Source organism: Vigna umbellata, chromosome 2, assembly GCF_029865625.1.
Source record: "Vigna umbellata cultivar VRB3 chromosome 2, Vumbellata_1.0, whole genome shotgun sequence".
NCBI lineage: Eukaryota > Viridiplantae > Streptophyta > Magnoliopsida > Fabales > Fabaceae > Vigna > Vigna umbellata.
This window is the reverse complement of record NC_142166.1, coordinates 37,549,960-37,622,048: the sequence shown is the minus strand read 5'-3', so window position 1 is coordinate 37,622,048 and position 72,089 is coordinate 37,549,960. Positions and strand designations below refer to the sequence as shown.

The following is a 72,089-nucleotide window of genomic DNA, read 5'->3' as shown; positions in this document are numbered from 1 at the left end:
TAGGAAAATGCTTCTTAGAAGAAAAAAAATGAGTTCCTAAAACAATTTTACCTTCAAGGCTTTCATGTAATAATATTAATCACTCGTTTATATTCACATGCTCAATGATTTACAAATATATATTATAAAAAATTTACAGTGTTTTATCTTTTATTTAGTTTTATTTTTATGTAAAAGATTAAAGGCAAAATAAGTAAAAAAATAAATCTAAATATACTACGTATATCATACATTTTATAAAAAAATTAACAGTGCTTCATCTTTTTATTAATTTTTTTATGTAAAACCTAAAGAAGAAAAAGAGTAAATCATAAATCTATGTATGTTACGTATATATCATACATTTTATCTAACACATTGAGCACGTTGTTTGAAAAATAGGTCTGGAAAGAAATTATTAAGATCTTTTTAATGATCTTTTTAAGTGTTAGCATTAGATCATATCAATGTAGATCGGAGTAAAACATATCACAACTAATTTATGAGCACTTTAATGAGTATTGAAGTTGTAAAATTAAGTTCTACTCAATATTTTTGTCCTAAATAAAGTTCTTTTAACAAAAAGAGTTAGATTTTCTTCAGAAAAAATCACCTAAATTCAGCCAACAATTTTATCCCTAATGTCTGAAACCAATTTTAAACAAGTTTGATAAATGACTAAGATTTTGTCTTTAAACATAAATTTTGTAGATTAAGAAAAGTATTTGTAAGATACTCTCCTAAAAGCAGACATTTTTGCAGAGGATCATAAAAGAGGTTAAAAAATTACATTAAACTTGGTTAATTAAAGCAGTCGTGGCTCAGTTATTTTTGGAAGATAAATCAGTTAATCGTTTTAAGCAGTTTCTGGGTAGTTGCAGAAGAATAAAGCATATAATAATAGCAAGAATTAATGGACAATAATACTTCACAATAGCAACTCATATGATATAGGTTCCAAAAGTAAGATTGTAAGTATTAAAAGACATGAGGTAAAGAGGTCAGGAACAACATGAGTTGTGAAGTCAAATCAGTTTCCTAATTCACAATATGAACCTATGTTACCTAGTAGAGTCCTCCAACATCCTATTTTATGTAATGTTTCAAATCTCTATATACTCCTATTCCTTTCATGTTCATCCACGAATTCCTGGCATAACCATGAAGGTCAAGCTTGGAGTGTCATACCCATAAACCTTCTCCTCTTGTAATTAGCTTTGAAACAAGCTTGCCTCAGCTTCTTGGCTTTTGCACATAATTCCAGTCCTGGTAATTTTTCCAACAACCTTTTATGCTTCTCCAACATGGGAACCTCGTCTGCCAAACCCAATTCCTGCACCACATACCAACCACTTTCAACCATTGACCACAGAAAAGTAATAAAATCAGTGGTTAATGAGTTTTCACGTTGGTTTTCTTGTCACCTTCACTGCCCTTTTATGGGGCACAAACTATTGCAAAACAGTACAAACTACAAAGTTCTTAATTATGATTCCGCGTGGGGTCCAACTGCTACAATTGTAAACTCAGGATTTCTCAGCGAATATATAAAAGCAAAATAATTTACTGGTTGAGTAATTAAGACACGGGAAATAAGGTAATAAAAAGAGAATGTTGTTTCAGTCGATGCTCATTAAATGTTAAGAGATATACTCATACATAGGACATGACAAGCATGTCTGGGTACATTACCTTAACATTCTCGATGAGTAATTGCAAGCTCTTGAGTTTTCTATGGGGCCACCTCATGATGTTAAGCTCCCTGCACCTTCTCTTCAACATGGTTAACCCCACATTCATTTGCTTCGCAGCTTCATTAATGGGAACATCAAAATGCTTCTTTATCTCCTCAAATTCCAAAGCACATGGCTTCTTCTTCTTACTGCCACTACTAGTACTAGGCACTGCCATCTGCTCGATATTCTGCACCTCCTCTTTCTTCACACAAATCGCAGACCCATTTTCAATCGCCAATAAAGCATCCCCAAAACCCTTCTCGCGACCGCTATTACCCTCTTCGGGAACAACAATAATGTTCAAGGGCTTCTGGTCCACCTCCTCCAAATCTTCACCCAGCGGTGGGAGGCTAAAATCGAGGTCCAGGTTTTCCAAATCTGGGAACTCATTCAAACAAAGTTGCTTACTTGAATACGGCAACTGCTGTGTCCAATCGTGACCGGAAAAACCCTCTAATGGTGAAAGCGAAACCTCCATCGTTCTGAAGTCACACACACCATTAAAATACCACTCATCCAGACACACGAACAAAAAAAAACAATATAGTACTGTTTATCGTATAAGACAAAATAAAAGAAAGAAAGTTGCAATCAACCTCGAAAGTCACGAGAAACTGTTCCATAGGAATAATACTAAGCAAAAGACAGTGAAGAAAGAGTAGCTTACTTGTCTGTGGGGTATAGTTGAGCAGAGAAAAAGCATGAGCTGAAGGTATGAGGAATGGTTTCAAAATTGGGGAAATCATGTTCGGAGGCAAATTCCATATCGGAGAGAAAGAGGAGAATGCGAATGGGTTTGGAGAGACTAAGGAGAATGCGGAAAAAAGACAGTATTTATAAATGTGAGGTAATGTGTGGTTTGGGAAAAGAGGGGGTTACAATTTTCAGACCAACTTCCGTTCAATTTTAAAGACATTGAACGTACTTTAGATACATCATAATCATATTCATATTCATTTGAATTTGCATTAACCTTAATTACTAATTAAACAAGTCATCACAACCACATTTATTCATCCAATCTCACTCATATCTTACATCTGCATGCTTATCTCATTTTAATCACAAATTAATAATCTCGTTAGTGATAATCTTCTTAAGAAATTGATAATTAATTAGCAAGAAAAAAAACAAAGAAAGGCATATTTGTTATCATGTAATGGAAGTAAGAATGTTAGTGGTGGGGAGATTTGTGATTGTTGTTTTGTCTGTACGTGTATGAGGAGTTGTAAAAGCGTGTTTTTCCATACGTGTTTTGTCATCGTTTAGTGTTTTAGGAAATGATGCTATGTTCATAGCTGTTTCTAAAGTAACGCATGGAAACTATTATAAAATAAAATAAAACAAAACCAAGCGCATACGCATAAAAAAAAAAGTTGTGTGGTGCAGTGACCATATTCTTCCACTGACTTTGGGTATAGAAGGGTGAGAAAAAAAAATACAAATTAAAAAGAATTTGATGTCAATTACAAGTTTCACATTGCTTTAAAGATCTTAATATTTTAAGTTTAAAAATGATATTTTCATCTTTTAAACGAATTTATTTCTAACACATTGGTGTATGAAATTTTCTTAATGTATTTTTACACACCAAATATAGTGTTTCTTCTTATATCACCTCATATTTCTTTCTTCATCATCGTATTTTAAAAATATCCTTCTTCAATGAATTTTGAATTTTATCGAAGCTTTCGAACAAAATTTCAATGGTTTTGAAATCTGTTAAAAAAAATCTTTTAACAAATGTGTTGAATTTTTTATTCAATAAATTTCAAAATTCATTTAAGGTTATTTTCAAAAATTTCAACAAATTTCGAAATTTGGAATAACTTTTGGTCCACTTCATCACCTTGTCAGTTTTTTTCCTTTTAATTTTAATTTTTTATTCTATAATTTTAAAATAAATATATATTTTTTTAAATATATTTAATTATAATAATATTTTAAGTCTTTAAATAATTAATTAATATTTTGAGATCAATAAATTAAAAATTATTATTTATATATTAAATTATTTAATTATTATTAATAGTTACAACTTAACTGTTTATGATTTGAATTATAATAATAGAACATATTTATACTTCAAAACATGTAATAAAAAAATTAATTCTCAGTTATTTTTTCAATTTTTGTCTTAATTAAAACAGATCAGGCTAAACTCAAAATCTCAACATGTTCACTTAATTTAGTGACAGGTTGATAAACAAGCTTTCTTAACTTAGTATAATAAATAAAATGGATATTCAAGTTATTTAAGTTTTCTTATATATTTTAAATGAATTGTCATTTGAACATTAAGACTAATATAAATTATTAAAATGTCATTTTCCGCTGAGCTTTTAATATTATCTCTATGTTGTCTTCAAAATAAATTAGTGAATACTGATTTTAATATTTTAAAACTTATTAAAAAATTTAATATACCATTAATATAACAATATTTAGTATATATATAAATGCAGAGAACAACATAAATTAGTATACTTAGTTATATAACAAGAGAGAAATATAGTGTTCAACAATATTAGTTCATTTAAAGCAACAGTATTTAGTATCTTAATTATTCATAAAATCATATCCAGATAGATGAGTCGGTAGAGATATGTAATCATGGTTTATTTTAATGCGAAAGATGTATAAAAAATAAAATAGAAAAACAGGTAAGAATATTTTAGTAAAAAATATATTCACTGGATAACTTATTATTGTTTTTAATACTAAGAAAACCTTTAACATAACATAAAATGGAATTAAAGGAGTACTTCGGTACTTATTTAATCTACTGTTTTCTATTAGAGATTATAAATATTTTTTGGGCAATATTTTATTTAATAAGTTTTTATTGCAATGCTCTAATTGGGAAAAGAATAATTAATAATATGTAATCACCGAAAAATATGTGTGTTTTATTTTTACCACGGTACTCTTACCTAGGCTACATTACACAAAAATAAATTATTTCATCTATTTCAAAAATCAAAACACTTTACTAGCAAAATCTAAGGTTATATTATGTTGTTAAATCAGTTCGTTTGAAAAAAAAATTTCGTTTGTTGTCAATTTTTATGATTGCTTTTTTAATAGTTAATAGGGATGAAGATATACTTAATGGAATTTTAAATAATATTGATGTATTTTATCAAAAATTTTAAAAATAAATTATTTTTTTGGTCTGAAATGTGTGGATAATTTGATTGATTAGAAATTTTGTCATTAACTAAAACTTTGGTTCTTTAGAAATTAGTGTATCACAGTTTATCTATTGATTTAAATGTTCAAAAAGAAAGTGATTATATATTTTGTGTTTTTTTTGTCCGTGTGAATAATGTTGAGTTTTTCCTCTGTTTGTTTCACTATTGTTATACAATGGTGAGAATTATTGAAAAGAGTTTTTCATTATTTACATTTTTTTTTTTAGATTTGGTTGTTCAGTTTATAAAAATAATAGTTCTTTTTAAAAAGTGACTAAAGTGGTTACGTTATCTAGGTGATTTAGGGATGAGAAGCAATAGTAGACTTCAGGATCCAATTGGTTTTATTTTGTTGTTTTTCAAATTAAGGAGTTTGTGCATAATTAAAAATAAATCTAAGAAATATATGAGTAATATTGTCTTTAATTTTTTAAAACCATAATATCATAAGTTCCATCTACTAATTATAGATTGTTTGTGCTTATATTTTTGGATGAATTCAAAATGAATATGTTAGTTGTTTCTCATTTATTTTATGGGTGCAAACTTATATTTATGTTGAGTTTATATGAGACATTTATGCTTTAAAGCAAGTTTGGAGGGAGGAGAGACTTTTGTTGAAGAGTGATTATATTTTAGTTTGTTATGATTTCTTGGATCAATGAGTAGTTCCTTGAAATCTTAGAAGAAGATAATATTAATGCTTGCATTTTTGTAAAAATATACAGTGTAAAGTTTCTCATGTTTTTTTCTAAAAAGTTATTATGTTGATAAGTTAACTAATTTGATTTTTATTTATAAAAAACATTATAAATGGTTTAATATTTTACTTTCATTTATTTAATTATATTTCTTTGATTTGTAAAATGTAATTTCAGTATGAATTTGGTTTGGTGTCTATCCATATTTTGTATTCATTTTTTTCCTTTTTATTTTAACAAATTTTATTGTGATGAAAAATGATTGATGATTTTTTTTTTATGTTAGCATAACTCAACTGTTAAATTTAACATAATATCTAATATGAATTATATGAAAAATCTTTTAGTAACTCTAAGAATATAAAGATGCACCTCCTATCGTATATAAGGTGATGGTAGAGTATGACAACATAGAAAAATATTTAGAAAAAATTGAGACATTTAACCTCCTTATACATTATAATATTATTACTTTTTGTAAATTATTATGAACGAAAAAAACACTAGTGTTATCCCAAATAATCATATGGAATGAAACAATCATAATTATATGAGTAGAAAACTAAATTAAGAAAAATTACCGTAAATTTTTCTCTTGAACTATATCTATTCTGCAACCAAAAAGATTGAAGTTATTTCGATATATAGAAAATACTAGTAGAGTTTGTTGATTAGAAAATATTTGGATAGAAAAAGATTTAATCATTTTCGAAGCATCTCAAATAAATTTTTTTGTTATTCGTTATCTTAATTAGGTTCCTATTCATGTAAAATTAATTCAATTGCACTTTTGTCGGTGGAGGATTTTAGTGTCATCTATTAGACGTTGTTCACTGGAATCACGAAGTTCTTCAAGATCAATCTTGTGTGGAAGGTTAGTCAATGCGGTTTTGAGTTTATCGTTTGATGAATCGTTTTATGCTTTTTCCATTTTGCAAACGTCAATATCGGGGTTGTCCCACAATGTTCCATGTTGAATTGTGTTTCCTTGTTCATTGCAATATTGTCCCTCATGTTTAAAGTGTTGTTGGAGTGTCTCTTTCAGTGCGTTTTGCTTTAAATTTGTTTAATTTTTGTTGTTGAAGTTATATTATTATTTTATAGGTTAAATATTTTTATAGTTGTGTATGTCATGGAGGATGATTTTGAAGTTGTTTTCCATAACGTAGGAAAGTTCTTAAATGATGGGAAACTAAAGTATGAGGGGAAAACTTCAACGTTATCTTTTGACCCAAACATGTGGAGCTACTTCCTTATAGTAAGTCTAGTCAAAAGGATGGGATATGATGGGTTTAAAGAATTGTGGTACTGTGTAGGAGGGGGTTTTATCTTAGATAACAGGTTGGAGCCTCTATGTGATGACATTAGAGTCATGCACATGGTTAGCTAGACTAAATGGTCAGGTTCATCTATTTGTGGTTCACACAGTGCCAGAACATGAGGTGATACATTTGCTAGAATATGTTCTTAATAATACACCTAAAGTAGAAGTTGAAGGTGTGTTGCCTGAATATGGTCAGAGTGTACGTATAGGTGATGGTCAATGTGAACATAAGAGTGAAATACAATTTGAGGTGCCTAACATTGAAGGTCAGAGAGGTGAATGTGATGGTGCTGATAAAGGTAAGAGTGAAAGATAGGGTGAGGTAGGTGACTATGAAGAAAATGTTGTTGTGTTAGAAGAAAGAGGTAAAGGTGATATTGTTGTTGAAGGTCAAATTGAAACACAGGTTGAGGTGGCTGCTTGTGAAGGAGATATTGGTGATACACAATTTAGGGGTGATTATGGACGTACATCAATTGTAGAGGAGGAATTTGATGTTGGAAGTTGGAGTTCGAGTGGTGATGATGGCAATGTTGATGTTAATATTTAGTGTATGGAAGGACTAGTTAATATAAATGTTGATTGTGATATAGAAGAGGAGTTAGGAGACGGAGATTAGTGTGGTAATATGGAAGTTGATGTGCAAAGTGTTTCAAATCAATATGGTGGACCATCATGGACTCAGATGTCAAATAGTGAGAATGATGACATAAGTAGTGATCATAATAGAGGTTTGTCCGATGATGATTGGAAATCTGTGCAGCAAAACATGATGAAGAGCACGATGAGGAAGAGAGTTATGGGAAGTTCGATACATTTTCCATACCAAAAACTATGGTTGATTACAAATGGGATTTAGGAACGTATTTTGCTAAGAAGCAACATTTTTTGGATGTATTTTCCATGCCATCTGTTCAGATTAAAGTTAAATTAGATAACAAGATCCACAAGTCCAAAACAAGTTTTCAATTCATTAAAACAGAACAAAGGTACAACAAAGGTAGAACACATCATCCAATTCTCATCAACGTTGAAATTAAAATTATGTTTATTACACATAAAACAGAAACCACCCATATCAACACCTTCATCCACTTTTGAACAATCAAGACAGATTTCTCCAAATTAAGTATCAGTTTCCTACCAGTCCTCCTTTCTTCACTATTCAACATAATATCTTTCTTTCCTTCACACTTGAAGTAGGTACCCTTTTCCTCAAACCCAACATCAGTGGACCATCTGAAGTAGTTGCAACCAACGTCTTCAGTATCATTCTATAGACAAAACAATCAACGACAATGGCCTTTTCTCAGAAACCGAAACACAAAATACATAGGCTTAAAGTATCTTAGCTTATACTTAGAACAACTCCAAAATTGTTTGTCTCGATTCTTCGTAGTCTTCATAGTTCTCAACACATATTTTTGCCCATAATGGCGAATCGGTGAATCATCTAAACACCTAGAACCTCCACCACCACGAAAACAAACACTAGGGTTTTCCTTGCGCCACCCACATGAATGGTCCTTGGACATCCTGTTCAAAGAAGAAGAAGTACATTCACCACCCAGGCACCCGCATCGAAGAAGAACAACTTCCAACACCTCACACACCCTTTTTAATTAGGGATTTCTGTAGATTAAGGATTTAATCAAATTCCAAATTTCTTTCATTTCAAAATTATAAAATCTACATCACTAATACTCTGGATGTGCCACATGGTTAAGATTTGCAAAGTCAACATGTCATGTGACTGCAATCTTAATGTTATTTATTGAAATTGAAATAGTGCAATTGAATCAATTTTACATTAATAGAAACTAAGTAAGATAACGAATAATAGAATGATTTATTTGAGACATTTATCCAATAAATAGAAATTTTGAAAAAATTTGAAATTATTTCAATATATAAAAAATACTTGTAGAGTTTGTTGATTAGAAAATATTTGGATAAAAAAATAATATTTCTTACCTTTTTCCATTTTTGAATAAGGAGAATTGATTGAAAAAAAGAATAACTTTTCAATAATTTTTTATTTAATATAAACAATTTAAACTTTCACTATTTTATTTTCTAATTTACTTTCACATTTCCACTTCTTAAACCAAAGATAAAAAAATTTAATTAATCCATGTACACGAAGCCTAAAATATTTTAATGTTGCTTATAAAAGCACAGTTTTACCCGTAGTCAGAAATGTGGACATAAACAAACAATGATAATGGCGGTTTTAAACTATCAATGTATTTTGGAATGGAATAATTTCTTATTTAAAATAAATAAAAAATATATTATAACATATTCGTATTATGATATAAAGAAAATTATTCAACATCTTTAAATAATCATTTGAGAAGAAGAAGAAAATTAATAAAAAGAGTGTTTTCGTTCTACCATTTTCTCGTACTGATTGAATGGACACGTCTTTGGTTTATGGACTCAAAACACAGCAAACATGAAGAATGATGGGCCCTCTCCATATTAACGAGGGCACCTTCTTTCTGCACCTATCATTTCTTTGTACACCCTATGAATGTGGTGGTACATTTAGTAAACGTTGGTGGTATTTTGAGACTCAGAAAAAAAAATCACTTAATAATTTAAAATAATAATTTATTTTTAATTTTTAAACTTAAAATACTATTACAATGTATTATATGATTAAAATAAGTTGTCAGGTATTTTATTTTCTTTAGAGAATTTCACAATATTTCCTTTAGTAAAATATCCTTTCATTATTTAAATAGGAAAAAAAAATCATTCTTTTCTTATTCACATAATACTCGCACCATTTTATCAATTTGATGACCTTTGACTTTATGTACTATTGATTTTTTACTTTATTTATTATTATTATTGATTGACAAAAATTGACTTATGTGAGTTATTTTCTTTATTGGTCTTCTCTTTTTTATCTTATTTGTTGTTTGTCTATTAATAACATGTTGAATACATTGTAGATTACTTTGGATAATATTCTAGGCAGTTTCCAAAACAATCTATCTGAAAATGCATCATGGATTTGTTATTATTGAAATAATGTAATTAGTAATCGAAGTATACTAAGCTATTAATTAATTGTACTACATTATATAAAAATTGAAATATATAAATTAAAATTTGAATTGTGTTATTTTATAGTTTAATTTTAAAAAGTTAAAATTTTAAAATTATAATTTAATTATCTATATTAACTTAAAACTATTTCATTTTTATATATTTTTTTCTCATTTGAGAGTTTTTAAACTTGTAGTTTAATTTGATTGTTATTGACTCGACCAAACTTTGATTAGAACTAACTTAGTTGAATTTTGGTAAGGACAAACTCGATTGAGTTTTGACTATCATCGACTCGATTGAATTTGACCAATTTTTGGTCAAAACAAACTTAGTCAAATTTTGGTTGGGATTGACTTGAATGTGTGAAAAATAGTCGGGATCGACTCGATTGAATTTCAGTCCGGACCAACTCGAATGAGTTTTTGAGTGTGACTATCACAGCCGAATTTGGTCGAACACGTCTCAACTAAGTTTCGACCGTGGCTGTTCTAGCCAATTTTTTAGTTGGGATTAACTCGGCCGAAAGATCGACTCAATCAAGTTTCGATTGTGGACATCTTCACCGAATTCAGCCAAATTTTGACATGAACTGGTCTCAACATTTTGGTAAACCTGATCTATTTCAACCTTTCTCCCGATCAAGCCTATCTCAAGCTTTGGTCCTGCACTGACTTGTCTCAACCTTTGATTCAGCCTACAGCCTAACCCGTTTCGAAACTCGAATCAATTCAATCTGTCTCGACTTTCGATCTCACTTGACTCATCTTGACATTTAACTTATTTTGACCTGTCTTAAAATTATGTTGTGTCAAAATAAAAAACAAATTCTAATTCAATGCAGTTTAATATAATAAAAAATAGTTCAATTTAGTTTAAACTAATTTTTAATTCAATTTTACACATCTTATTTTGCCTACCCCTAATTAAACACAAATTTAATTCAATTATAGTGCATAAAAAAATATTAGTAATATTCCTGAACTATCATCTCATTTATGTCATTAAATATACATGTTATGCTCCAACCAGTTTATTAGATATGTTGCAATTTGATTTTATGACATATTTTTCATCTTGAATATATAAACTTATTTTTTATTGTACTATTTCAAAATAAATAAAATGTTTTAAAGCTTCACTGAATATCATTAAACATAAATTTTCATTAATTATTAATGTGTTGACATATGAATAATTAGTGTATTCGTCAATGATTATAATTTTAATACCCAACCTTATAAATTCATCCTCCACTTTTCTTAATCAATTTTTCTTATAATAAGAAGAGACAATCATGTTTGTGAATACTATTAATAATTAGTTGTAATTTATTCTAGAAACACCTACAATATCCATATCTTTTTACAATTTACCAAAATATATGTATTACTTTCTTGTTTTTCTTAATAGACAATTTTTGCATATGAAATACTTTTACAAACACTAATGTAGTTTTAGCTTTTGAAATCGATTTATATGTTTTAGTTTTATAAAAACACAGTGATCCTTTTTAAAATTTTGTGAACTTTTAGACTTTGGTAGCTAGGAAACTGACATCTATATAATCTATATATTTTGGTTTTAAAAAAATTAAAACCTATAAATTTGTGAAAATCTCAAAATTATCATTTTTAGCTTAAATATTTTATTTAAACGTGAAGTTTCGGTTACTGGGAAATTAAGACCTAAACAACATATATGCTTTGATTTTAAAGGAACGGAGACCTATAAGATTTAAGAAAATTTCAAAATTGTCATTAACCTCAAAGTATTAAACTTATGTAACATTCCAAAAATACAGTATAAACTATATGATAGAATAATTACAATTAATCATAATTCAGATCAGTCTTAAAATTTACAAGAGCGTACGGTTCTTGGCCGAACGGCCTTTACAAAAGAGTTACACGATTAAACTATGCAAAATCAGCAAACATGACCGAATGGTTTACAAAAGGAATTACCGAGCAGTCAAATAAACTCAAAAGGAAAGGTGACCACCTTACATCAATACTAAACTACTGACCGAACGTCCTATTGTTCGGTCTTCACTTCTACTTCTACCAAATTTTCTTCTTCTAGCGCCTCTTCCAGCAGCTCGTCTCCTTCTGCTCACAGCCACATGGATGATCATTGCAACGACAAGGACGGACGTACAAAACGAGACAACACAGGAAAACACAAGGTAAGCTTATGTAATTTAATTCAAGTATACACATACATTTCGCATATTCAAACACATCAAATACATTTCAACATACGTTTCAAGCAAGGCCTATTACTAGACTGACTGTCCGGACTGTATGAAATCTGTGTAGCTACAAGCGTTCGTGCACCAGGGTGATGTAGTAACTGTAATACTCTCATCAGCTGCCACCCGAGGTTAATCATATCTGTCCAAAGTACCCCTAAGGACTAGGACCTCCTGTCGTTCCCACACATGGCCTACCCTCCTCTACGTGAAGACGAGTACCCACGGAACATCAAGATGAACAGCCAGCTTAGCAATTCCCACAGTCATACTTTACCAATTCTAATATTCATACATGAGTCGTTCCTCCCCGGAACGCTCGTCCATAAACCACAACATTTCCATATCACATTTTCTTCATCTTTCATTAATAAACATCTCATTTAATCACCTCAAACAAAGATTCATGATAATTACAAATAACGAACGTTCGACCCAAACTTAAAACTAGGCCGAACACATAGAGCGAGACCGAGAGATCTTCAAATTTGAGAATAGATTAAGACCAAGGGTTGACATTGGGTTTTTAAGAAAGATAGCGAGCACAATAATATATTCCAAGAAACGAATGGAACGAACGTAAATTTCAACGCTAAGTCAATTTAGATGAACCGACTCTTGAGTACTCCATCTGAACATCAAAAGACCAGACCAAGAACGAGAACTCCAGAGTGAAACCCATGAATAAGAATATTTCAATGCACGAAAAATAATACTTAGGATTGTCTCATATGAAGAAAATCGAACGCTTGTGAATACTTAGTTTAATTGAGTTTAGTATCAAGAATCCAAGTGACAGTCAAAGACTGAACACTATAGTGAGCGAACCCTAGAGGGCTTGAACGAACGCTCATATAAGGAAATTCGGCTTAAGGAGATAGGACAAGTGCCTGGTGTAAGACCAAACACTTGCTTAGGACGAACACTTGGTATAAGACCAGGTGCTACTAACTGATATAAAAGAAGCTGGATAATTATGCCAAGATACTATTGAAGTAGTATTTAGGAATAACTAAAATATTTTATAGCAGGATATCAAGACAGAACTATGCTTGGCCGAACGCTCAAGCACAGTAATTCGAAGTGTAGATGCTCGTTCTCAACTAGGATTATTCCCAAATGAAAGAATCCACTACTAACCAAATTCACTATAAAACCGAACGGTCAAGGACCGTTCAGTAACGAACGTACACTTTCTTAGGGGAAATCATATCAGGATCATTTATATTCCAACTCATTTATTACATATAGTTTCACAACTTTATACATTCACATTTCATACCCTCCAAACATAGAGATTTCATATATTTCATACATCATAACATCACTCAATCATATTTCATTTACACTTATTGAGTAAATGAATGTTCATATACTACAATCCTATCAATCATCATGCATCCAATTCATTCATTCAACTAACGAACGTTTATACATTACAACAGCATACAAATTAAATTAAATAAGCTTCCCTTACCTCTGAGCGTGACCGAACGTTCCAGACGCAGAAATACAATTTCACCACTACAGGTTCTTCTACCGTCAACGCTCGACAATTCAAACTACACCAAGTGACAACCCGACACTATCAGAACCACTCATTTTAAGAATGGTGACCAACACACGAACCCAGAACTGGGTTTGCATGTTTAGGAAAACAAACGACAGAGCGAAGAGAAGGACTTACCAGCCCAGCTTCATAAACCGAACGGTTTATCTGGAAGCTCTTGACACTGGAAGTGCTTCTATGGTGCCGGAACAGTTATCGGAGAAGAGAAAATGAGTGTTTTCTCAGAGAGAAGATGAAGAGGATGTAGAGAGAAGGAGGAGAGAATGTGATTCTTCAGAAATTTTGAAAAGAGGGTGCATGCAGAGAGTGGGGTAGATTTTCTGAAAATCCAAGTTTTGCTTCACACTTCAAAACGAACGTCCCCTCATCTGTCGACACCTGCTTTCCACTAACTGATTTCCGGATCCCCTTCGTTTGACACCTGACGTCCGTCATCTGAGTGTCGAGCCTCCCTCTTGACACGTGAATTCCACTAACGATACGTGCGTGAATTTTACTGGTTCTGACAACTTCCATTATTAAGAAAACTGAAGCTTAAAGGTTAATAAATTTTGTTTTTTCCAATAATTAAAGTCCAATACATCTAATTGGTTAATATATTAATTAGTGATAGATTTGTTTACTAATTTTTTTAATAACCAAAAATCTTAATAACTAATGCTAGTGACCAATTTAAATTATCATCGGTCATTAATTATAATTTTTTATTATTTTAGATACAAATAAGTTTTAGTTTATATACAAGTGTCTAAATTAAACACTTTAATAATTAATTATTACTCTCTAAAAATTAATTACTATTTAAAAATTTTCTTATAATATCTAATCTCATCATTTGTACACAACGCAATACTTATCAACCTTTAGAATTCTATTAAGAAAATTACAACTAAATCAATTATAGATATTTCTAATTTACATAATCTAAAAGATTATTACACACTTTTAAATAAGTTATCCAAAATAATGACCCACAGTAACCACAAACCGAACCATATAATCCATAATATTGGAAGAATAAATATTCTGAAATGTGTTTTTGATTCTTACAATTATGTGATTTAAAACTTAAAAAAAAATGGATTTCGTATTCGAAAATTTAAGAAAACGACAAGGTATTGTTATATCTTAAAGTTGTTTCGGGATGAAGCAGTCTACCATATGGATTGTCTGATCTAAAATGTAAAGAAACGAAAAATAGAAGATGGCATAAAGACTGGAAAAGGAAGGGAGAAAACATGAACCTACAAACCAACAATGAAGATATATAGTTCAGAGGTAGAAGAAAATGTAAGAGGCTTTTTTATTCTTCAGCATAAACAAAACTAAAGTGTTTTTTGCTGCTGGACCCACCTTTTTCCGTAAATCACGCAGCTTTTGCAGACCCATCCAATTCCCACAAATCACGCACCTCATTATCAAATCCACCAATTCATATCTAAATTATTTTAACTGTTAGTTAATATTGCCTCATAGGACGCCTATACGATCAATACGTAAAGTTTATGGCATAATTAAATATTTTACTTTGAGATTATAGTTAAATATATATTTTTTTTCGGGTATATTGTCTAGGTCAGAAGTTTAATCAAAGGTTTATTGTTTCATGTGTTGTCGAAGGTTTAAATATTTATTCTTATGTCTTAGTTTGTTGTTTACTTATATATGTAAAAGATATTCTCATGCTAATTATAGCAAACATTAGATTATTCAAATAGTTAATAAATATTAAATGTCATTACATATCATTTTACCTCACTTATATTTATAAATTGGAAAATTTTACTTTGACACATACCATTAAAAAAACATTCATATACACTCGGTTCCACTTTTTTTAAACATTTATTAAGGATGAAAGGGTAATTTTGAAAGGAAAAATTGAACAGTAATGTGTCATTTGAGTGTTTTTGCCACGTGGGCGTGTCATTGTATCAGTGCTCTTGTAGATTATACTAAAGTTAGTAAAAATTTGACTATTTAAGCACTTAATGCGTATTAAATATCATTATCTACCTCTTTACCTCACACCTATTTATAAATTAAATCATAGTTAATGCATGTTAAATGTCATCACTTACCTCTTCACCTCACCTATATTTATAGATTATGCCAAAGTGAGTAAAGATTCGACCATTTAAGCAGTTAATGCGCATTAAATGTTATTGCTTACCTCTTTACCTCATCTATATTTATAGACTACTCAAAGTCACTAAAGATTCAATTATTCAAACACTTAATGCATATTAAATGTCATCACTTATTTTTACATCCCCTATATTTATAAACTAGACAAAAGAAGTGTTGTCAAAATGGGTTAGAATTCGTGTGCCAACTTAGCCCACCACGGGTTCGAATTGTGTTGGGTTTGAAAAAAATAATTCTTTTTATACGAGTCAATTTTCAATCCTGTTCACTCAGCTTGAACTCGTGGTGAGCCGGATTGACTCACCAACTCACCTAGTTTAATTTAATTATTTATTATTTTGTGTTTCAATATTATTAGTTAACATTGGAGTTGTCAAAATGGGTCACATCCCGCGGGCCAACCCGATCCATCATGGGTTTGAGCTGAGTTGGGTTTGAAAAAATTGTATTTTTTTTATTGGGTCAGATTTCAACCCGGCTCATTTAAACCCGGCTCATTTAAACCCGTGGTGGGCTGAGTTGGCCCACCAACCCACCTACCTAATTTGACTTTATTAAAATTTAATTTTAATTTAATAAAAAATATTTATTATTTTGTTTTTGCTTGAAAAAATTATTTAAGTTTCTTATTTTCAAAATTAATTAAACACCCATGATGGGAGTGAATTTTGGGAGTGAAATTTGTTTAGATTTTAATTATAGAAAATTTGTAATTTTTTTTATTTTAAAAAAATTGTAATTAAGTGAGCTAGTAAGCCAATAACCCGTTTACCCACCAACTCGTGGTGGGTCGGGCTAGGTTCGATTTTTTCTGACTCACTAATAAATGAGCCGAGTTGGGTTGGCTCACTAAGTGACTAGCTCGTGGTGGACCGGGTCGGGTCGGGCCGGGTGACCTGTTTTGACAGCTCTAGTTAACATTTTTTTTATTATATTGTAAATGAGAATAAAGAAAAAGATGTTTCAAGAGAAAAAAATATTATAAATTTATCCATTCAAGACTCTAATCTTAAAAATGGATAAGTGACACAAAAATTATCAATATTATAAACTTATTTATTCGCTTTGTGGGTTTGCTTTTGGATTATATTTGAGTTGTATGTTAATTGTTTTTTAATTGTCTTTGGAGTAACATCATTTTAGAGTGAAATTATTTAAATTTGAATTACAAAAAGTTTTAATTTGTTTGGATTTAAAAAAAAATTGCAATTAAGTGAGCCAACCCGTCTAACCCACCAACTCATGATGAGGTGGGCCAGATTTGAATTTTTTTCGGCTCGCTAATAAATGAGTCGGGTTAGATTGTGTTATTAAGTGACCAACCCGTGATGAGTCGGGTTGGGTGGCCCGTTTTTACAGCACTAGGCAAAAGTAAGTAAAGATTTGACTATTTAAGTAGTTAATGCGTATTAAATGTCATCACATATCTTTTTACCTCACCTACATTTATATACTATATCAAAGTCACTAAAGATTCGACTATTCAACAGTTAATGCGTATTAAATGTCATCACCTATCTCTTTACCTTACCTATCTCTTTAACTCATATATATTATAGACTTAATATGTATTAAATGTCACCACCTACCTCTTTACCTCACCTTATATACTATGTCAAAGTCACTTAAGATTAAACTATTCAAATAGTTAATGTGTATGAAATGTTATCACCTATCTCTTTATTTCACCTGTATTTATAAACTTCAGAATGAACTTTGAATTAATGAGGTTTCAATTATGACCCAATTAATAATAATAATACTTTGTCTTAGATTGACCCGTATTAGAGGTAATAGTTTTATAGAATGACCGGTCTATAGACCACAACCATTTGACCCTAAGAATAATATGTGGTTGTACTTGTGCATGTCTAACCAACTAGATAATCATACATTATAATTATAATTTTAAAATAATTCTTACATTAATTATATCTAATTGGTAATTGGTTGAGTTTTTTTTTGGAAAATCTAGAATTATTCATTAAGTTTTTTTAAAATTAACTTATTAAGTTGTATTATATTTAAGTATGATATTGGTTTTCCTAATATATCAATTTTATTGTTTTAGGGTATTTTTAATACAAGAATCAATTCACGACTTTAAAATTTAAGTTTTATAACACACCATGTTAAAATGTGCAGGCTTAACACAAAATTTATGAGTTCAACTCGCGAAAAGACAAATATTTTTCAAAATTTAAGAAATTAAAATTTAAATAAAATTTTATTAAAGCATACATATTCTTGTGCTAAAATAAAAGTAAAGAGAATATGATCTAACAAAATTAGATCCACTCCACAATATGATTACTGAATTAAGCTCTTGGTTTTTCATTTTGTTTATTATTTTGATCTTGCAATATAAAGTTATTCTACTTTGGACCATATTGTTAGAGTTTTGCTTAAGTAATAACTTAAGAAAGAAATGTTACATAATTTGGACACATGATATCATGTCACCTTATACAAAATGTTTTGTAGATTAAGTTTTTTTTTAAGATCAATTAAATAACTACCAACTTATAAATTATTTTGAATGCCATAAAAGGGTCGATAAAGATAATTGTGATATTATTTTACTATTTATTGAATTATTATTTTTATTTCTTAATTCAAATTAAAAAAATAACATTATAAAAGTAATAATATTTAAAAAATAGAAAGATGATATTTATTATATAAAGACAATTTTTTTTATATGTAAAGTTTCTCCTGTTATTAAAAATATTTAGTAAGTTGTATTTAATATTTTAACATTATGTATGTATGTGTACGACACATACCAAAAGTAAAAATAGGTGCATCATAATATAGCATAGGGTGCGAGACAGAAGAGTGGCAGTTGCGTGGGAGTGAAGGGTGTGGCGGTGGAGTCAAGGAGGGACCGTTGGTAACGCATAAATAAATACATCAATCCACTTTTAAATGAATGTGAAATAAAACCGGGTAGAAAAATGTAAATTAAATTAAAACTTGATTTTTTTTTAATTTTATTTCAAATTACATTAGGAAACACCACTTTTTTGTTTTTTTTAAAAAGAAATCTCTCACATTTCTTTTTCCATATGATATTTTCAAAATTATAAATTTACTGGAATTCGTAAAGTTTGATTAACTAATTATATAACAAGTGGGTTTTAAATACTTATTTATATATTATAAATTGATTTTATAATAATTTAGATTATAACACTGTATTAATAATTTAATTTAATTTTATGAAATTAATATGTAAAATAAATTTACATTTATTTATTTTACTTTTAGTTAACATGGAATTTTTAATAAATTAAATAGAATTTGATAATTTTTCTTACAAAGTTAGTCATTTAAAGAAAATAAATAAATGAAGTATTTTCTTTGTTAGAAGTTTTTTTCCTTTAATTTTGTGATTAATTAGGTATTTATTATAGTTAGTCATCCATAAAATTGTTAAATACATAACCTATTAGAAATGATAAAAAAAGAAGTCATTCATAGGATTAAAAAAATTTAGAATGTGAAGCATGTCTTAATTAAAATAAAAAAGTGGTTCTTTTTAGAGTGCTTTGTAACAAACAATACTTAACACTAGTTATCGGCTTGTTGCGTGTGGAATGATGGTATGTGTTAAATTTTGCATTATTCCTGTCACTCATGTCATCCACTTTGGACAAATACAAGTCAGAAAACCCGCAAAGATAAAAGTAAAACCTTGTGTTTACCTGTTACTCCTTTATGAAAAACCAAACACGCCCTTCCAAAATTAAAGAGTAAAGAGAAAAAACAAAAGGAAATTGAAAAAAAAAAACTGGGGCCATAGAATTACAATGATGCGAAGTGGGGTTGTCTTGGTCAGTTTCTGCTTCCCAAAGCAGCAAAGACTCATTTTTTCTTTCTCCCTTTCATTTCTTTTAAAAAAAAATTGATTTTTTAAAATATTAGGGAATGACATATAATTAAAAATTAAGTGGATTCCTCGGCCAATGTTCCGACGTGCTCTCCTCTCCCTCTCTTCTCTATTCTCCAACTGTATGTGTTGCAAAACTTGACCTGTCCCTTTCCTTTTTTTGCAGTCAAAATCCCAACACCTAACCGTTTTAGTGTGAGTGCTGTAGTGAAGGGTCATCACACGGTGTCTTTTATTTGACATTTGGTTTCCAATGGCAACTGGGTTTTCAAACTTTCGCTTTCCATGTTCCTCTTGACCACTGTAACTGCAGCAAGAAGCTCCTTCAAAAGGGTTGCTAGGTTGGTTTCTGCATTCCCGCTGTCTGGTTTGTTTTCTTAACTTCTTAAAGTCAGCAACTTGGTTTCTTGCAATTGGTTTTTGGGAGCTGTTTGGAGAAGGGTAAATTGATTGAGCTTTGAAAAGTAACCACCTTCACTTACCCATGTTTGCTTCCTTGTTGTGTTGGACTTGTTTGTCGGGAATTTTGCAACTTTCGATGTTTTTAAGGATTGGGTCGGGTTTGCTTTTGAGGGTTTATTTGTTTAGATTTTAATACAATGTGAGTGTTGCAGAAGATTCGGCAATAATTGTGGAATTTTGCCTTTTAGTTTAAAATTTTCGCTTCTGTTGTTTCAAAAATTTCTCAGAGAATTGTGTGTAATTTGCATACTATTTCAGACAACTCTGTACTTTGTAAGGTAATAAGCTTTTGGTATCTTATTAGTTGTTACAGAAGAGGTTGTCTTCTTCTTTATCTTTCTTCTCAGCTTCCGTTGTTGTTATTGTGTATTCTATCAAGAGCTTTTAGCTTTCACTGTCTTGGTCTAAAAGGTTTTTCTGATTTTGGTTTGATCTGTTTCTGTTTTCCTTTGGCAACACCTTTCTTTTTTATCCTCTTCACTCTCCCAACTCGACTTTGAAGTTGCTATTGTTTTTTAATCATTCCTTTATGGACTAGGTGGTCCTTCTTCCTTTACTTTCATTTATGGGGAAGATCACGACGTCTGCAGCCCAACCTGTATCTCAAGAAGCTTCCAATTATGATGAGGTTTTTATGCAGCAGAGCTTGCTCTTCGATGATAGTTTGAAGGTACTTTTATGATTTTGCACTTGCTGTTTGGTTGGGGATATTGGTTTCATTTTTTGTAAGAGCTTTTGGATTCAAGAGGCCTTGTTTTCAATCTTACTACTTAAGATCATTGTCTAATGCATCTGTGGCTTTAATTTAGAATATACTTCTTAATTAAGTGGGATAAAGTGTTTTGCTACTTGTTTTTATTGTTGCATCTCTGTTCCTAGGATTTGAAGAATCTGAGAGCACAATTATATTCAGCAGCTGAATATTTTGAACTCTCTTACACCAACGATGACCAAAAGCAAATGTGAGTTGCTTTGCTAGAGCTGGTCCATATTTATGATGATACTGCCATATCCTTAATATCCTCTCTTTAATGTTGATTTCTTTTTCTGTTCTATGTTCGTAGAGTGGTAGAAACATTGAAGGATTATGCCATTAAAGCCCTAGTAAATACAGTGGACCATTTAGGTTCTGTGACCTACAAAGTAAATGATCTGTTGGATGAAAAGGTCGTTGAAGTTTCTGTTGCAGAACTAAGAGTATCTTGTATTGAACAGGTATACCATTTAGCTTCAGATGGAGAAAGTCCACTAAAGCAATGCTTAAATAATTTCTAAGATCAAAAAATGATAGCACTGTCATATTGAATGAACAACGCGACTTGTTAGTCACACTTAAACTGATCTTTATTGCTTGCATAACTCTTCTTATTTCACTGATAACCCCCAGGACGCTTATAAATATCTAGTTATCTATTTGTCTTTATTGCTTGGTGCTTAGTGTTGTATTTGTCAGAGAAACTTCTACTATAAGTTATCTGCATATATGCTAATTGTAAACTTTAATTCAATTATCCAAAGAAGAGTTGAAACTGCAATTTATACAATCTCAGAGCAGATTTAGGTCTTAAAGAAACTAAGCAAGGTTTTGTTAAGTACTGCAAATAGTATTTTTGTAATGAACTTGACGTGTGTTAAATTTGTTAAAACAGAAAGATGGCATTCCTACAAATATTTGTAGCATGTTTGATTTAAAAAGTGGTCGAGGTTTGAAACATAACAATAGAAGTAGCATAGGGCGAAATTCTCAATAAATCAGTTCATAACTTTTTACGCAAAACAGCAACCAAAAGCAAAAAATATCCACTACTTTGTTTAGACCTCCCTTATACCAACAAATAACAACCACTGAGCCTAATAATTGCACTGTACCCATCAAAAGATGCTTTTGTTGTGCATTAACTATAAAGCACCTCATAAAACAAGTTATGCTATCACTCAGCTTCTTGTACATGTTGTTTTACTTGTTCTGTCCCTCATTATGTCTCAAATCACTTCATTCTTGATAAAGTTCATTTTTGTTCTCTTGAGAAAGCCAGTACAATAAAAGTTTTGAGAGTAAAAAGATTTAACTACATTAGATAATGGTAGTTGGTGAATTTACCTCTGGAAAACTGTATCTGGCAAAGACGTGATAGGTGGTCGGTGGCTGATATTGATGACCATAATGAATCTATGCCTTTCTAAAATTTATCTATATTTTATTCTCAAATTTTGATTAAGGCATGCTTTGAAAATACCACGCCCCATTCAATTCTAAGCAGAATTTTTCATCTGTAGCTGTGACTTTGAACATTGTCCTTTGTTGATATTAGGCTTAAATTTACTGAATGTTAACAGAAAATGTTAGCCAATTTTTTTAAATAGTCATGTTAAAATTTATTATTAAACATTTCAATTATTAAAACAGTGGACCAAGATTGGTTAATTTTAAAAATATTGAAGGACTAAATGTGCAATTAATCCTTAATATTATTGAAGCTTGAATAACAATTTGTTTGCTTAATGTGGTATAACAGAGAATAAAGACTTGCCAAGAGTATATGGATCATGAGGGGCGTACCCAACAGTCATTGGTGATTAGTACTCCAAAATATCCCAAGCGTTATATCCTGCCAGGCAAGTATCTTTCATTTTCATCTTCTCTTCTTATGGTGCTGTTTCCTTTTTCCATTTGTATTATATTTTGTTCCTTTTACTATTACAAAGTATGTTGATTTTGTTGAATGATCTCATATTCACATTCCTTAAATTCACAAGTTCAGTTGGGGAGACCATGCATGGTGCCAACTACACAAAGTCAAAATATGAGGGTTTAAACCTAGATGATGAAGATGACTGGCCTCACTTTAGGAATGGTATATCTTTGTATCCTAATATTTTAATTCCACTTATCTAGATATTAACAACATTAGATATAAACTCATATTCCTTTTATTGCGTTTGTTTCCCAAAGCTGTTCGAGCTACAATTAGAGAAACACCACCTTCTACAGCAAGGTAACTACAAATTCTACATCTTATTATAGGATTGAGTTGCTCATTGTCACAATAAGATCCTGAGGTAATTCTTTATTTTGATGCAGAAGAGGGCGTTCTCCGTCATCTTCTTTACAACCTCAGAGATCTGGAGCTTTTTCATTCACTTCTTCTTCAACCATGCCTAAAAAAGATTTAGGTTGTATGCACATAGTGATATCTTCTTGATTCTTGAGTTTCTTTTTATTACGGCTAATGTCTTCCATGTTTGTTCTTTGTATTTCTTTGCCATGTTCACATAAAAGATGAAGACATAAATCTCACTATATCTGTATTTTTACAATCTTGTTGCATGCACTGAAGAGAGGCGATCGGTTTCCCCATACCGGTTCCCTCTTCTGCGCACCGGATCTCGGTCAAGTAGGCCTACTACACCCAAGATAAGTAGACCGACCACACCAAATCCTAGCAGACCCACCACACCAAATCCTTCCAATGCAAGACAAAGGGTGAGTTACACATAAATCATGGTTGTGTACTCAGCATATCACCAATAACCCCAGTAGTTTATCTAACTGTTTCTGTTTATCCTTTCACCAGTACCCTTCAGAGCCACGGAAATCATCTTCTATGCGACTATATGCCGAAAGAGACCCTGCCAAAGACGTAGAACAGTACCCCAGTAAGAGTAAACGTCTCCTGAAGGCCTTACTAAGTAGGCGCAAGTCTAAGAAGGATGACATGCTATATACATACTTGGACGAGTACTGATACGGTAGAACCTATAGAAAGCAAGGGAAATATTCAAATATGTCATAGAATCTTGGAAACAAGTCAAATTTTGCTTGCTAGTTTGATAGGCTGCACTTCTTTGTCGTTTAAATGAACATTTATACGGTATTTTTCCTTTGTCTTTGTTTTACTTTGTGTAACCAAGCACCCCAAATTATGATGTGTGATAGTATAATAGCTCAAACGTTGTTTTGAACAATGAATGTTATATAATCAAGTAAAGTTGGCATCATTTATCTTTTCTTGTAGCAAGTTGAAGTTCAAGGCTTACCACTGTTCCTCCAATTTTGTAGCCATAATGGCTGATGGAAACTAAACTAAGATGTAAACAACAAAATTAATGGAAATTGGATTTGTAGTCCTTGTTCTACAACGTGTAATGTTGAGTTTGTATATTTTTGTTTCTTTCCTTGCTCATAGGAAACCTTCAAGAGATAGGAAACTTCGTGGGTCAATTATTTTCACTATGACAACTAATTTTGTGTATGTTAAATGCAATTTAATGGAGTTTTGCGTTTGTTTTTGGCTCTTAAATATTATTGAAAAAAGTGAAAAAGTGCGATCATGTCCTTGTCAATGCGCATTATTTCTTGCAACTAAAGTGGATGTGTGTCAACTCAGATTCGAAGTTCCAGCCAACTACCACTTAAAAACCTACTACCATTTTCCTTCTAAATAAATGCATCTAGGAATTATCGTTATTTTTAAATAATGTTTACACCAAAAGATATTTTGCAACTTTCATTTAGCTCAACTGAAAAGAGAAGTTGCATTTAAGCAATAGCTTTAGGCTCATTAATGCAGTTTACGACTCAAAGATACTTCCATTGCCAACCAGTAACAGTTCTTGTTTAAAATACACTTCTCTTAGACATTTCTAGAAAAAAAAAGAACAAAAAAAATCAAGTTTATGTATCAAATGAAATTAACTCGTGGATTAAGTAAATTTGTACAACTTTTTACATTCACCTGTTGAAGATAGTGACAAATTTTGCGGTTAACCATGAAAGGGTGCACTACTCACGAGAACATTCAACACCATCCATCAAAACCTCATCCTGCATCGGTCACTACGTTGTGTTGCAATTGCAGCATTGAACTGAATCGTATTTCAGACTAATTACCTACTAATCAACGGGTAAGGTTGCATATGCTTGTACAATGAAACCATTTCTTCATATCTACAGTCCATTTCGAGACCACTGTAATGGTCATCGTTATTCGATAAACATTTCTTCTAACCAATTATTGCTTTAAATTTAAGTTTTCAAATAAGATTTTGTGAAGATAGTGAATGATCTTCAGACATGGACAAAGGGAAACTTTCATGCAACATGGCAAACCTTTCCGTGCCCCATCAGAATCTGTGATGTGTAGTGGTAATATGTGTTATATAATATTATTAGTGATGGTGCAACAAGTAACAGAAAGTACAGTGAAACTCCTCTAACAACATTGGTAACAACATTATTATCACCGGAAGATCACTGTTTTCTAAATGTTTATCTTAGTTGGTCAGTTCACATGTGTAAGAAAACATACCGATGGGTATAACCGTAATTCCCCTTGAAGATCAAGTTGATAAGAGAAGTCAAAGACTCTTATCAGATCACAGAAAAAGAATTAAGGGATTGCATTTGCAAATACAAGAATAGAATTGGAAGAAAAGAGGAAGATACAAATTAAAAACCAGAAGAATAATAAGAGGAGCTATAGAAGAATTGAAAGCTAAAGGATGAAGAGATACACAAAAAGTGAGAGATAAACAGATCGAGCACCTAATATGGGAATGACATCCATCTGTGACCCACAGACCTGACTAACTATTTTGACTGTTTACATATTTCAAGTAATTACTAAGTACATTTGGTAGTAAAAGCAAACTTTATACTTATCTACTAAACGTATTCTTCTTGCACTACAGCCACGACTAAGCCTTTCCCCAATAGGTGGACGTGGATATTTCTACACTATATGTTCTTGAATATATACAACTAGTGGTCGCAAATGTATGAGGAATATACACAAATGTAGGCATGGAAACCATGGATAACATTGTATATCCACTCATGTGAATCTTTTCTGCACAACAGAACTCAAATTCCAGAAAATCATAACAGAAGCATGAACTTAACCAAGATGGAATTTATAACGGTGGAAACATCCATCCCATGGTCCAACCGAGAAGCAAGCCAGCACCGGCAAGGCCTATTCCCACCGCAAAAGCAACAACACACTTTGTAATCCCACATCTTCTGTTACTATTCTTCCGCTTCCCAGCTTTGTCATGACTCTTCTTAAGCAGCATTCCCCTACACGGGGACCAGGGTAAGGATGCGGGAAAGAGATTTATCAATGACTGGTTTTTGTTTCGGAGTTGCAGGCAGAGGTTCTCCAGCTGCAGCATGTTGAGCCACTGCTTGTAAGCAAAGAGTTGTGATGCCTGTCGAAAAAAGAGACTCAGGATGTGCTCCTTCTCGCTGTAAGCTCGCTGTGCTGCTTTCTCAGCCTCTCTTGCTCTTGTTTGAGAGTAACACAAAGCTTTCAATAGCTCAGACATGCTACTGTTCTCAGAATTTGTGTGCCATCCTTTGTTGCTTGAACTAGAATCTGTGCTCTGGATGAAACTGAACATAAGAAGCATAATTATTAATAAATTGATCATAGAATAATCAATAAATTTCAACTCGGCAGTACAAAAGTTGGAAGAAAAAATTCCAAAAAAAAAGTCACCAAGTGTGTGTTTTAGTAATGAAACCGTGTTGCATGAACAGGAATTCGATAGATATCTACTACAACAATTATGTTCTATCATTGTATCTTAAATTTCCAAGAATAGAGCGTCCGTGCACATCTTTCAAGGTCATAAGATAAAACATGTCCCTCAAGGATCGAAATATAGCTTTAAAAGAGAGCATTTACATATATTTCTAAAAGCTTAGGCAAAACCATCATTGCTTTTTTTGTTGAATTAAATTCACAAAAGTATGATATTTTCTACCCATGTTGGTAGCTCTATACATTCATACAATTAATTGGTTATCAGATGCAAAAAAAGGATTAAATTCAGTTAAATTTGTATATCATCAAATTACCCGATAGCATGAGATGGATAACTAAAACTACTTTGAAATCGGTAAGGGCAATCAGTCAGAGCCAAACATCCATCGAAATAAAAGAAAAAGTCTAAAACCTGTCCACATAAGTAATTATGGGATGGCATCTTCGTGATCCTTATCTGATATATAAAAGAAATACGTACTATCTTGATGAAAAATGTATAGTTTGAAACCGATAACTAGCCTCAGTCCCTATTGCATTGGAAACAGCATGCATACAAGGTACCTCAATGTAGTTAGCATCTATAAATAACTATCCTTAACCCTAGTCATACTTAATTATTAATTAGGAAGTTCAATATTTTAAACACGAGAAAACATCAAATTTCTTAGAAAATAGACTGACCATCATGGCAAAGATTGCAGAAAACAAATAAAAATTGTAGAGTATGCCGCTATCCATTACCTGGAAAGCTTACTTGAATCCTGAAATGAGCAGTCAGACGTGGATATTCCCGTTGTATAACCATCTGCATCAGAAGAACCAGACTCGGTTTTACGATTCAAAGATGATGGTAGAATCTTATCATGGTCAACACCTTTAGGGTAGGGAGGCCTCTGACTAACATGCTTAGTTTGGGGATGAGGGAGATCACAATTCTCAATATGATCAAGTGACTTCCGAGCAACCAAGGAAGCCAATTCATCTTTTCCAGCAGTGCGCCACCAAGGGCCAGTTTCCTCATCTCCCATCAAATGTGATTCTATATCAGATGATGTCATCTTAACTTGTTCAGAGACCAAGAAATTGGAAATATCACAATCCATAAAACGACTGTCTGAAAAACATAGTTCCCCCTGATCTTTCTTCTTAGGAGTAAGATTTAAATCAGTATTCAGTGAAGCCTCAAATTTTGGCATTCTTGCATTGCTGTTTTTCATACATGTAGGAGAGACATGCCGCGGGTGCTCTACAGATAAATTATCACTTTCCAAATCAGACAAAGTATCGAAGTCTTTGACCAATTGATCTGTCCCACTCTTGACACTTCTATTAAGCAATTCAGCATAGAATGCACCAAATTCAGACTCGTAGGAATTATAATTTGTTTCATCACCCAAATCACTCTTCACATGTAGCCACCATTTCATTTCTGGTAGTTGATCAGAATTCAGATCATGGGACATGCAAACTGAATTGGCATGAATTTGGTCATTAGTAGAATCACAAGGAATCCAATCAGATACTAATTTTTTTGAAACTGGTGAAGGATGGTCCGAAGTATTTAGGGGAATCCGGAAATCTTGAGTAAAACACTTAGCGGCATAAGGTGCCTTCCCTTCTGCTGAAGCCATTGCTTACAACTAGTCTCTTAAAGATTACCTTTTTAAGAGGCAACTTTTGAGGGATCCAGCATCTGGTTATTCAGTAAAACAAACTCCAAACATTACAACATTACATACAAACTATGTAGGTTGCAAAAATGTTAAATATATACTGTACGAGACCAACAAATTACCAATCTTTCAATTTAGCTGAAAAGGTATGTAAAAGCAGAAGAAATACAGGAAAACTAGGTCCACCAGCTCTAAAAATCGTTGCCAAAATCCCCACAAAAATCATTATAGAATGTTGATTATTAATCATATTTCTATTTCCCTGTCATTAACAGAGAAAGAACATTCATCTTTAAACGCCAGTCAAGCAGGAAAGCAAGAAAACCAAAAGGTCAATGACTCAACAAAAATTTATGAGAGGAAAAGAAATCCAACAAGAACAAACCTTCCCAAGAAAACTAATTGTCCAAGAACCTTAAACTGGAGTCATGAAAACCCACAATCATTAAGTAGCTTTTGGTAAGTAATATAACCAATGCAACAGTTAAAAAAAAAACTTTGGGTGGTTAATTGACAGACAAGGAACATGTTGGTTTTGGGTGTGCAGAATTCCGCTTAAATTTTCAGGAAGAACTGAGTGTCTCAGACAGAACATCACGTAGATGTGAACTTTCTCGAATTCTCTTGGCAGTTACACCCCCAAACTATGAAACCCCATGAAAGGGAAACAAAAAAGATCTATCTGGCATAAATCCCAACAAAAGAAGATAAAAGGTCCAGCGAAACTGGACAGTACAAACTACATGAGATCCCAAAGAAGCAAGGACAAGAATATTCAGTTAACTGATCTAAGGACAGAGAGAAAGAGAAAGAGAGAGAACTTGCCTTGATTATAATCAGAAATGAGCTTCCTTGTAACACCGAAACATGTCTGAGACTTTGCTTGTACACCTGTCCAAGAGAGTGCGTGTTTTGCATTTGTGAGTAATACTGATGTAAAAGCATGGTCCTTGTATTCCCACCATGTCAAAGGAAAAATAACAAGAGTATCAATAATTGTGTTACTTACACCATGCTCCTAAATATCTTTCTTTTTTGTTCCCTTGTCACAGTCCCATCCTATGCTTTTTGAATTATTGTTCCCTCATCCTTCTATTCCACTCCGTCTCTAACATCAATTGGTGTGCCCTTAATAAATATATTTGCTTTTTCTACTATTATGATGATTCAATTTTCTTATAATTATATAATTGATTTTAAAATTATTAAATCAAACTAAAAAACATAAAAATTGTTTTTTTTTTGCATAACTTCTTTATTCTCTCACGTGTCCAAGTGTCCAGATTTTCTCGGAAACTCAACATCGTTCTCAACGAAGTTTGCAAAGGCTTCTAACCGTGACACCTGCGCAGCCCCTTGTGACTCTTCTTTGAAAATATTTTGCGTGGTTATTGTAAATAATTTTAATCCCTTTTTCAACATTTTTAGTTTAACTTTTATCTTTTTATGGTAAGAATTAAATATTAAATATATTTTACATTTTAAGGCATTAAATACTTTTTCTCTATAAATGTACCACAATTATTTATGTCATTACTTGTTTCTTATTTCTGTTTCCTTTTCAGAAAATGGGATCATTATCACCTACCCACTGATTTCAATCATTTTATTTAATCAGTTATCCATTTTTCCTAATCAAGAAAACGATGCTTAGATTTGCATCCTAACCATTTAATTAGTTGCACGTCACTCTCGTATAGGACAATATCCACTCAGGACTTTATCTCCACACTCCTCACCTACTTTTTGCATTTTACGAGTCAAATTCATCTTCAAAAAATCTGTTAAGTTCTCTAAATCAAACGCATGCTTATCAATTACTTTAATATATAAAAAATAATTTGTAATTAGATGGAGTAAAATTGTTTCACACTACTCAGTTAAACTCGGAGAGTCTGAATTATGTGAATGTTGATTAAGCTCCAAAAAGAAGCACTTAGGGATTAACCATCCGTATACGTTCCTCTCACCTGAAAGCAACATGGAAATACTTGGAAAAATACTTCAAGCACGAAGGAAAAATAAACAAAAAATAATCATAATCATCACATAATACCCCCTTAATAATTAACCATCTGGTTATACTTTTTCCTAAGCACAGACAGTCTTCTGTGAAGGGTAAGCTTTTCATCTTTTTTCCCTAATTTATCCAAGTAGTATACAATTTTTTTCAGCGTAACCAAAATCTCCTCACTTTCATATCCAAATTCTCTTTCTTGGATATTCAGGATCCTTCTAAGCAACCCGAGTAATTCACTGTCATCCTTACCAAGTCTGGTTTGAATAGACACCAAACAATCCAAAGCCTCCCCTGCCATGCATAACATATGGTAAATATCAATTTCATCCCAAAAGATTAAAATAATTAGGAAAATTAAGCCTCAGTTTTCCCTTTGATGCAAGAATTGTATTACTACGATCATCAGTGAAATTCAACACAATTAATTGAATGAATTGAATAATGAATAACTTGATCATATTAATTTGACCCTGACCAGGCTTTCAATGAAGTAAGGGAAGGCTTACCAACAGGAAGGGAATTTTTTCCAAAGGCCTTCTCACGGATGCGTAAAACCTCCAGGGCAAGTTTCTCTGCTTCTTCATCATTTTTCAAATGGTAGAGTGTAACTGCAAGATGTAACATAGGAAAGCTGATGGACTGGTCATCAGTTCCCTTCTGCTTTATCATGATTTGCAAACTTCTTCTCAACAGGTGCTCGGCATCTGCATAATTCTTTGACCGTGAATACGAAGTTGCAAGATTTATCATGTGTGTCACCAGGATTGGGTGCTCCTTTCCTTTGTGCTTCTCAGTGATCCACAAACACTCCTCTAATAGCTCTCTACCTTCTTGTCCTCTTTGAATTAAACAAAACAAAAAGCTTCAATTCAAAACCAGCCAGCTTTGACGTTTTAATCTTGTTTTCCTTTATGCTTTCTTCCTTGCTTCCTTTTTATTTATTTTTATTTTTTTGGCTTTTTAGAGAGAAGGGGATTTTAGGAGGGTGACATAGCAAAACCATTATATAGAAACAAAAGGTGATAGGGTTACCTCCCAGCGGCATGAAGTAATTCAGCTAGATCCACTCTCATCTTTTCCAATATACTGTCATCTGGTGACAAGTAATTTGAGTCCTTCATGACCTGAATAGCACGTTTAAACAATTGTATTGCTTCATCTGATTTTCCTGCAAAATTTATCGTACTCACATCAATAAGCACATAGGTTTCAACTCTCCAATTCCAAAACAAAATAAAAAAAATAAACCAAGGACCATGCGTGCGTTTACATCTAAATAACAAATAACATCAACAAAGTAATTTCCATATATAACTTAAGACCAAATAAATTTAAATGTAGGTGTTTCCACCACTTCTGCGGATACACCATACATGAAAGAAATTCAAATCAACACAAAGTTGATTGTGCCACACGGAGAGAAAGCAAAATAAAGGGATATAAATATAAATGGGATATACAAGAACAAATAAATTGTATGTGCAAGTTCCAAAGTTACCTTGGGCACTCTTCACACGGGCTAGGGAACTCATAGCAATTCCAATTCTTCCATCATTTTGTCCATATAATTTAGTGTATATGTCGAGAACTCTAGAAACCAAACAAATATAAGTAATATAGAAGAAAGCAGAGTCAATAATGCACTGGGTATGGAAGGAGAAACTAAATTAACCTAGTAAAATGAGTTTCAGCATCATTGGCTCTCCCTTCTTTGAGTAAAAGATTGCCGAGGCTAAGTAAAGGTACGACCAAATCCTTACTTTGGGCACCTCTACTTGATCCCAAAAGAGTGATCACACGCTGGTAAATCTCTATTGCTTTTGTTGCTTTTCCGAAAGAGCCAAGAACTTTTGCCATACCCAAATAAGGTGTGATAAGTAAAGTACTATCCTTACCTATAAAAGAAGACATTATATTATTGAGAATATCAACATTTTGACAAAAGCGAATTTAGAAGCAAAGTTGGCTTCACGGAAGATAATTTCTGCTAAGGTATCTGGAGATTGAAATGGTTAAAAATAACTTCTAACTAGACACGCACAACTAAAATATCTCAAGAAAATAGCTCCAGATTTCTAATCAAACAGATAATCAACACAACATAACCACAGTCAGAGTCCTTCACAACAGGTAAATAAAATCTAATACTATATAAAACTAACATTACTAACTGAAAATTGTTCTCACCGTAGGTCCCCTCCATAATGTAGACAGCCCTCTGATATGTGTCCAATGATTTTTCAAACATGTTCAATGTTGCATACATACTTCCCATATGCATAAGTATTGAATCCAGACGAGGTGCATCATCCTTCAAATTGTCAACAATTTCTTTCATCTGGCCATAAATGAAAATATAAGAATGCACTCCACAGAAAAGGGAACAACAGAAAGAGGTGTGCAAATGTAACACTTTAGCATTTCAGAAGAAATGAGAAACTTAATTATTTTCGATTTTCATCTGGGTATATACAAACTAAGACATACACAGGAAACTATTTCAGTACAAGGGAATCAAAGATGTGATACCACTATAAAATTAGTATCCACTAACCCCACTAATGGAAACAAATAGCCTCATACAAGAATGTCAGCCAAGAAGAGTGATAGAAGATAATTTAACTGCATGCATTTTTGGTGAGAAATGACCATTTATTCATTCTAGCTCCAGAAATCATGAAAAATTAATTAACTCATGTTAGAAAACAAAAATAAACCGACAATTGACTTCTTCATTGTACTCTTACACCATCTCATTATAGTAAAATCTGGTGGTGTCAGTTCTTCATAAATTGGTATGCCGAAGTCATGCTCTAGAACACTAAAAAAGTCATGCTGAATCTGAGAGTTCAACTATGCAGACATAATTTAATTTACCTAATTAGACAAGGTATGAAAATGACAAGAATGAACAAGAACAGAAGGAAAGGGGGAAATACCATATCCAACAAAGATCCAACAAATTTTAAGTCTCCAACAGCCATGTAACCTAGTGCTATAACATCCAAAATTGCAGCTTCTTCTATGCCTTTAGTACCTGCATTCAGGCTCTCTTTGACTGCTTCGTAATTGGCAGTTAGCAGGTCTATAGCATCACTTTTATTTCCCATCCTGATCATTCTTTTCACTTCATCAAATAATTCTTCCAATTCTCTTTCTAAACTGCCAATCCTGTAGAATGTGAAATTTCCAAAGCCAAGGGACATTGTCAATTAGAAAAACGAATAATTAAAGTAATAAAGATGGAACAAAGATGCTGTATCCTTAGACGATAAATTTCCAATGTATTGGTAAGAAAATTAAGGAACAAAATTGAAATTTGGAAATACTTCAAAATACAAGCATAAACAGTAGAAGAAAGGGAAAAGACAATATCATTTGAACCAATACCCACCTCTGATGGTCATTTGGAGCTGAAAATCCTGAATAAGCATCACTATGAGGGCCTGTACCACCACATTCCAATGACCCAACTGAAGATCTTGAGATGCAGACCCGAGCAGAAGCAGTCTTAATTGGAATAATGTAAAGCTTTTGACTGTAATTTTGCTTTTGATTACAAACTGAGAAGCATGATATGCTTTTCAACTCACACAATGATAGCATATGCGGAAGCTCTTTGCTTGTCCTAATAATAGAGAGCAGAAGGAATTAAACCAAACCACCACAAACTAGTGCAATCTGGTATGTACTTAAAACGAAGAGTCGGCAACCAAAGAAATGAGGATAAAATAACCAGAAACCATTATTTGCACTCAGATTAAACATGTATCCTAGCCGAAAACTCACCTGAATTGTTAAAAGACAACATTCTGCACTGAACAATATTAATTTCTTTCATTAATTGTATGTTTTGAGTTAGTAAAGTGCACAAGTTTCAATTAATAAAGTTGAAGTTGTTATCCTAAGGTGATTCATTGCAGCGAAGAAAGAAGTGGCAAGGAACGGAAGTAGCATAGTTGGGAGAAGCAGAGCATTAGCACAAACACAACTTAAGCATGGAAAGAGCAGAAAGAAAACCTGATTCCGTTGAAAGAGTGCGAAGGAAGAAGACATGAACCTTTCATCGTCTACCTCCTCCTCCTGGGATCAAACCTTAACAATTAATGCCAAGAACGGATAAAGCGCATGTTTTTTTTTTCTGTGGGCTAGTTATTACTTTTTGGGCCTCCACTTAGATATTAAATTCAAAGTAAATTGTTGTTTACACCTCCCAACTTTATTAATGTACACTATCTCACATAGTATAATGGTTGTTGTTCTGTTAAAGATAACTGATTCCCTAAGTTTTAAACAAATAATTTCCATTAAAAACTTTCCGGAATTAAAATTTTAACATTTTAGAGATTACATTTTATGAAATTACTTTCCAATTTTTTTTTATGTTAACATTTCAAAAAGTCACTGTTAAGAAAACTATTTAAAAAACCTAAAAAATTAGGGGTATAAAGTAAGATCAGACCCTTCCTTCAGGCCACCAAAATATTCGTAGCATTTGTCTAATTATTCTGAGCAAGTAACAAGTGATATTAGGTGGATTTCACCCCAAAGTCAAACAATTCAAGCTAAATTCAGATGCTTTTTTACATTTGGAAAATCGAAAATCAGCAGCAACTGGATGGTGTGAGGTGTATCGCCCTAAAAAAAGTACCAGGAGAAATAAGCTCAATAGAAAGTCCGTCCAACAATTCAATTTGTTAACACACTAAGTTATATAAATATACATATGAATGGGTTTCTCTGTAAAATAATCATAACGTTAAGTATATGTTTTTATGTTCTTTTTTATGCTAGATCGACAACAATTAACATATGAATAAGCTATCGATCATAAATCATGCGATTTAGATCTTAAGTGAAACCGGAGAATATTTATTATAATATATATCTTTGTTTAATACTTACATTCATCCATGGTTGACAAATTTGTGACTACAAAATTACACATCATACATTAAGATGCTATTCTTTTCAAGAGGAGGAAGATGATGTGATCCCAAATTATTAAATATCTATGTTACAAGAAGATGGAGTTATTACAAAAGTTCAAGAGACATATTTTTTTTGAACATCTTAACTGACAAATATCAAGTCTATGGAAGGAGATTTATAAGAAGAATGCAAAAGAAATTAAAACAAAGACTTAAATATTAATTTGATTCTTATTTTGGTGGTATAGTATGTTTAATTTGGTTCTTATTTTGGTGGTATAGTATGTTTAATTTGGTTCTCATTTTGTTCCAGTAGTCAATTAAGTCCCAATTTCTATTAATTTTGTTCAATTTAGTCATTTTTACTAACATCGTCTAAATAATTAACTGTAATAGTGTTGTATAACATGACTCATGGTTATTATATGACGTTCTACCTCATTCGTTTATTCATCACACGCTCACCTTCATGTATTATCATCTTCCTCACCTCCATTATCACCTCGATCATTAAATCATTAATCATTTCATCGGTTATCACCCCATTCACCTCCATTATCCTTTTTCTCTCCATCTCTCCACGCAAGATTTCTCTCTTATTTTTTCCCTCAATAATCCATTTTTGTCAATTATTTATCCACTTTCATCCTCTTAAACACCTTTCACTTAATCAGTCATTATCTTCTCCATTTTTTCTCCATTTTCAATTAGTGCACTAGGGAACTCTAGTGAGAAAGTGAGTGATTTAGAGATTGAATAGAGAAACATGGACACTCCTAAAATCTTAAATGAGGGGCATACTTTGAGAGGTGATGATGCGTAAATGTGAGAGTGTGATGAAAAATGAAAAAGATAGAGTGTCACGTAATTAGGATATGATTGGACATTAAAATAAAATAAAGACCAAATTGAACAAACTAGACCAAAATAAAACCAAATTAGGATTTAAATCTAAAACAAAATATAAAAAATATTTCTCTTAATGTTTCGTCTTATTTCCTTGTAAATAAAATATAAAAAAATCTTCCTATTCCATGTAAGGGTCTTGCATGAATGTCTGATGGAGGGTATTGAAAGAAACACTCGTTAAAGTGATTCATTTAAATGAATCACCCAGTAAATTGACTCCAATTATACCTTTTGCTTAACATATCTACTTTCATTGATTGAATGATAAGACGTAGTACTTACTAAGTGATCTAAACAAAACATTCACTACGAAACTTTTTACACCAACACTTATAAACTTCCAAAAAATGAAATTATCTCAAATCATAAAATCATTTAAGGCGCAACAATAAATGTACTTTACATTAATCTACTAAGGGAAATTGATACTTTGAAGCAAACTTATAAAGATAATTAACATGCAAGTGAAGACTCCATTATTAATTAGCATGCCGAAGGACTCCAATCATACATATACCACTTATATTTGTTCAAGCTCTACCTATAATTAAAAAAAAAACTTTCAACTTACACATAATACATGATTTTCATATTCTATGCAAGATGGAAGAATACTGGACTCACATGTAACAAAAGTTTTTCTGATTTTACATGCAAACAAAAGATGGAAGAATAGCTTTCTGGACAAAAGTTATTCCGATTCAATATTTAACACTATTTCTCTACAAAACCTTCAAAGAAAATAATCTAATTAAAAATTTATCCCTACAATTGTCTAAGATAACTTCTCTTATTTAATGTTTATATTTAACACTCTAAACCAACTCCTAAGTTAAATAAGAAGAATACATAATACCAATATTTTTTAAGAAAACTATTCAAGTTATACAATTAGTGAATCTTTCAACTATTACAAAATGTTACAAAAATGTAATCAGAAAAAAGATAAAATTTAAAATAATAAAAGTAAGGTTTAATCATTCAAAAAGTCTTTATTTTTAGTTATTTTTATCAAATATAGTTTCATACTAACATCATTAAAGAAGATATCATGTGTCAGTATGTGATGTTTTTGAATTTTTAATATTTTTTAACTATTTTTATTTTTATTTTTAAATTTGCCACATGTTAAGCTCACACTCTACCACGTGACAATGACATGTGACATGACATTAATAATGTTATGTGTCATTGTTAGACCACACCTGTAATTGTATTAGTCTCAATTTTGTTCTTATATTATCAATTTAGTTCTAATTTTTTAAAAATTAAATAATTTCATCCCTTCCCAAATTCAAACAAAATTTAATTTGTATATAAATCTTTAACCAAATATTTTTATTTAATATTTTTAACAAGATTAAGTTTATTTATATTTATATTTAGTTAATTATATAAATGTTTAATTATGTTCTTTAATAGACCACAAACATTATTTTCACAAAATTTTTTCCAATTTTTTATTTTAAGAAAATAAATTCCATGTTATTAATTTCTTTATCGATGTGAAAATGAAATTTCATATGTGAAATTTCCCATTTTTTAAAATAAAAATTAGGACAAAATTTTTGTGGAAACAATAGCTAAAGTAGTTTCTTCTGTTATGATCTTCTACGTTAATTAGAATTTTCACATAATTTTCTCCAATTTTTTATTTTAAGAAAATGAAATTTAATGTCATTAATTAACATTAATATAATTAAATAAATATAGGGACTAAATTGTAAAAATTTATATACAAATTAAATTTTGTTTGAATTTGGAAAGGGATGAAATTATTTAATTTTTAAAAAATAGAACTAAATTAAGACAACATAAAAATATAGGGACCAAATTGGGACAAAATAAAAATACATGAACTAAATTGAAACTAATGCAATGACACGTGATCTAACATGACACGTGACACTATCATTATGACACTGATTGTCACGTGACACAATATCAGTTTGACACATGTCAATTAAAAGAAATATACAAAATAAAAAAATAATTAAAAAAATATTTAAAAAATTCAAGAAAATAATATACTGAAATGTGACACTCTTTTTAACAATGTTAATACGAAATTAATGATGAAATTTTAATTACTTTAACTTTATAAAAATTCAATTAAAATAAAAAATAAGTGAGAGTTACATTTAAAAAAGTCATTAAAAATAAAAATAAAGACTCTCTTAATTATTAAACCTAAAAGAGAAAAAAAAGAAGAAAGAAAAAGAAAGTGATGAAGAAATAAAGAAATCAGTTCATCCATGAAGTTTTATAAAATAAAATAACGAAGTTTTATTTAATTTATTATTTTTATTTAATATTTTAATATATATACATATATAAAATAATATTTTAATATATCTTTGACATATATTAAGTATAATTTTCTTGAGAAAAGAGACTCCAATATTATTAAATGACCAATATAACTCTTAAAACTGGAGAGAGAGTATATAATAATAATGTACGCACAAGAGTAGAAACATGCGACTGCGCCCACGTCTATTCTTTTTAAAATAAAAAAAATAAAACTTATAAAAATATTAATAAATATTACATTAAATTTGTAAGTATTAATAAATTTGTAATCATATAATTAAGGTACTTTTAATTTTATAATAAGATAGCTATCGTGAGTAGTTTTCTATAAGTCGTAAATTAATAAATTGAATTATATTTGCAAGGAAAAAAGAAAAAAAAATGGAAAGAACCATTGCAAAACATAAATAGTAAAATTGTAAAAGAATAAAGAGAATCTCTAATTATAAATATGGATTTAAATTTGAAATAAATGAGAGTTAAACGAAAGCTTGAGACTTACGCAGGTTGTTTCTTACCAATTCCCGAAGGCCATAGTCCTACAAATACACATTCCTAAGCTAAAAAAACATGAGAACACAATCTTCATCTTTGTGGAACAATGGTAATGGAATCATCGCACAAAATTGCTTCTTGGGATTTCTATGCATTGCTCTTCTTTTAGCTTCATCTTCATCTTTGGGGTTATAACAAGGGTGGCTATTGCCTTACTTTCTAGTCTTTTTATAATTAATTGCTGATAAAAGTTGCGGTTGACATCACCTTTTATTAAAAGAAAACATTAAAAAAATCTCAATTTTGATTAAATAAAGTCAATATGAAGCGGGAAAGATGTGGTCATCCTATAACATTTTTTCATAAAAAATCCTAATTTTGAGAACGACAAAGATATTACTTACTCAAGAGCAAAGTTATTAAGGATTTATGCACTTGAAATTCAATGTAAATATTTTTATTCGAAAAAAAATTTAACAATAAATAAAAATATTAAAAATTAATAAAAAAATAAATGTGACAAGAGAAAATATATAAATAAGATGTGAATATATTTTTGTGGATATAGAACAAGTCAAATAATTAAAAGAGAAGAGGAAAAAGTGTGTAATAAAAAAAAGAAAAATTATGAAACTTAAAACTAAAAAAACATACATACAAATAAATAAATAAACATATATGAGGATTATTTTTTGGGTATACACATTGTTTTTAATTTTACTCATTAAGTAATCTTATTCCATTATCTAAATTTAATTATTTTATTATTAAAAATAATTATCTTACCATTTTATCTTTAATAACTGTAAAATCACAATTATAATTGCTTACAAACATTATAAAATTGATAAAACAAAAGATATTTGTCTCAAACTTATAGATATGGTATTAATACAATTATCTAAAAGGAAATAATCATAATATAAAACAATTAAAGATAACCATTAGACGATCGAGAAGAAAACTACGTTACATCATTGTCTTTTATCATATATGTTTCAACACCTATCCCTCATATGCTCACCCCGATAAGGTGATAATCGCAAAAGAAAGAAACACAGACAAAACAACACAAAAGAAAAGATAAGCTAATGTACAAAAAGAGTTTTGATAAAACAAATACAAAAATATTATACATGACTCATTCATAGAACTAACCATATCACATTTGAAGACTCATACTAGACTTAATTATCCGAATAAAGGATTAATGTGAAATTATTTTGCAAATAGCGCTAGATGCTATTTGTAGTGGTTAGATTGTTTGAGACAGTGTTTGAACACTTAAATATATTTGAAAGTGTTTGGAAACACAGTAAAAAGATGATAGAGATAAAAACTTGTTTTATATTGGTTCACTCAACGTGAGTTATGTCCAATTCTCCTTTAAGCACTCTTAAAGGATCCCACTAACTTCAAAAAATTAGAAACAAGTTTCACCACTCATGGTTTACAACAACCCAATTGGCTAAATACCATTTAACTGCCCCTAAGCTAAACAAACCGAGTATTTTGAATCACTCCTGATTACCCAAAAACAAATGTGTGTTTAAAACCAAGTACAAATGAATAACTCTCTTATAGATGATATGATTAAAACAACATAGAGATGAAAAACTTGTTACACAAAATATTTCTCAAAGCTAGACAATGCAAACCAAGAGAGAGAGAGAGTTTTAGCAGCGTAAGAGTATGTGTAATAAATTATTATTGTTATTTTTTTCTTCATGTAGTCTTCAATTTATAGATAACTTCGATAAAGATTCTTACACTAGAGCATTGACTTTTGATAGAGTTGATGCAGCCTTTTGTACATTATCATATGCTAATGTGCTTTTGTAGAGAAAAACTATGTTGTTGTATAAATAATCAGACAAAAAGCAGAAAGGAAACATTCCTAGAATATTTTTATATCTCTTAACATTTATTTGAATCAACACATTTGAATAAAGCACTTTGTCCTTGACAGGATCTACACAGACAAAGAGAGACTACACAACAGACAAAAGATCTATTCGTCAGATCTAAATAGTAGACTGTTTACCATAACGTTCAGGATAATTTGTTTACTATAGCGTTTAAGATAGTTTGTTTACTATAACGTTTATGAATTGTTTAGTTATATAACATTTAGTAAGTTATCGTGAATGGTCTATATGATGAACATTATTTCGATAGACAATTATGTCAAACTTCAAAATAAACGATTCCTAGACGATCTTGTCTTAACACTCAATGACAATTTTGACGCTCAACTCCAAACCTTTTGTGAAAGGTAACACTCAGTGCCATTCTTCTCACAAAAAATTAGGCTCAACAACAACTTCTTGTTGCTTAGCATCTAAGAACATAAATTCTCTAGACCTATAGTGAAAGATGACGTTCAGTAGTGCCATACTACCACGCAATGCCAAAGTATTCACATTTTCCTACGCTTAGTGGTGTGGAGCTAAAATGTCCCAGACCTGCACAATAAACTATCATTTAGTATCAGCCTACCACCGCTCAATGTTGTATCAAACATTGGCCAATAAGTTTATGTGATTTCGGGAAAAAGGAACATGTTTAAATGACCAAATTGGTATTCCTTTTTTAGTACTTTGATAAAAAAAACATTTAATGTTAGGGCGCATACCAACTGACTCAAATTATCAAATCTAAAAGTTTCTAAATCAACACTAATTCAATTAAGACAAACAATATAACAAACATCCAACATAAACTGAATTCAACATATCAAACATCATCATACAACTCAATCATACAAAATAACTTTTTAAGATATATATAACTTAAAAACAATTGCAATTAGCTTTCCTTATCAAAGAAGGGCACAAACTTTCTTAAAAGAAACTCAAACCCCTTTCAAGTTTACAAGGTATCTTATCTAAACCTAGGAACAACAAAAACACAATCAGGATACCTATTAAAATCACTTATCAACAAAGACTCAATAGATGAATTAAAAGGCGCATGCAAGTGAAAGAAAGCTCACATGCAACAAATAATAGAAAATGGCCAAAAAAAATAGTTGAAACTCAAGTTATGTGAAGAGAGAAATTGATCCGTTCAAATTAAAGAGCTCACCGAAAGGATCAATCATACAGTCTCGATTCTTCAATTAGACAAGCAAAGGAGAAGAACTCTTATAATGAAGTAAAAAAACTCAATGATTTTTAGATAGATATTGTGTTTTAAAATAATTAAACTCGTTTATAAAAAAACTATTTATATAAAACCTTTTATTATAAAATAATTGAGTTTTCCTATTTTTAAATCACTATCACTTCTAAAATGTCATTTTCTATGTCATACTTTTTAAATACAAATAGTTATTTATAATAATTAATTATTTAATGAACAAATATACAAATTCTTTATTTTCATAATTAGTTTTAATAAAAAGTATTTTTAATTTAATAAATTTTGTTATAATTAAAATAAGTGGACATATGCATAACACATGTATTTCCACTTATATATATAAAATTTTTGGATTACCTAATAAATTGTTGATGCTTTAGCAATTTAAATGAGCATAAGGACGAGGAGATGAGTTTTGGAACAAATATGAGGATGAGGACAAATATGTATTAACTTATTCATATGTCCATATCCAATTAAAAATATTAGCTCATTCCTATACTCATTCAATGCAAAAATTCTCCACCAAAACCATGATGAGTTTGAAAACATAGACGAGTTTATTTGTCATCGAGAGCCATTTGAAGCTTATCCTATAAATATGGTTAAATTATATCTTTCGTCTCCACGTTTGTAGGAAATTCTCAAACATGTTCCTTTATTTTTATGTGTCTCGATTTTGTTTCTTTTGGAAAATTTGATACTATCAAACCATTTCCATTAGTACTGTACTTGCAATATTAAAGGTGTATCACATGTCGATTTGTGTATTATTTTTAAATTTTTATATATTTTTTTAATTTTTTCAAAAAGATAAAATTTTTGTCACGTGTTAAGATTGCGTCACATGGTAGTAACAATGTTATATGATACTCACATTGTCACAGGTCACTATCATATCAATGTCTTAGTCTTAATTTGGTCATTATATTTATAATTTTGATTCAATTCAATTCTATATATTTTTAAATTAAACAACTTTTTCATTTTCCAAATTAAAATCAAATTAAATTTTTATATAAATGTTATATTGATATTTTTAAAATTGATACTTTATTAAATATTTTTAGTAAAATTAATTTTATTTAAATTTATATTTTACATTGAACTTTGTTGTTTTAAGTTTATCTCTAATATAAAATAAAACCAATTTTATAATAATTTTAAATAAAAACATCTTAAAAAATTGAAATGTACATCTTCCTAAAATAATTCCTCTTGAATTTAAATAAATTTCCTAAAAAGATAAAAAAAAGACATTTTTTAACACTGAAATTCACCTATTTTTTAACCGACGTCTAAAGACACTATAGGCGTCAGACATGGCATTAACCAACGTCTACTGGAACTCGTGTCTTTGGGTAGCGTAGTGGCACCTTCTTCCTTTGCTAGTTTCGTTATAGAAAAGGTTGCGTCTTTTGGACCTCTTATGGCATTTCAGCCGAAAACCGAATCTGGGTCCTTGCCTAGTTCCATTCCAACCAGCAATGAAAACGAATACGGTGACTTGAAAACTAGGCAAGGACCCAGGTTCGGTTTTAGGTTGAAACGCTATAAGACATCCAAAAGACGCAAGCTTTTCTTACGAGAAAATTAGCAAAGGGAGAATGTGCTACTACACTACCCAAAGACACCAGAAAAACTGCACCAAAACACAACAAAAACTCATTTTAATCGGTTCAAATGGAAGATAATCAATCAAAAACTAACTTAATCGGAGTAAAAGTATGTTTAAACGGTTCAAAAGAGACAAAACGCATATGGAAATGCAATGCCGCAGAGAGAAAAGGCGAGAAGGAATACGATGAAGTGCGCGTAACCGCGGGTTCGATTTTTGATTTAACAGCAAACAAGACGTCGGACACTTAGGGAACCGACCTCTATTCTCGCCTAGACGTTGGGGCCCTCACTAATATGACGTCCAAAACAACTTTTCACCTACCCTGTCAGGCCATTTAGACGTCGGATGGCGGGATTCGACGTCTATATGGCAGAAAAAAAGAACTTTTCATCTACCTGTCAGACATATACACGTCTGTTAGGAGGGGCACCGACGTCTATAAGATTATATAGACGCCGGGGTGGCGGGATCAGACGTGTATAAGGCGAAAAAAAAGAACTTTTCATCTACCTATCAGACATATAGACGTCTGTTAGGAGGGGCCCTAACGTCTATAATATTATAGACGTCGGGGCCCCTCCTAATAGACGTCTATATGCCCAACTTATTTATGAAAATGCCACCAGTCAATAATTTACGTTGGTTATTTTGTGGTCCGACGTCTACGAGGTTACGTTAAAGGCCAATTTTGCACTAGTGTATTTATAGCCAGTTATAGATAGTTAAGGTAATTAATTGATAATATCATTTATTTACAAATGATGCCTTAGTAATATCATTGATTTTATATATGCCTATGTAAATTATGAATTTAATGATTTAATGATTTAATGAGAGTCCTAACATATTTTGCTTGTAATTGTATTTACCATTGTTATGGTTTGATATTTTGTAATATATACATATTGCAAGATATTATAAAAATATTACATTTATTTAATATTATTCTCCCCTCGGATGTGTTACCAATAAGGTGTATTGGTATTTTAAAAGATAATGATTTTGATGATGCTGCAAGAGAACCATTCGAAGACTGAAGTTGTAATTTATTTAAAAGCATTTTTGTAGACTGAAAATGTATTAGGAATAACTTTGAACATGTAAACACTTAGAAATTTCCTGTCTTTAGGATATCTGCGCATATAATCGATTATTTGATTTAATAATCGATTATCACGAGCCTTTTTGAAACACCATTGCTCTCGCAGATAATCGATTATTACATTAAATAATCGATTATCCTGGTCTGGATAAGAATTGCCGAAGTCTCGTAGATAATCGATTATTCCTCAAGATAATCGATTATCATATTTTTTTGAAAATCCTGTAACGAACTTGAATAATTGATTATTACTTACAATAATCTATTATCACTGACAGTTGTATTGTGTCTTTTTAAATTTAGACCTATGGGCTATATATAGTTGTCTAAAACCCTTTGAGGGTTTATCTAAGTCTTTGAGAATACAGTGTGATCTGAGGAAGTTCTCAAGTGTTAGTTCATTGCTCTAGTCAAGTCTTGTGAATAGGAGAAGCTCGCACTTTGTGTGTCAAAGGTTGAAGCGGTTCTCTTCAAGTTGGCAGAGCTATTTTCTTCGGTTCGTTAGTCGAAGGAAGATTTTCTGCTGCACTGTTTCGGTTCGTCTGTCGAAGGAAAGTGTTCGCTGCTTGCTTCCGGTTCGTTTGCGAAGGAAGTTTCCTTCCAGTTCGTGCGTCGAAGGAATGTTTTATCATTCGTATTTCATTCAGTATATTGTAATCTGTAAAACTGTTTTTAGTGAAAAAGTTAAGACTCGACGTATAATCTTTTGATTCGAACTAGGATAAAAATCATTTGTGTGATTTTTTTCTACTTCCTATACTCTTTACATTTTCTGCACATCAACTGTTTGATAAAATGTTTGAAAGAAAATTAAAGGAACCATTTTTTAAATTGACCGAACAAGCTCTTTGCTTTTAAGAATCCGTATCGTACTCTGAGTTTTATTATTTCCGCTGTGTAATATCGGTACCGATTGTTTCAACAATTGGTATCAGAGCTTGCTTTGATATTCTTTCAAATTTTTCGAAAATGGTCAGTCATCAAAATCAAGTATATGCCGAGGGTGCTTCCATCAACAGACCACCACTTTTTACTGGTGATAACTATGCCTTCTGGAAAGTCAGAATGGGAATTTTTATAGGGTCTGTTGACAGAGGCATCTGGGAAGCTGTACTAAATGGTCCTTATATTCCAAAAAGTACTGTTGATGGTGTAGAAGTAGAAAAACCATACTTTAACTGGACCGTTGAGGAAAACAGAAGTGCCCGATTTGACATGAAGGCTCGTAATATTATTTCATCTGCTGTTATACTTGACGAGTTCTATAGGATTTCGATTTGTAAGACAACACAGGAAATGTGGGAAGTCCTCAAAGTCACACATGAGGGTACTAATGATGTGAAACATGCAAGGAAGAACACGCTCATCCAAGAGTATGAGATGTTCAGGATGCCGCCTGGAGAAACTATTTCGGATGTTCAGAAGCGCTTCACTCATGTTGTAAACCATTTGACAGGGTTGGGTAAGACTTTTGATATTGATGAATTAAATGTAAAAATTATTAAATCATTGGACATGTCTTGGCAACCAAAGGTGACTGCCATCTCGGAGTCTCAAAATCTCTCTCAAATGTCAATGGCAATACTGTTTGGAAAGCTTCGTGAGCACGAGCTTGAATTGAATAGATTGACAGCAGAGGAGGATCAAGGTAAAAGGAAGACCTTAGCCTTTAAATCTGAATTCTCAAAAGGAAAGAGTTCAAGAAGAACTCATGATGATGAGGAAAACATGAGCCTCATGATAAAGAAGTTTGCCAAGTTCATGAGAGCAAAAAGAAAGGACTAATACCATTGAGAAAGAAAAGGGAATCAAGGTTCTCCATCAAGCGTGAAGTGCTATGGATTGGAGAAAGAGGACACGTGAAGACTGACTGTCCTAAGTACAAGAAAAGTGAAGAAAAGAAAGAAAGGAAATTTCCCAAGAAGAAGAAGGCTTACATTTCTTGGGAAGAAAACGCTTATAGTTCTTCAAGCTCTAGTTAATCAGATGAGGAAACAAATCTATGTTTAGTTGCAGACTCAGAAGACGCTAGAAGCCAAGTAAGTGATTCTAGTTTTTAGTCAAGTGATGAATTTGATTTACAAAAAGCCTTTCTTGAAAAATGAGTTTAAGGATTTGCAAATTAAATATGAGAAAGCATTAGATGAAGAAGTGGTGTTAAGAAATAAATTTAGTAATCTAGAAACTAAACTGTCTGAATCTAATGCAAATAAACAACCTGTTGAATGTTTATCTTGTAAGAGTCATATGTTTGATATTGACATTCTTGAAAATCTACTTGCAAAAGCATCCAAGCCTAACTCATATGCTAAAACTATCTTTAAAAGAAGCAATAATAGTAGTAAGAACACACATCATCATAAAAAGTCTAAAGTTAAGAGAACTTGTAGAGTTTAGAGAACTTGTAGAGTTTGGGTTGAAAAGGGGACTTTTGTGAAGCTCTCCAAGATAGAATCCAAGAATATAAAAGAAGCTCTCCAAGATGATAAGTGGTGAGTTGCTATGCAAGAAAAGCTAAATCAATTTGAAAGGAATGACGTTTGGGAACTCATTCCTAGAAAAGAAAACTATCAAGTCATAGGGACAAAATGGGTTTTCAGAAACAAGCTTGATGAAGATGGAAACATCACAAAGAATAAAGAAAGGCTAGTTGCAAAGGGATACTGTCAAGAGGAAGGTATGGATTATGATGAGACTTATGCCCCAATAGCCAGGTTAGAAGCAATTAGACTTTTACTTGCTTATGCATCATTGATGAAATTTAAACTATATCAAATGGATGTAAAAAGTGCATTTTTGAATGGTTTTATAAAAGAGGAGGTATATGTTAGTCAACCTCCTGGATTTGAAGATTTCAAATTTCTTGATCATGTGTATAAACTGAAAAAGGCATTGTATGACTTTAAACAGGAACCTAGGTCTTGGTATGAAAGACTTAGTACCTTCTTGATTGAAAATGATTTTTCTAGAGGAAAGGTTGATTCAACCTTATTCATTAAGAAATTAGGAAAACATATTTTGATTGTTCAAGTGTATGTGGATGATATTATCTTCAGATCTACTGATGATTCGTTATGTGAGGGTTTTGTAAATATAATGCAAGGTGAATTTGAGATGTCTATGATGGATGAACTGAATTTTTTCTTAGGATTACAAATTAAGCAAATGGAAGGTGGAACTTTCGTTTCCCAAACCAAGTATTGTAGGAAAGTACTTAAGAAGTTTGGAATGGACACCTGTAAAGAAGCCAACACCCCTATGGAAACCTCTTGTTACTTAGATAAGGATGAATCTAGAGAAGAAGTGAATCAAACTATGTATAGAGGGATGATAGGATCTCTATTGTATCTTACTGCTAGTAGACCTGATATTATGTAGAGTGTTTGTGTATGTGTTAGGTACCAATCAAATCCCAAGGAGTCTCATTTGACTGTTGTTAAGAGAGTGTTAAAATATCTTAAGGGAACCACCTCCTTTGGACTTTGGTATCCCTCTAATGCTACACCTAGTTTGATAGATTATTCTGATGCAGATTATGGGGGCTGTAAAATAGATAGGAAAAGTATTAGTGGTACTTGTCATTTTCTAGGCTTTAGTGTCTTGGCACTCAAAGAAACAAGCGTGTGTAGCCTTGTTTACCAATGAAGCTCAATATATAGTAGCAAACAATTGTTGTGCCCAAATCTTGTGGATGAAACAACAATTGGAGGATTTTGATATCTTCCTTGATCACATTCCTCTGAAATGTGACAACACTAGTGTAATAAACCTAACCAAGAACCCCATAATGCACTCTAGAACTAAGCATATAGAGATTAGGCATCACTTCTTAAGAGATCATATCCAAAAGGGAGACTACAAGATAGAATATATTGATACTTTGCATCAATTAGCAGACATTTTAACAAAAGCCTTGCCTAAGGATATGTTCTATGATCTTAGAAGAGAATTAAGACTTATAAATATGTCTTAATCTTAAGATTCATGACCTTTTTAAGTTTTTCGTACTCCTAGTGTATTTAATTGATTATTATGGGAAAATAATCGATTATTCCGAGCTTGCAGAAAAGGTTTTCGTTCGCTCATAATCGATTATTACGAGACATAATCGATTATCCTAACTTGCATTGAAATCTGGGTAGTCATGAACAGACAATCAATTATCACCAATCAATAATCGATTATCATGCAATTTCTGAAAATTAACTTATGAACAGATAATCGATTATAACTTACAATAATCGATTATCACGCGTGCACACTCCAAAATAGAGCCGTTACAACGACTATAAACTGCTATAAACGACCCTAAACGGCTATTTTTTCAATCTTTCCTATAAATAACCCCTCATAATCGATTAATAGCCACTCCTCTGCACCCAAAACTCTGTCCAACTCATTCTTGGATCAAAATTCCCTCTTTCTCTCATCACTATTCACATATCCAAATTCTCTCATCTTGCCATGGCTGAATCAAGAAGACCTCGCAGAAGGGTAACTGAAGCTTCTTTATCCAGACCCAGTGCTCCTCGCCCTGCAACCATTGAAGGATGGATCTCTAAGAAAGAAGAACATGCAAAATATATTCACTTCATGCAAGAGCGTCGAATCATGGCTGTAAAATTCATCCGAATAGATTTCTATCAATTTTATGGCTTCTAATTCCCTGATCTATTTAGGGTTCAAGGTCTCACTTATCTTGTAGAACAAAAGGGGTTTATATACCCTGATCTCAGGAGAGTGTTCTACTTCAACCTGAGGTACCGCGAGGGAATCATCAAGACCAAGGTAAAAGGGGTTCCCATTATTTTGGATGCACTAGTAAAAAATTGATCTATTACCACGCACATTATGTATCGGTTAACTAGAACCCGAAGCATAATATTGCACTGTGGCCTTTTTGAAATTATATTGACAGTATAGGCCTCGGTTACAACAGAACTGCGATCGTATATACCTTTAGGCCGCGGTTCTCCAAGGAACCGCGACCTATAGTCCCTGCAAAATTCTAACAATCCCACCCAAGTCAAGCTGAAATCAGACCGTCAGGGAATAGGCCTCGGTTCTGAGGGGAACCGCGGTCTATTGTGCCTGCAAAATTATGACATTCCCACCTAAGTCAGTCTGAAATAAATTTTAAGTCAGACCGTTAGGGAATAGACCTCGGTTCTGGGGGGAACCGCGGTCTATTGTCCTTGCAAAATTATGAAATTCTCGCCAAAGCAGTCTTGAAATAAATTTTGAAGTCAGACCGTCAGGGAATAGGCCTCGGTTCTGGGGGAAATCGCGGTCTATTGTCCCTGCAAAATTCTGAAATTCCCTCCAAAGTAGTCCTGAAATAAATTTTGAAGTCAGACCATTAGGGAATAGGCCGCGGTTCTAGGGGGAACTGTGGCCTATTCCCTGATATGAACAAATTTTAAATATTTAAGAGAATAGGCCTCGGTTGAGCGGGGAACCGCGACATAAAGGTTGAAAAAATTTTCAAAATTGTCATTTTAGAACAATTTTAAATTTTTATTTTTAGAGAATAGGCCTCAGTTATGTTGGGAACCGAGGTTGTATCCCCTCTATTACCGCAATTTTCTAATGAACTACGGTAGTAACATTTGATTAGATTAAAAAAAATATTACAGAGTAAACAGTTTCGTCTTCCTCAAACAGTTTTGAACGCGAAGAGTCTCTAGCATTTTCTCTGCAACGACGTTCTTGCCACCGCGATCTTTCTCCATTCTTTCTTCCGCCATTGTGTTGCGTTGCCGCTGTCATTGTAGAAGGACTTCCTTCCTCATTTTTCATCACCTACGTTTGTATCCAATCAAATTTGGCTTTGGTCGCTGGAGTTTTTTCATTTTTTTTTCATTTTTGGGTTGGTTTGATATGTTTTTTTTATTGATTCGGATTATCAAACTTACGTTTTGTTGTATTTTTTTGTAGGTATTGTGTTTTTTCTTTTAAATTTCTCCCATTCAGACCGCGGGTTGTTCAATCTTCTTCATTATTGTGTGGTTTTTCACGCTCCCAGGTTCGTATTATTCTGTTTATTAATTTTCATTTTGTGCATTTTTGAGTTTTTGTAGGTTGAATATGAATAATATTGTATGATTGAATGTTTGAATTGATAATTTGAATGCTTATTAATTGTTTGATTGTATGATTGTATTATTTTGTTTATTAATTTTCATTTTGTTAATTTTTAATTTTTTGTGTGTTGAATATGAATAATTATGTATGATTGAATGTTTGAATTGATAATTTGAATGTCTATTAATTTTTTGATTGTATAATTGAATTAATTGTATTATTGAATTGATTGTATGTTGAATATATTGTATAATTGTATGATTGTATTTTTGTAGAATATTTACGTATGGATCGAAATTGGCTTAATTTACCACGCATTAGTGCTACGTACGAGAGAGGGGTAGAGAAATTTATACAATTTGCACAACGTAATGAGGGTAGAAGTGATGATGAAGTGAAGTTTATATGTCCTTGTGTGAATTGTTTGAATGCGAGAAAGTTGAAAGCAACCCAAATTAGAGAACATCTTAATGAATTTTCATTTTCTCCAACATTTGGAATTCATATGCACTAATTAATACAATTGTCTTGTGGAGAGATTCAAGACTTCTACTCCAATTCCTGAGAAGCCACTTACATTCCTGAGGAAAGAAATTGCAAAACATTTAGTTAGATTATATAATAGTTCACAGTTATTAGATTTAAAATACATTAGAACATGTTGATTTATAGTTATTAGACTTTGTACATTATGTCATGTAAATATTGACTATTGTGTTGAATCTGTGTTGTTATGATATTGTTTTGATATGCAGGTGTGTTTTTGTGATAGTGGATGTCACAAAAATAGACTTGCTATTAAAACAATTGCAGGAGAATAGGCCGCGGTTGTGGCCAAAACCGAGGTAGAAAGGTTAGACGATTTTTTAAAAAAAAAGGGTTTTGGCCGCGCTTCCAACAGAAACCGCTGTCATATCTCCATGTTATTTCTATGGTTGGAACCGCGGCCAAAGGTTACACGAAAACTTAAAAAAAATATAAGGGGGTTTTGGTCGCGGTTCAAGAAAGAACCGCTGTCATATCCCCAGGTTATTACCCTGGTTGTAACCGCTGTCAGAGCGGCTACAGCGAAATTGTTAGCCTGGAATAACAAACCAAGAGGGTTTTTAGTATTATCGTGTGCCTTTTAATTTCTACTCAATTAAACTTACTAAGCATATAATATAAATTAATAACAAGAGTAAGGTTGAGAGAAATTTGCACAGATGATCTTATTCTGGTTCGGATCTTACCAATCCTACGTCCAGTCGCTTATCTCAAACCAAGATAAACACTTCACTACTCACAAAACAATTACAAATTACAATCACAAAGAAACAATTTGTAAAAGTTTAGAAACCACCTCTCTTGATACCATAAGAGATGAACCTCCACCTCCTTTGAGTCTTCACAAAGGATGAACACCTCCTCCGAATACTTCACGAAGGATGAACTTCCTCTTTCGTACACCTCCTTAGACACACCAAGGATGAACCGGCTATTTCCTCTGTCACCGTAGCAGCACTTCACCAACTCCACAAACATGAGTTTCACAAGCCGAACAAGAACACACAAGTCTCAATGATTTTTGAGTATTAGAGCACAATGGAAGAGTTGTTGTTGATGGATAAGGAGAGCCTATTTATAGACTCAGGAAAATACTCTTCCATTCTCCGTAACTGGCCATTTAACGCTTTTAATCGATTAATATTACTGTTAATCGACTAAAATGAGTGCAACGACTAGTTTTCAAAAGTTGGAAAACTCCAACGATCAGCTTTAGTCGATTATTCTCAGGATTAATCGATTAGCTAATCGATTAAAACTTGCTTTAATCGATTATTCCTGATCTGATTGGGTTTTCAACACCTGCACCGTTTTAATCGATTATAACTAGGTTTAATCGATTAAAACCAAGAGTTTTTGATTCCTAGCAACAATAATACACTGTGAAAGAACATGAATCAAAACCTAACAAAAATCTAAGTTCTAAACCTTAAACTATAATTATTACAAAAGCTTTTTATAACAAAAACAAGTCTTCAAAGGATCTTCATGAATCTTGATGTATCTTGACTTGATTTGGATATCATCAAAACTTCATCTTCATCATTTTGCTAACAACCGCGACTTGAAGTCCCAAACTTTTTTACCTCGCCCGTATATGCCGCTGTTCTAAAACCGCGACGTATATTCAAAAACAACCGCGGTCGTTTCCCTTTGCTGCACTAGTGATGATGACATTTGGACAAATGTTGCACAACTCACCATTTGGGATGATGCTATGAAAGTTCATCTTGGGGTGCCAGATTTCAACAGCCTTCTTGCCTTCCAATCCTTTCTCCCTCATCCTGAACAACAAACAAATCGTCGTCAATTACTGATGGGCGAATTCAAAGTTGAAGAACGCTTAATTCAGTATCTGATTGTGTGGCTTTTGTGCCCCCGTGCCACAAATCATCCTCATTTTTATGAGCAAGATTTTCTTCTTCTGTATGGGATTTTAAATCACATACATATTGATTGGCCTGCACTCATCTCAGATACTATGCCGAAGGCTAAAAAGTATCATGTCTATCATCTTCCTTATGCACTCCTCATTACTAGAATTCTTGAATACAAAGGAGTAAATGTGGACGGAGAGCTCACCCAACCCATCCGAGCAATTGGCACTGAAATTGGGGAGACAACGTTTCCTCAAATGGGTTTTGTTGCTCGTGGGCGTGTGATCATTCACAATGATGACGATCACCAAGATAGTGAAGATGATGATATGGACGCTCACATGGCTGAAACTGTAAGAGCTACTGCTCCTTCTGATGTTGGTCCTTCGCAAATGCCTTCATCTTCCACCCTTTCCATGGAAGAATATTTTGCTAGGATGTCCAAACAACCGCAAGACACGAGTCTTGCTCAACAAGCCCATTTTGATCAAGTCTTTGAGTGACAACAAACTCATGAAGAATATGTGATTGACCAATTTAACGACTTTGACACTCGTCTTGGGAACATTGAAAATCATCTCAATCTTCATCCTCCAGAAAAACCACCCAGTCCAGAATTTTAGACTTTAGGCCTTATGCTAAGAATGACATTTTCTCTCCAATTAAATAAAATGCTTTCTTGTTCCAATATTCTGCATACATTATTTTAAAGAGGGGGAGCACCTTTTGAGGGGGAGATGATTATTCATTTTGCTTCTGATCAAAAAAGGGGACAAGAACACATTCATAGTGCAGTTACTGCTAACTTATTTCTTTGTGAGTTTAAATTTGTTTTTGCAAATAACATGAAGTTGTTTTTAAACAAATGATGTTTGATCATCATAAAAAAGGGGAAGATTAATACCAATAAGGTGTATTGGTATTTTAAAAGATAATGATTTTGATGATGCTGCAAGAGAACCATTCGAAGAATGAAGTTGTAATTTATTTAAAAGCATTTTTGTAGACTAAAAATGTATTAGGAATAACTTTGAACATGTAAACACTTAGAAATTTCCTGTCTTTAGGATATCTGCACATATAATTGATTATTTGATGTAATAATCGATTATCACGAGCCTTTTTGAAAAACCATTTCTCTCGTAGATAATCGATTATCCTGGTCTGGATAAGAATTGCCGAAGTCTTGCAGATAATCGATTATTCCTCAAGATAATCGATTATCATTTTTTTTTGAAAACCTTGTAACAGACTTGAATAATTAATTATTACTTACAATAATCGATTATCACTGGCAGTTGTATTGTGTCTTTTTAAATTCAGACCTGTGGGATATATATAGTTGTCTAAAACCCTTAGAGGATTTATCTAAGTCATTTGAGAATACAGTGTGATTTGAGGAAGTTCTCAAGTGTTAGTTCAATGCTCTTGTCAAGTCTTGTAAATAGGAGAAGCTCGCGCTTTGTGGGTCAAAGGTTGGAGCAGTTCTCTTCAAGTTGGCAAAGTTGTTTTCTTCTAGTTCGTTAATCGAAGGAAGATTTTCTGTTGCACTGTTCCGGTTCGTCTATTGAAGGAAAGTGTTCGTTGCTTGCTTCCGGTTTGTTTGTCGATGGAAGTTTCCTTCCAGTTCGTTCGTCGAAGGAAGGTTTTATCATTCTTATTTCATTCACTATATTGTAATCTGTAAAACTGTTTTTAGTGAAAAAGTTAATCACTATTCATAGTGTTTAACGACTAGACGTAGAATCTTTTGATTCAAACCAGGATAAAAATCATTTGTGTGATTTTTTCTACTTCCTACACTCTTTACATTTTCTGCACATTAACTGTTTGATCAAATGTTTAAAAGAAAATTAAAAGAACCATTTTTTAAATTGACCGAACAAGCTGTTTGCTTTTAACAATCCGTATCGTACTTTGAGTTTTATTATTTCCGCTGCGTAATATCGGTACTGATTGTTCCAATAGGATGGAGGGGAAGTACATTATTTTTCTTTACCTGTTCCTCTTCCAGCCTTTCCTTCGTCATCTCATTCATCGTTAATGTTGACAATGAATCCTCAATCTTTTCCTCTTCTTCCTCCTCCTCCTTCTCATTTGTCATTGGTCATCGTCACTTCCCGCTATCTTGCATTGTTGCCACCATGATTGTCGTTGTCATTAATACCGTCATCACCTCCATGACTATCACTGCTACTTCCACTTTTTCTTTCTTCTCATTCTTTTTCTCTTTTTCTTTTTAGTCAAATCCAATTAATTTAAAAAAAAATATATAATCAAACTTTGACAAAAAAGTTTGATGTCCATTTTACTCACAAATTTACATACCAATAGATTTTTAAAAAACATAATTGTTAATGAATTTAGTGACCAAGTTTATAAACATTGAATTACTGACGAATTTTTTCATAAATTTTCAAATAATTCAATTATTAATGAGTTTTCAAAAAATTTTAATTACAGAAAAAAATATCAAATAATTTAGAAAATCATTACAAATAGTTTTATCGATGAATTTTACCAACAAATTGTACAGCGGATCTATTATCGATTAATATTTTTGTCAATAATAAAATATAATTTATCAATGAGAAATTTATTATTAATAGATATTGTTTGTCAATAATTAAAATTTTTAAAATTTATCAATAAAATTTGTTCATAAATTTTATTTTATTAATGAATTTTTTTGTTAATATTATTTATTATTTATTTTCTTAATGTAGAAGAATTAATCTTGGGCCAAACTAAAGTCATTTGTATGAAAGTCATTAGTAGATGAGTTAGATTGAGTTGTCCATCAAATCGAGTGTTGGGGTAAACCAAGTCAAATAATTCCTTTTAATAACTATGAAAATTACTAATATGTGGACTTACACGTGGATCTGATTGGGAAATGAAAGTTGTCTTGTTATACAAGAAAAACGTTTTCTCACCTCTTATTAAATAAGTATGAATATTAAGATTTCCTTTGCCTATCACATTTTTTATTTTTTACAAAAACTTATAAAACTAGTTTTTTTGAAAACTACCCCACTCTAATCTCTTTCCTCAATAAATATATTTATTTATTAATTTATTATTTTTGAAAATGATAAGTTTCCTTCCATCATAATAATAAATAATGTAATTATTTCTAGAAGTAAGAGATACTTATTCATTTATTTATTATGTTTTATAATATTTTCTGTCTATTTCTGATTTTTTTTTCTCTAAAACTTCTATATATACCATTAATGACTTATTTAGTAACTCCAATGGAAGTAAATTTGATACAGAATGAATATTTATTGCATTGATTATCAATGATACTATTTACAGTAACGCTTCTTTTCTGATTGACTGAAATATTTTATTAAATAAATTAATAATTAGGAATTATTATATCTTCCCTGCTCTTATTCTATATATATATATAAGCATAAAAAGCGAGAGAAGAGAATATCATCTTGATAAACTCATATCAGCAAAATGATGTCCAGAAGAACGAGTCTGAGTTGTATAGTTGGAATTCTGTGTATTGCTTTGCTTTTGAGTTCAGGTAAAGCTATGATGAACAGAAAGCATTAAGTGGAGATATTTGAGTTTATTAAAAGTAAAGTTGTGATTTTGCATGCATTTTGTAATGAAATACGATTGATTTCAGGATCGGCGGACGTAGTTTGTCGTAAGGAAGGGCATTGTCCGGATGGAAAAGCTTGTTTCAATTATTGTGTAGGTTTAGGGTTTAAACAGTTTGGTGGTGTGTGTACTATTCAAGGCATAAATATAAATCTATGTTGCTGCATAAGTTAAGAATCAGATAAACATGTCGAAACATAAATAAATTGTTTCAATTTCTTGTATGATTTTTATGACTGTTCAATATTATAAAACATTCCTGAGGAAAAATAAATTATAATTCTATTTATTTTTACATGATTTTATCTCATATTTATCAGTAGAACTGGGTTTATAGGTTGAAATTCCGTAGCATCACTAATCAAATTTGAACCCACCCTAAAAGACACATGTTTACTTCAAAAATTATGTTTTTTTAACCCGTTCTATTATTAGAAAAAGGGTAAAACATAAATATTTTCAATAATTATGACTATTATATATGTTGTTGTAAAAATTGTTGACAAAGTCGAATTTCTAAGGATATTAAAACTATCAAGGATCTCTATAAATAAAATAAAATAAACTCAAAATATTTTTAGGAAAAGAAGAAAAGAGAAAGAATGAAACTAAGAGAAGAGAGAATGAGAGAAAAATGATCTCCGATCATTTGTTTTGGAGTGAAGGAAGTGCTCTATTTATAAAGTTGGTGAATAAGGCCCATGATCCAAAGATCCAAAATGTCTGTTAGAAAAATGATTTTTTAATAAATTAAAATGTTGGCAACAACACTTACAAGACTTGTGGGACAGTAGCAACATTCAAAATAAAATATTTTGCAATATTATATTCAAAACTTATAACAATCCCCCACATATTGCAAAATATATAAAACGAAAGAGAAAAGAATTTATTCTGGGTTTCACAAGGTGTAATGCATCAAAATTGGTATAGCAAGCTATATGAACTAAAGACACTTGAGTGTGTTATAGAGGTTTATCAATCACAGTACACCCCCATAATCCTTGTTGTTATAGTTGTGATGCACTTATTAGGCTATGCGTGTGCTTGGTATTCATGAGTGCTTTAGAGTCATGCCAAAATCTCATAGAAGCGGCCCCACTTGACACTCGTATAGGTGATTTCATCAAGTGTTTGCTGTAAAACATACACATAAGGGATATGAAGATCATTAAAAACTTTGTTTAATTACAAAGTTTAACCTCTTAATAATGTAGTCTCTAGCACTTTCACACACACCATAAGAATGACACTAGTACAAAAACAATGTATAACGTCATGCGTTCAATGTCCAACTACTGAATAACCAACTTTAAAAATGAGCGGTGATTTTTTGTAAATAAATGCAATTATTAAACGTTGTTTAGAATTGTAATTCGACGTAAAAGGATATAAAATGTCAAATGACTTTTAAATTCGACGTCAAAAGGTTAGTGAATTCAATAAAAATTTGAGTGGGAGATTGAAAATTCATTCACTTTATTTTAGCGCACGATACCCTCTTTTCTTCTCAAACTTTTCTTAAACGAAGTTTGATGTGCATTACATGTAATCTTTCTATCATTTGATACAAATGCATGTTAATTAATTACTTGATGTATGATTTTTGTTTGTTTTACCCGATTATTTTCGTACTCTTGTCCTTCATATGTGCATTCTGCTTTCTCTCTCACTGTGACGAAACTTTATTCCGACGAACCCACCTTTTGAAGGTTAGTTTTCGTTTTCGTTTTGAAGAACTTATTTGTTGAACTTGTTTATTGTTTTTTTTTGTTGAATTTGTTTGTTGTTGTTTTTGTTGAACTTGTTTGTTGTTGTTGTTTAGTTAAACTTGTTTGTTGTTGGTTATTATTGTTTGATGTTGATACTATACTACACGTTCATATTTCATGCTTTATAAAATACCAAACACTGAAATTTGTTATTTCTTTTTCTTTTCAGGTCTCGTAGAGTTGTAAAAAAGATCATAATTAATTAAACAAAAATTGATTAACGTCGAATATTGACAAAATTCAATGTTAAGTTAACGTTGTATATTAACAAAATTCGACGTTAATTTAACGTCAAATTTTTTAAATTCGACGTAAATTTAACGTCTTCTAATATGGCGTTATTCGCGAATTTGCTGTTAAAAGTCCAAAATATTCGACGTTATACGTGATTTTTGTACTAGTGTGGACATATTTGATTTAAAATCTAATTTGTGCTATCAAAACTAATAAGTGACTTGTTTTTACCCATATGAACCTTATTCATGGGATCAATAATCACAAATGTTGGGTTACCATCACTTTTTTGTTTGCCAGTGGCTTAAGTCCCATTCCCCTCGATGTTTCTAAGATCATATTTCTTCCCAAGGATTTTGTTAGAGGATCTGCTAGATTCCATTATGACTTCACATAACCAATGGAAATAGTTCCACTCTTTAGCAGCTGCTTCACCAAATTGTGTCTCAATTGGATATGTCTATTCTTTCCATTGTAATTTTTGTTTATAGCTATAGCTATTGCCAATTGGCATTCATGGTGTATTGACACCGATGTGGTTGGTTTCATTCGTAGTGGAATGTTTGTTAAGAAGTTTTTCAATCACTCAGCCTCACTACTAGCCATCTCAAGAGCGACAAACTCAGAATCCATTGTTGATCTTGTAATAATTGTTTGTATGGCTGATCTCCATGTAATCGCACCACCCCTAAGTGTGAATACATAACCACTAGTGGATTTTGTCTCATCTGAATCAAAGATCCAGTTAACACCACTGTACCCTTCTAGTACAGCGGGAAATCCACTATAGTCAATGACATAATCCATTGAAAGCCTGGAAAGTGCATCCCAATGTTCTTGATTTGGACATTGTCTGTACCTACTCAGTCTACCTATTGCATAAGCAATATCAGGTCTAGAAAAGCTCATCAAGTGTAGTTAGCTCCCAATTATCTGGACATACTGAGGCTGAGATAATGATTCTCCTCTACTTTTCATTAATTTAGAGTTAGCATCATAAGGGGTACTCACGGATTTGAAAACATAATACCTAAACTTCTTTTGAAGTTTCTCAATGTATCGTTCTTAGGATCGTAATATATTATCTCCCTTCCCTATATTCTAACACCTAAAATTACATTACTTTCATCCATGTCTTTCATTTCAAAGTTTGTTTAGTTCTAACAAGAATCATTCTCATTCTCTATCTAACACTATTAATTCATTATTATCTAAAGTCTCATTCAAAAATATAAGATGCTCAATAGATTCTACTAAAAAAATAATGAAAAATTATAAATAAATATAATTAAGTATTAATTCAAAATAATAAATCATTTATTATTTTAATTAATCATCTCATTACTTTCCTTTAAAGTATCATTCATTCCCTTTTAAACCACATTAATTTCTAGCTCCAATTTAATTTGATTTCCAAAAGTAAGTTTTAATTAAAAATTCCTTATCTTATTATTATCATTATCTTTGTTTTCAGTCATTACAAAAGTCCAACTCCATACTAGACCTCTAGGCCTAATAGGTTTAACTTGGAGCAACCCAAAGTCCTCAGAACACATAGCCAGTGGCCATCGTGAACTCTCACCGCCGTAAGGAAAGGACTGACCCTCTGCTAATCAATACATACCCTAAAATCACGCCAGGAATCAATAGGAAATAATTTACCCCAATCATGAATCAAAACGCACAAAGAAAAACCTTCCAAAACGATCAAGAACACAAGAGATTACCAGAAACAGAACTTAGTTCCAGATTCCAATTCTAAACCCCAAAAATCAAAGGACAATAAAACCCTAAATCATAGAAACAAGAACAAAAACCCCAATTTTTGAATCGAAAACCTAATTCCCCAATTCAATTAGAATGAACCCTACATCTAAAAAATCAGAAGAAAACATAGAAACACCCAAAATTTGATGAACAACTGAAACCCTAAAATCACAAAATCAGAAGGGAGAGGAGGATTTCACCGTGAATCAAAACCCACAGAAAGGGAAACCAAAATCATCCACCCAAAATCGTTAGCCTGAAGTGAGAACAGAGAACCCAAAAGAAATTCCCAAACGACACCCTCGTCGCAACACGCGGAGGCCCCTCCGCGAAACGCAGAAGCTCTCGCCGCACCATAGTTGCGCCTCCACTATGCTTCAGTCACGCCTTTGTCTTTGCCCTTACAAAGCCTCTCCGAATGTGCGAGCCATGGATGGGTTTCTCAAGATTGGGTGGTCAACGAGATCAGAGAGGAGAAGAAGCTTGAAGCTTCTGATTATGGAATCAGAACGAAAAGAAGGAAGGAACCTATTGTCTATGAGAGAAGCACCAAAAAGAAACTCCGGGGAAAAATTTGAGTTGCTTGAATCATGTCTGGAAACTAATTTAGGTTCACTTGAATCAAATTTAGGATTTTAGAAATAATAATTAATAGGAACCCTCGTCCTTAATTAATTACACTTAAAAAGAAACCTTCGTTCCTCATATGTTCTTCTAACGTTTTATTTATTTATTTAAAGTTACAATTCAAAGCTTCATAAAATAAAAGCCTATTATACCCAAAACGTCAAAATCCACCATTGGTATCTTACAAAGCCAAATATAATTCAATAACTTATTCACAAAACATGAGCATTTAATCACATACCAAAGTATCTAAAATTATACTAATAATTACATATATAATCACATATTCGTAAATCACATATATAATTACACATCAGATTAACATTTCATACTCATTCTCATGAAGATAATTAAGAACATATCATCATTCAACACTAGTACAAAATTGCATTTTTAACTCGTACATTATGCTTCGGTTTTTTTCGCAACCGAAGCATATCAGACGCGGTGGCAGGATTGTAATTTTGAAATCATTATATGCCTCGGTTGATAAACAACCGGTATCTAAATGACATACTGACTCGGTTGGCAGAATGGACCGAGGTATATAGCCCAGTGAAAAAACTACTGCCTCGGTTATCAGATGGACCGAGGCATATAGTCAAAATCTCTTAAGCCAAGAAAACCTAGCAACTCACATTTCCCTTTTATTTTTCTCGCTTCTCTCTCGTCTCTATGCTTCGCTTCTGCCTGCTATAAGTGTCGCTGCCGCTACCCTGCCGTTGCCCCGCCACTGCCTCGTCGCTGCCTCACCGCTGCAGGGAGCCACCACCATCTCGTCCTGGCGACGACTCGAGCGCAGCTTCCACCTCACCTGTCAGTGCACGTCTGGAGTGAAGAGCAAGCGGTGGCTGTTTGCGGTGGCTGTTGGGGGTGAAAAATCTCAGATCTACAAATCTGAAGGCCCGGCTTCCACCCCTAAAGACCCATCCTCCATCCCCAACTTCCACAACAAGATCCAGAAGCTCACCCGCAACGTTGGAGCCGAGCCAGTCGTCGGACCGCCTCTTCCTCCACGAGCTTTCTTCCTCTTCCTCTTCTCTGTTCGACACCGCCTTGGATCTGCGTTGCGCAAGGGAGCGAGATTTATTTTCTCCTTCGTGTTGCCGCGTTGGATCTGCGTTGCCGAGAGGGAGGCTTCGTCGGGAACGAGGCTTGGGAAACGGCGTGGCTGATGATGAAGAAAGGAATTAATTGAAGAGTTATTCCTTTGATGTTTGCTTGGAGCTTGCAATATCAGCTGATGATGAAGAAAAAGAAAAAATCACTTTATTGCCTCGGTTAGATTTGAACCGAGGCATAAGCACCCACCCCTATACTACCTCGGGTGACTGAACTGAGGCATAAGCACACATCTTTTTTACTCAGTTCAGAACTAACCGAGGCATAAAGCTTATCATTTTTTACCTCGTCTGTATATGCCTCGGTTGCAGAACCGTTGCGTATAAGCGAAACTAACCGGTGTCATTTCCCTTCATTGCACTAGTGATCCTATAATAAAGCAAAGGTAAACTTTCCATACCTTTTTGACTTTTGACAGTAACAATATTGAAATATAAGTTCTTAAGATTGTTGTAAAAATTGTTGACAAAGTCACGAACAAAGGATTTCCTAAGACGTGAAAATCACTGTTCTTAAAGACCTATCTGCAGTATATTGCGTAAGCCCCCAACATACAACAGAAACTGCCCTGAGGATATCAGAACTAGTAAGGATTTCTATAAAGAGAATAAAATAAACCCAAAATATCTTTAAGAAAAGAAGAAAAGAGAAATAATGAAACTAAGAGAAGAGAGAATGAGACAAGAATGGTTTCTGATCATCTGTTTTGAAGTAAAGGAAGTGTTCTATTTATAGAGCTGGTGAACAAGGCAATGATCCGAAGATCTAACATATCTGTCAAAATATCTACTAGAAAAATGATCTTTTAATAAATTAAAATGTTCACAACAACACTTACGAGACTTGTGTGTAGCAACGTTCAAAACAAAATATCTTGCAATATTCAAAACTTATAACAGTTTTGTTTTCCTTTGTTAAATTTTAAGTTTCTATTAATTTTTTTTTATCTAATGACTGTTGTAAGTATGTGATGTGTAAGATGACAACGAAAGGAAGACAAGTTTAACTATCTCACTTACCTGTTTCTTTTTAGTGTTTCAAAAATTTTAAAAATTACAGGAACTTAATATTATCAAATATGTAATATGAAAATGAGATATTTTAAATGTTTTTCTATTTTTATTTTTTAAATTATAATGAAATATTTTTTTTATACATTAATAAATATGATAAATAAGATTGATCAACAAGATTGAAATCACATTAAATTATTACATTACAGTAAATGAGTTTTCTTTATAGAATTACTAGTGATAAAGTTACATTTATAATAATGATGAGTTAGAAAATAAAACTAGTTATATAAAAATATCAAAATAATATTTTATATGATAAAAATAAACAATAAATAAAAGCATTTAAAAAAATAAAAATTATCAACCTTTTATTTGTATGTTTCCATTGACAATTTTTTACAAATGAAGAAATGTAAAGAGAACTTCTTGCTTTCCAACTAAATCTTTTTACAGCTATGTATATAAACATTGATTTATGATACATAAACAAGAAAAATGATTCATTGCTAAATATGGCTTAGAATCAATAGTTCATCAACAATTATCCATATTCTGTTCTATCTGATTAAGTGTTATATATGTATTTTGAAACAATTTGATACCATATCAAATATTAGTCTATCAATTAGAGATAATGAAAATAGAGAAATAATGAAAATTATTTTAATAAAAATAGGAGTTTTTCAAATGAAACAAAAATTAAGAACTAAAAATTTATGTTATTAAACATTTAAATTAAAAGTTAAATATTCTTATATCAAAGAAAAAAAATAAACAATATAATAAAAATATTAAACAGTATATAACTTCGGGTGTCACATTTCCTAAGTTATCACATTTTTTTGTTAGTGTTTTTATTAAAAGAAACTAAATTAGTTTTTCACTTTCAACATATTGGTATCCATTACTGATTAAGTTAGTTTCTATTCATTTTTCTTTTTTATTTATAGTTTAAGACACATGTAGATAGATTGAATGCATGTGTCATTAAATCTCTTTTCCTAATTATTTCATGATTAGTACGAACCTACCCTAATCATAATTTTATGGTTTGTATGTATAGATAGAGTTATCTGAGCTGAGACAGAGATAATTTACTTACTAGTGATGTTTTAGCTTTCTAACCAGGTAAGAGAAGCTAATAATTGCTTTAATTTAGTGTTAAGAAGTATGATTGCATGTTAGAGAAGTTGTGAGATTAATGTTTGGTGGAATATGTTATCATGAGATTGTTGAATGATGTTGGTGTATTGATGAGCTAATGTTGTATATTGAAGCATAATGCTATGTATGATTGTGAATTGGTATTTGTTTGAATCCTTAATGTTGTTGTTTTGAAGTTTAATGAGGTACAAAACTGTTGTAGAATTTAAAGTAGTAAAAAGGGAACATGGTATGCAAGTTTTTGTCCGAAAAGAGGGGTTTTGAAAGGTGGAACTTTGAAGGAATGATGGGATACATAAATAAGATTGTTAGGGTATGATGTTGGTCCATTTGAAACTTGTTTAGCTAATAGTTCACTAAAATCTAGTTGGTAGCATGTCAAATATAAAGTATGTGTTCTTGGATAGTTGGGTTTATCTAATGAACCAAGTCATTAACCAAATGAGCCAATTGGTATCAAATTTGAAGGATAAACATGTTTTTAAATCAATTTTAGTGTCAAATATGCAGGTTGGATCATTTGAATAGGTCTTGGGTTCATTTAGGTCAAATTATGAAGTTTCCAAACTTCAAGTGTGGCGTTGAGCGACATCAAGCGGGGCTCGAGTGCCAAAAATCAAGAGCTTTCATGCTCAATTGCACCATGGTGGCACTCAAGTGCCAATTTTTCGCAAATAATGGCGCTCGATTGTAAGGGTGTGTCACTTAGCACCAGTCTGTTTTTCCCAAACTCTACATGTTTAGAAATTTTCTGCTTTTATGATTTTTTAATGTTTGTTTTGGCACTTAAATTGTCGCAAAGGATTTAGATACACTTTTAATGTATGTATGTTTAAAAAGCTATATAGATTTGTGATAGAGTTATGAATTTCTTATGAATGAAAATGTTTTAATCCTTTAATGATTGTTTGGTAATATATATTGAATATTGTGATGGTTAATGCATGAGGTCTATAAGTATATTGAAGTATGGTTTGAAAAAAGTTTCTAAAGTGAAAATCTTAAAGGATGTTTCAAGTAGTATATGTATTATTGCACGAGGTTATATATATATATATATATATATATATATATATATATATATATATATATATATATATATATTGATTTTTTAATGATTCATTTATATATTAAAGATATTTTTTTTCATATTTGTATTTCAAATTTACTTTTAAAACTAAAATTTTATTTTAACAATTTCATTATTTTTTTAAAAATTTAACCATTTATCTATATTTATACCTATATATAAAGGGAATTTTATTTGGATATCCACATTTATCTTCCAATTTTAAAATTTAAATAAAAATTATTTTAAATTTAACAAATCATTTTATCAATTTTAACCGTTTATTTAAATTTAATCACTTTTTAAACTTTATTATCTTTTAATTAAAAAATTATCCATAAAATAAATAAATATTGTACTATGGTCCTCCCACGTGATCATACAACCCTTCCACATGTTTGTCCTCCCGTACAGTCCTCCATGGTCGTCCATCTAGGTCGACCACATAGGCCAACCACTAGGCCGATCATTCAGGCCGACCATCCAAGCCGACCACCAGGCCGATCCACCAGGTTGATCCACCAGGCTGATCATCCAGGCCAACCACCAGACCAACCATCCAGGCCAACCACTAGGCTGATCCACCAAACCGATCCACCAAGCCGATCATCCAGGCCAACCACCAGGCCGACCATCTAGGCCGACCACCAGGCTGACCACTAGGCCGATCATTAAGGCCAACCATCCAGGCCGACCACCCAGGTTGACCACTAGGCCGACCATCCAGGTTGACCGACCAGCAGAACCAAATGGCCGACCACCCAGGTCGATCACATGGTTAGATTATATAAACGATAATGACTCATTAAGCTCCTAAGGTGCGATTGGGCCGTCATTAGGCCAGCGAAAGGTAAAATCCCATCACAACTATTATAAACAAAGGTCTCAAGTATGACTTTAGAGGTACGATACACAATACACATGCATTACTTGCTCTTCCAACTGCTCGATTACATTACTAACTTGAGCATCGGAGTGCCTTTGACAAGTGTCTGCCCACTCGACTTGGATAAGGAGGAGGAATGACGACCACCAGGGATCCCGCCCGGTGTACGTGCCAATTAGAGGACTAATAGGCAGCTCGTCCGGTCTTCAAGTCAACCTGGAGTGCCTTGAGCAACGTCCGTCCGCTTTGGGCCACGTCCGTCCGGTCTTCAACTTAAAGTGCTTTGAGTATGAGACTTTAATCCTATACCGGAAACAAAACTATTTAGAATAAAATCATGTGAATATTGAATATTAAAAATTGATAAGAGATTTGTGAAATAAACTAAATTTCAATTTTCTTTGCATTATTGTATCGCATAATTATCAATAAAAATTATTTTGGTTTAACTCATCATTGATTTACTAAAAATGGAGTTAGGCTAGTCCGTGTTACTAAGACATATACTAAAAATATTGATTTAAATATACTATTTTTTAAATTAAATATACTATTTTTTTAAATTAAATATATTATAAATATATTATTATATACATGTTTTTTTAAGATTTTAATTAATTAATGTCAATAAGTTAACATATATGTTAAATTATTTTATTATAAGAAATAATTGAAATTGAATTAGTATGTACTAATATTTAAATAGTAATATTATTATTAGGATAACAAAAAAAATTAAGTTTGACCGGTTAGTCCGTCAATTTAATGAAAAAAAAGTGGATTAGGAAAATGTTTTTCGAAAGTCAGAACCAATTCGATCAATCAAACCCGATAGTCTAGCCTCATGAGTTAGTCGGGTCAGTCTAACACCCCAACTTCATTAAATAAAAATTGAATTTGGTGTCGTGACACTTCATATTAACACAACCTGACAGTCCAACCAAGGTTTGATACAGCTCAACCAAAGTTTGATACAATTCAATCAAAGTTTGATACAATTTGGCCAAAATCTAAAACAGCCTAGTACATGAGCATGAAATCTTTTGTTCCTTGAAGATATGTCATTACTTTATTTTCAGTTTTCCAATGGTCAACACCTGGATTACTCTAATATATCTTTCTAAATTTTCAATTGCAAATACAATGTTAGGTCTAGTACAAACTTGAACATACATAACACTTATGAGAGTTAAAACATATGGAGTATTTTTGATCAGTTCCCGCTCAAAATCATTCTTCAGGACATTATACCACGTATACCCAACTTTAACATGTAATCTAAAAATATAAATAATGCCTATTATAATATATATATATATATATATATATATATATATATATATATATATATATATTAAACCGATAAGTACCTATAAATATTGACTATTCACAGTCTATTACTTTGTATGAAATTCAAAATGGTAAATTATATTCATCTACTTTACCTTTTTAAAAGATTTTCCAAACGTATATATATTATAATAACCAATAAGAAAATATATGCATTGAAAAAAATTATAAAATGATAGTTACTAATTAAATTCCAATTTAATGCAGCCAAAAATTTCAGCATAAATTTCTAAAATATAATAGTTTTTCATCTTTTGCACAAGATCAATTAGAGGCATTAAATCACAAATACCAAAACAATTTAACCACCTAAACAAGTTTAATTCTAATACACTAACGTTAAACCAATTTCTAGGGACAACTATTAAACGCAAGCATAGTCATGATATCATCAAAAGAAATAATTTAAAGTTTGACCCAGCTACACCCCAAAAGAAATAAATAAAGACAATAGCAAAACAAATATTGAACAATAATAGAATTAACATTCATCATAAAGTAAAATAAGAATCATTAACAACACCACAAGATAGAAATAAAAACCATTATACACTAATTTTTCATGAATTTAATTCAATGACTAAGACATCATAACAATTACTACAATTGCAATTAGACAATCACAGGGAAACAATAAAACTAATCGAAATTGTTGAGACTTAGGAGTGTATTATAAACTAATTGGCATTAACATAAAACAATTATAAACATTAGAGTATATCATGTTCATTCACCAACCAACGTGAAATATTGAGCACTCATGCTAAAGAAAACAAGACAATATCATAGGCTTAATCTTACTCATTGTAATTAACACTCCACTCAATAACAGGATAGTCCAATCGACATTACTATCTTATTCCGAAATCCCAAACATCTTATAACCTTATTAGAGCAGCAACCAAAACATAGTAGTATCATGAGTATAAAGTAAATTCAAGTCGTTCATGAATACAATTTCATTTCATATTATATAGAAACGAACAATTTCACATAACAAACAATAAACCATCAAGTATAACACAACAATATAATCATACCTAACACAACATATAAACACACGATAAAAACTAGATGAGCTCACTCCCCAAGGTCCCAAAAGATTTTCGAAAACCATGCTTTGATACCAAATTTAACATCCCGATCTTTGGGATGTCCAATTACGAGTAAAATATATAATTTCAAAAATCATAATGACATCGTAGAAATCAACTTATATAATACCGAAATTTTATAAAATAAAAACGAAATAAAATAAATTCAATTGTATTGTCTCTAACATTTATAGTACAAAAACTTTAAATAACACAAGTCTTTTTCCCACTCTCGCGTCTCTATCGTACATCTGGAGCATCTGCAACATCTGCTCTCGTATAACCAAAAGTTATACGATCATCGCAAGACACACACAACCACAAACACAAACAAATATGAGTAAGCTACCATAGCACAACCAATAACAATAAAACATGTACATAGGAAGCAAACAGAACTCAATAACAAATCAATCATCTATAGTGCGATCCTACTAACATAATCATCTACACACCATGATCATCATCAACATCCTCATTAAGTATATCATGATTATACCATCAACGTCATCCTTATCAACATCGTTTCCAAACACATTGTCACTACAAATCATCATCACATGTAGCTCGATCAACACTAACCTCGTCATGAATCCTTCACCATGGATAACACCATGAGCATCCACAATACCTTAATCACACTCTTGTACCCTACCTCAAACCTGTACCCTCCCTATAGGTCCCCTATAACCTTTCCTACAGGTCTGCTCGAGTAGTCCCGCCTACCTGGCTAAGAAACATGTATCCTGCCACACAAGAACAAGGCAAACACCATCACCCCATACAAAGAAGGCTCAATACCCGAGCACCCCCTTTTCGCACACAAGGCCAAAGGGAGTCGCTATCTCGATCGTTCGATAGTCTTAGGCTTTACTAGGTATAGCAAGTGGACCTATCCCACACTTTTATGCTAATCAACCACACACTCAAGTACAACTCCAACACTCACTCATTCCACTCATCAGTCAAAGTTCATTAAATACGTAAGTACATACCAACTACCTCAAAATAAATATATTTCCATTAAAATATTTTTGTTTCAATAGTCACAATTTACTTATATAATAAAATTGAAGATTTATCCGGAGATAAATATTGTTTTTATTTTTTATTTAACACTTTGACCATAATGTTATACAAGGAAATAAGTCAACAATTATGATGTTAGATGATAATGTATTTTTATGATTTTGGATTTTATTTTTATTTTAATATAAGATATTAATGATTTGATATTAGAGGACATTTTGTGTTTTTATGTTTTCGGATTGTATTTTAGTTTAAGGTGATTTTGATTTATTTTTGTCTATTTGATATTTGAGTATTAAGATAAATATTTTAAATTGATTTTTGATATTATTTAGATTTTAATTGGAAGTTATTTATAATTAACGTTTAGTGTTTGGGTATGATATATATTAAATGATATTTAGAATTATCATTTACAATTATTGTTATATATATATATATATATATATATATATATATATATATATATATATATATATTAATATATGCAATGTTTAATATTATGATTTTTTACAATTATTTCAATAATTTAGAATTTAGCTTCAAATTTTATATTAGAAAAAATAGATAAAAAATTAAAACTAGAAATTTAATTTGTATGATAATTAAGTAAGTGACTTTATTTAACTCATTAACACAATAAAAAAGCATAATTATTGATAGGAAAAGTCATATGCAGTCACCAAATTCTTTGATAAATCAAAATTATCATGATTTACTTACAATAAAAGATTTATTGATAACATGTTGATTGATAAATTTTATCGATGAATTTTTTTATTTGTTAATTATTAGTAATGAGATCAAATTCATCGATAAATATCTATCAATAATAAGCAAGGACCAAAAATTTGTCAATTACGATTTAGTTTTTCTTCTTCTTTTTTCTTTTGTTTTTCTTTTATTTTTTGTTCTTTCTTAAAAAGAACGTAGGTCTTTTGAGGTGACATTGAAAGACTAGATGCTTGTGAATAAAATCATAGCAATATTCACTGAGAAAAATTCTTCAACATTCAAATTAATAAGATGTATAGAAAAATATATGAGATTGAAAGTTAGTATTTCCTGTGAGAATGTGTCATTTATAACTAGTTATGGATAGTTAAGGTAATTAATTAATAATATCATTGATTTACAAATTATGTCTTAGTAATATCATTGATTTTATATATGCATATGTAAATTATGGATTTAATGATTTAATGAGAGTCATAACATTTGCATGTAATTGTATTTACCATCATTATGGTTTAATATTTTGTAATATATGCATATTACAAGTTATTATAAAAATATTATATTTATTTAATATTATTTTCCCTCTCAGATGGAGGGAAGTACATTAATTTTCTCCGTACTCTTCTTCTTCCACTCTTTCCTTCGTCATTTCGTTCATTATTAATGTTGACAATGAATCTTCTATAACATTCCAAATTCTCACACTTGAAAATTCATAATTTATGTATTGTAGTATTACATTCACGGTAACATCCCGTAATCTCACACTTAAAAATTCATAGTTGATATATGTCTATACATGTTTTAAACTCTGATTTCAACTACAAAATCATAATTATAACTTGAGTTCTTCTACTTTATTCTTCTATCTTTCTCTTCCTTGGCACTGAATCAGACGACATTCCTTCATCTGCTCCCGTATAACAAATTATACGATCATCGCACATACCCAAAAACAAACACAAACAAGTAGGATGAGCTAACATGCAACCAATCATTTATAAAACATGCATA

The 72,089-nt window shown here is 31.6% G+C and overlaps 4 protein-coding genes and 1 long non-coding RNA gene across 10 annotated transcripts; 2 read left to right on the top strand and 3 right to left on the bottom strand.

Annotated features, from left to right (window-relative positions):
- Positions 1-935: 935 nt before the first annotated feature.
- Positions 936-2,570, bottom strand: LOC148203933 (protein RKD4-like). Its single transcript, XM_088108001.1, has 3 exons — positions 2,383-2,570; positions 1,672-2,197; positions 936-1,312 (listed from the first exon to the last, which is right to left on the bottom strand). Exons 1-3 carry the CDS (start codon positions 2,478-2,480, stop codon positions 1,148-1,150), a joined length of 789 nt encoding a protein of 262 aa, XP_087964127.1. The 5' UTR covers positions 2,481-2,570; the 3' UTR covers positions 936-1,147.
- A 17,278-nt stretch (positions 2,571-19,848) lies between these two features.
- Positions 19,849-24,326, top strand: LOC148203932 (protein ABIL2-like). Of its 4 annotated transcripts, XM_088106700.1 has the most exons (11): positions 19,849-19,980; positions 20,067-20,199; positions 20,859-20,990; positions 21,200-21,282; positions 21,385-21,535; positions 22,837-22,936; positions 23,083-23,175; positions 23,274-23,316; positions 23,403-23,494; positions 23,659-23,804; positions 23,896-24,326. In XM_088106700.1, exons 3-11 carry the CDS (start codon positions 20,886-20,888, stop codon positions 24,064-24,066), a joined length of 984 nt encoding a protein of 327 aa, XP_087962826.1. In that variant the 5' UTR covers positions 19,849-19,980; positions 20,067-20,199; positions 20,859-20,885; the 3' UTR covers positions 24,067-24,326. The 4 variants fall into 4 exon arrangements, with proteins under 4 accessions (XP_087962826.1, XP_087962827.1, XP_087962825.1 ...); XM_088106701.1 differs by having other exon boundaries at positions 19,895-20,225; XM_088106699.1 differs by having other exon boundaries at positions 19,898-20,199.
- Positions 24,327-25,769: 1,443 nt separating this feature from the next.
- LOC124819804 (uncharacterized) lies at positions 25,770-29,526 on the bottom strand. 3 transcript variants are annotated; one of them, XM_088106696.1, is made up of 3 exons: positions 29,370-29,526; positions 27,613-28,564; positions 25,770-26,714 (listed from the first exon to the last, which is right to left on the bottom strand). In XM_088106696.1, exons 2-3 carry the CDS (start codon positions 28,500-28,502, stop codon positions 26,234-26,236), a joined length of 1,371 nt encoding a protein of 456 aa, XP_087962822.1. In that variant the 5' UTR covers positions 28,503-28,564; positions 29,370-29,526; the 3' UTR covers positions 25,770-26,233. The 3 variants fall into 3 exon arrangements, with proteins under 3 accessions (XP_087962822.1, XP_087962824.1, XP_087962823.1); XM_088106698.1 differs by lacking the exon at positions 29,370-29,526 and adding an exon at positions 28,930-29,330; XM_088106697.1 differs by lacking the exon at positions 29,370-29,526 and adding an exon at positions 28,667-28,888.
- A 1,034-nt stretch (positions 29,527-30,560) lies between these two features.
- On the bottom strand, positions 30,561-34,678 carry LOC148203931 (Tetratricopeptide repeat (TPR)-like superfamily protein). The gene is made up of 9 exons (XM_088106695.1): positions 34,585-34,678; positions 33,959-34,192; positions 33,504-33,735; positions 32,752-32,902; positions 32,237-32,459; positions 32,063-32,154; positions 31,597-31,732; positions 31,071-31,402; positions 30,561-30,855 (listed from the first exon to the last, which is right to left on the bottom strand). The coding sequence occupies exons 1-9, from the start codon at positions 34,629-34,631 to the stop codon at positions 30,605-30,607; spliced, it is 1,698 nt and encodes a 565-aa protein (XP_087962821.1). The 5' UTR covers positions 34,632-34,678; the 3' UTR covers positions 30,561-30,604.
- A 22,355-nt stretch (positions 34,679-57,033) lies between these two features.
- On the top strand, positions 57,034-57,431 carry LOC148203930 (uncharacterized). The gene is made up of 2 exons (XR_015784467.1): positions 57,034-57,127; positions 57,233-57,431. It is a non-coding gene; the product is annotated as an uncharacterized LOC148203930 (long non-coding RNA).
- The last annotated feature ends 14,658 nt before the right edge of the window (positions 57,432-72,089 follow it).

Coding starts and splice junctions, on each gene's coding strand:
- LOC148203933 (XM_088108001.1), bottom strand. CDS start 2,480: ATGGAATTTGCCTCCGAACATGATTTCCCCAATTTTGAAACCATTCCT. Junction 2,198..2,382: donor CAACTATACCCCACAGACAA/GTAAGCTACTCT, acceptor GTGTGACTTCAG/AACGATGGAGGTTTCGCTTT. Junction 1,313..1,671: donor TACTCATCGAGAATGTTAAG/GTAATGTACCCA, acceptor TATGTGGTGCAG/GAATTGGGTTTGGCAGACGA.
- LOC148203932 (XM_088106700.1), top strand. CDS start 20,886: ATGGGGAAGATCACGACGTCTGCAGCCCAACCTGTATCTCAAGAAGCT. Junction 22,937..23,082: donor CAAGCGTTATATCCTGCCAG/GCAAGTATCTTT, acceptor TCACAAGTTCAG/TTGGGGAGACCATGCATGGT. Junction 23,495..23,658: donor CATGCCTAAAAAAGATTTAG/GTTGTATGCACA, acceptor CATGCACTGAAG/AGAGGCGATCGGTTTCCCCA.
- LOC124819804 (XM_088106696.1), bottom strand. CDS start 28,502: ATGGCTTCAGCAGAAGGGAAGGCACCTTATGCCGCTAAGTGTTTTACT. Junction 26,715..27,612: donor GATTCAAGTAAGCTTTCCAG/GTAATGGATAGC, acceptor TCTTATGTTCAG/TTTCATCCAGAGCACAGATT.
- LOC148203931 (XM_088106695.1), bottom strand. CDS start 34,631: ATGAAAGGTTCATGTCTTCTTCCTTCGCACTCTTTCAACGGAATCAG. Junction 34,193..34,584: donor CACTCTTTCAACGGAATCAG/GTTTTCTTTCTG, acceptor CTCTATTATTAG/GACAAGCAAAGAGCTTCCGC. Junction 32,155..32,236: donor GCTGAAACTCATTTTACTAG/GTTAATTTAGTT, acceptor TTTGGTTTCTAG/AGTTCTCGACATATACACTA.